This window comes from Phyllobates terribilis, unplaced genomic scaffold (assembly GCF_046119375.1).
Source record: "Phyllobates terribilis strain yellow unplaced genomic scaffold, ASM4611937v1 Scaffold_5__5_contigs__length_657084704, whole genome shotgun sequence".
Classification (NCBI taxonomy): domain Eukaryota; kingdom Metazoa; phylum Chordata; class Amphibia; order Anura; family Dendrobatidae; genus Phyllobates; species Phyllobates terribilis.
The window spans coordinates 16,254,396-16,326,182 of record NW_027362765.1 but is presented as its reverse complement, the minus strand read 5'-3'; the positions used below and the strand labels follow the sequence as shown (position 1 = coordinate 16,326,182).

The 71,787-nt window shown below is 44.9% G+C and overlaps 1 protein-coding gene across 2 annotated transcripts; it reads right to left on the bottom strand.

The window, feature by feature from the left end:
* Window positions 1–34,915: 34,915 nt before the first annotated feature.
* Window positions 34,916–53,155, bottom strand: LOC141270575 (gastrula zinc finger protein XlCGF66.1-like). Of its 2 annotated transcripts, none has more exons than XM_073680651.1 (8): window positions 53,071–53,155; window positions 48,219–48,368; window positions 47,930–48,091; window positions 47,723–47,846; window positions 47,541–47,638; window positions 47,277–47,364; window positions 38,857–39,014; window positions 34,916–37,894 (listed from the first exon to the last, which is right to left on the bottom strand). In XM_073680651.1, the coding sequence occupies exons 2-8, from the start codon at window positions 48,294–48,296 to the stop codon at window positions 37,436–37,438; spliced, it is 1,167 nt and encodes a 388-aa protein (XP_073536752.1). In that variant the 5' UTR covers window positions 48,297–48,368; window positions 53,071–53,155; the 3' UTR covers window positions 34,916–37,435. The 2 variants fall into 2 exon arrangements, with proteins under 2 accessions (XP_073536752.1, XP_073536753.1); XM_073680652.1 differs by having other exon boundaries at window positions 38,857–39,011.
* Between the last annotated feature and the right edge of the window lie 18,632 nt (window positions 53,156–71,787).

Here is a 71,787-nt window from a genome sequence, read left to right as displayed (position 1 = left end):
CAGCATAGAAGAGACAAATGAGTTTCCCCCGATATTGGAGCAGGCTGTACCACATGATTTTTGGGCCTCAGACAAAACAGATGTTGGTAGGTTAAGAGTTCAACCAGTAATGGTGAAATTAAAACCAGGAGCCATATTGCCTCAACAGAGGCAGTATCCCCTTAGCTCGGCTCAGGAGAATGCCATAGCCCAGCAAGTCCAAAAATTACTACAGAGAGGAGTCCTAGTCAAAACCCAGTCCCCTTGCAACACTCCCCTGTTCCCAGTAAAGAAAAAGAGCGTGCCAGGACAACCAGCCACATATAGAATGGTCCATGACCTCCGGTTGGTTAACAAAGCCACAGAACTTCTAACACCAGTTGTGCCCAAGCCACATACTCTTCTGTCACAGATACCTTCTAACTCTCTTTGTTTTTCAGTGATCGATTTGGCAAATGCATTTTTCAGTGTACCATTACATCCTGACTGCCAGTACCTGTTTGCTTTCACATTCCAGGGTAGTCAATATACATGGACAGTGTTGCCACAGGGTGCCCAGAATTCACCCACAATGTACACTGCAAGTCTGCAGGAAATACTGGAGGGATGGTCTGAACCACATATCGTTGTTCTGCAATATGTTGATGACCTGCTCATTTGTGCCCCCTCCAGGAAACAATGTCATAGTGCAACTATATCGCTTATGTTGTTTCTCTATCACATGGGCTGCAAGGCATCGAAAGATAAGCTTCAGTTTTGTAAATCTTCAGTCACCTTTTTGGGACATTGCATTACACCAGGAGCTCGTCATTTAACAAATGCACGTAAACAAGCAGTACAGGCATTCACCGTCCCCATTAATGGTACAGCCCTCAGAACTTTTCTTGGACTTGTTTCCTATTGCAGACAGTGGATTCATGCCTTCTCTGTTTTAATGCAGCCCCTCTATGACTGTCTTACTCCAACACCTTTTGTACTAACACCAGAGGCAATAGACTGTTTTTATTCTCTCAAGAACCGTATTTTGGCCGCTCCAGCTTTGGGTACCCCTAATTATGAGCTCCCATTTACTCTGTACCTTCATGAGCAAGCTGGACATGCAGCAGGAGTTTTAACTCAAACACACGGTGATAATCAGAGACCTGTTGCCTACTTTAGTGGCAGATTGGATGCGGTAGCCAGAGGTGCACCATCCTGTGTACGTGCTCTGCATGCTGTTGGACTATTACTCCATAAATCCGCAGACATTGTTCTTGACCACCCGCTCACCATTCTAACACCTCATGATGTCTACACTATATTGAATCAAGTGCAACCCGCTCACCTCTCAGCAGCACGTCATCTCAGGTTACAATGTGCACTGTTAATGCCTCCCAATGTTTCTTTACAGAGGTGTACTACCCTGAATCCAGCAACTTTGTTACCTCTCTCGGATCTAAAGGAGGAGTCAGGTACTGTGCTTTTTAAGGAAGATCCAAGAGAGGAAGTTCCTCATGACTGTGTACAAATGATGGCACAAGAAACGGCAGGTTTACCTACTGTATTTGAACATGAATTACAAAATGCAAATTTTGAATTTTTTGTAGATGGATCCCGTCATCAGGACGATTCAGGTACCTTCCATACTGGATATGCAGTTGTCTCCCTCAATGCAGTAATCAAGGCAGAACCAATGCTCCCATACCAGTCGGCTCAAGAAGCTGAACTTAGGGCCCTAACCGAGGACTGTAAACTAGCGGAAGGTAGTATTGTTAACATTTACACAGATTCTAGGTACGCATTCGGTATATCGCATGATTTTGGTCCAATATGGAAGTCAAGAGGTTTCCTGACGGCAGCAGGACACCCCATTAAGAATGCTGATGCGGTCCAGCAGTTAATTGATGCACTACAACTACCTAAACAAGTAGCTGTCATAAAGGTAAGAGCACATACCAGACGCACCGACCAGGTAAGCAGAGGAAACGCGATGGCAGATGCAGCGGCAAAAACAGCAGCCTGTAAGCCGCAACAAGGGTCAACAGTACGTCAGTTAGGTGCCCCTAAAAACCCCTTTGTGTCGGAGGACATCTTATCCCAAATGCAGGCTCAGGCTCAAAAGGAGGAGGTTGATAAGTGGTTAAAGGAAGGTGCATGCCTGAATGAAGCAAATGGGGTATGGGGGAAAGGGACACGACGATGCCTTCCAAGGGCACTGTACCCAGCAGCTGCCCAGATACTACATGGGCCGACACACCAATCTAAAACGGGTGTGATGAGTGTGATGCAGAAACATTGGGTGGCACCAGGATTCTCCACCTGTATTGAAAACCTGGTACAAGGGTGCATGATATGTGCTACACATAATCAGGGTAGAAACACCAAAAAACAGAAAAAACGATAGAGGGGCCACAAATTAAGCAAAATAGCAAAGTTTATTAAATATAATCATGTGCACAATGGGGGAAATGGAAAAAGTACAACAAAGAGGGTTAAAACCACATCCCGCCCCGCATGACAAACTCCGCACAAAGTGCCCCACTAGTCAAAAAGTACATCATGAGATTACAAACATATCCAAACAGAGGAGACATCACCATAGAGAAAAACAAAAGAGAGAGAGAAGGGAGGGGGGGAGAAAAAAGAGAAAAGGAGAAGGAAAGGGGGAAGGAAAAGAAAAGGAAGGAGGGTAGGGGAAAGGAGGGGGAAGGGGGGGGAGGAGAAAAGAAAAAAAAAAAAGGGGGAAAAAAAAGGAAAAAAAAGGGGGAGATCAACTCTACATAATATTACCACAATAAATGTATATATAATAATATTTATAAAAGGATCCCTATGACATTGGGATAAAATACGATCCAATACATTAAATGACTCCCATGTGTATGTATATTCCCCAGAATATATCCAGTACGTACCAAGGAGTTAGAGCCCACGTCACAGGGAAATCAAGAAGGCATTCAGTAGTGGAGGACTGTGTGAGGAGAGCGCACACGTGGGACGGATACCCCGACGCGCGTTTCGGTCACCCTTCGTCAGGGGGTATATGGGTGAGGGGGAACTGCCATGCTTTATATACGACGAGTAGCCGCAAGGCGGAAATAGCCCGAATGTCTCAATGAACGCGGGGATGCCGGCAGGAGACCGGAAGTGACGCATGCGTCGCCATGGAGCCCAAGACGCCAGCCAGCGTCCGCATCACATGACACCCAGACACAGACCTCTGCATCGGGTATCACTAAAGACACAGAGAGCGGGCGGGCCTCCAGAGCCACATAGCACGCATGCGTGCACGGTCCCCATATTCCTATTTAAACAAACAGAAGAAAAAAAGTCAGAAGAGAAAACCACATAATAGTGGAACCAATACAAGAATAGTTAGGTAGTAGCATCTATTTATCAATACAAGGAGGGGAAAAGCTAAATGTACATAGACTTCACTCTGGGTCACACAGCACCAAATACATCATTAGCACAGGCTAGATAGTTAAAGCCAGGTATAATCACATGTATTGTCCACATACAATAGCTTAGATAAAACAATTCATATATAAATATATTTAGAGGCCCACTATCAATGGAGACAGTACATATACGTAATAAGGACTCAATGTGTATCTCTATTATAATTACATCATGACAGAACTTATTTGTTATTATATATCTCCATTTAACATTATAAGAGACTACACAGAATGCATAAATCCACAGTATATACATGATCAGTGCTTATAGATATCCTATTTTCCTCCAGATTCTTCAAGCTTGTACGGTCTCCCCGTGGACTCCGATGCAGACCAAGCGCCAACACCAGCCAAACCAACAGTGCGGCCCCCAAGGAAAAGCAGACAGACTACATCCAAGACCAAAGATAAGGAAAACAAGAAAAGAGATTCCTAAAAAATATTCAGAAAAAATAGCGATGGTAAGTAAAAGCATGATAAAACCATATTGTAAAATCAAACCACCACATTGTTGAACCAATACGGATATAGTTAGTTATACTGGGTGGCAGGTCACAGGAAGGAGGAGTAACTTATGCTCTCATTTAATCCTTTAGGGTGCAGAGTATTAAGGGTCCAGATCCAGCGGGACTCCATTTGGGCAAGTTTAAGTCCCAACTTGCCACCCTGTACATTAGGGACGATGCAATCAATGCCTCTTATTTTAAATAGTGAGACATTGCAGTCATGATATGTCTTAAAATGACGTGGTATAGTCTTTAGGGTGGAGGTGTCCGTGTGGTCGGCCGCAGCTATAATGCCCAAAACGTGTTCACGGATCCGTATCTTAAATTGACGGGTAGTCATACCCACATATATAAGTCCACATGGACAAGTGGCAAAGTAGATCACATATTTTGTAGTACATGTAATTGCCTTTTTAATTTTATATGTCTTAGATCTCTCAGAGTCAAAAAATGTATCGGTCCGTTCAACGTTTGGGCATGCTACACACCGACCACAGGGGACACATCCACCCCTTCTTATCTGACCATCCAAAAATGTGGTGACTGTCGAACCTTCATGGTGTGAATTTACCAGATAGTCCCGAAGGTTCTTAGAACGTCTGATAGAGATGGACGGCCTATCAGGAATGAACCTAGATATAACATTGTCAGCTTTGAGAATATGCCACGACCGAGCGAGGATATTTCTCATACGATGAAATTGACAATGAAAATTGGTGACAAACCGCACTTGTTCATCACTTCTTTTGGTTCGGCCACCATATATTAGACTATGCCGAGACGAAAATTTTGCCCTGTTGTATGCCCTCTTGATCGTACGACGGCTATATCCTCTAGCATAGAATTTCTCCTTAAGTTCCAAGGCTTGGCTCTCAAATTCGGCATCGGTGGAGCAGATCCTTCTATAAATATTATTATATATACATTTATTGTGGTAATATTATGCAGAGTTGATCTCCCCCTTTTTTTTTCCTTTTTTTTCCCCTTTTTTTTTTTTCTTTTCTCCCCCCCCCCCTTCCCCCTCCTTTCCCCTACCCTCCTTCCTTTTCTTTTCCTTCCCCCTTTCCTTCTCCTTTTCTCTTTTTTCTCCCCCCCCCTCCCTTCTCCCCCCTCTCTCTCTTTTGTTTTTCTCTATGGTGATGTCTCCTCTGTTTGGATATGTTTGTAATCTCATGATGTACTTTTTGACTAGTGGGGCACTTTGTGCGGAGTTTGTCATGCGGGGCGGGATGTGGTTTTAACCCTCTTTGTTGTACTTTTTCCATTTCCCCCATTGTGCACATGATTATATTTAATAAACTTTGCTATTTTGCTTAATTTGTGGCCCCTCTATCGTTTTTTCTGTTTTTTGGTGTCTTATACGTTTTTTGACGATGGGGCATATATAGTCCAGTATAGGTAGTGTCAATTGGTATAAATAATATTTGTATAATTACTTTGAGAATATACCTGATTTTGGGTTATTTCACTACCTTTCCTCCATGAATTGTATTTTTTATAATCAGGGTAGAGTAGTTAAAACACCACCCAAACACCCCCCCGGCCCCTCTATCCATTCCAGAGACTGCAAATTGATTATATTCAGCTGCCAAAGTCAGGATCATGGGAATATGTGTTGGTCTGTATTGATTTGTTCTCAGGATGGCCAGAGGCTTTCCCGATTGCCAAAGCCACGGCTGCGGCAACCGCAAAGAAACTGCTTGCGGAGGTGGTCTGCAGGTATGGGGTACCAGAGGTAATTGAGAGTGACAGAGGTACACACTTCACAGGTGAAATAATGAATGAAGTCATGTCAGCTCTAGGAATTCAACAAGCATTCCATACCCCATATCACCCACAAAGTAGTGGTAAAGTGGAAAGACTGAATGGGACATTGAAATTAAAAATTCAGAAAGCCATGGCTGAGACAGGAAAACCATGGCCGGACTGTTTACCACTTGCTCTGTTTTCAGTAAGATACACGCCTAATAGAAAGACTGGACTCTCTCCATATGAGATATTGTTTGGCAACGTACCCAGCCTAGGGTGTTTCTATCCGCAAGCATTGGAAATGAACAACCATGTGCTAAGTTCCTATGTGAGGGCTTTACACAAAAAGATTAAGCAAGTACATGATAATGTCTTCAGTTCTCTTCCAGATCCAGATTAAGACTCTAGCAGCCATACGCTGCAACCTGGAGACTGGGTGGTTATAAAAAGACACGTGAGGAAAAGCCTAGATCCACGGTTTGACGGACCCTTTCAAGTTCTGCTGACCACAAGTACAGCCGTTAAGCTAGAGGGAAAAGAGACCTGGATCCACGCGTCCCATTGCAAAAAGATACTAGGAGAACCAGCGGACAAAGTATGATGACATTGTTTATACTTACCTGCATACTTGCGACCACAGGTGCATGGACTACGTTAGGCACCATGGATGGAGATGACAATAGGTTCATTAGACACCATCTTGCTCTAATCGATGGACTAAAGGAGCAAAACCAGACCATTGCTAATTGTTGGATATGTACACATGCCCCTGTGACATCCACTAGCATACCCTTTCTCACTGTCCCAGTCTTATGGGAAGAGATAAACTTTTGAGTGAACTGTTCAGATACTTTGGCCAATAATTTCACACAGAGATTTTCCTTTCTAAATCCCGCAAATTGGTTTAAAGGTATTGGTGGGTGGTTGGCTGGTATAGTACAAGCTATTTTACAGGTTTTGCTAATGTGTCTTGCGGTTTATTTGGTTTTTAAGCTTTTTCTAATGTGTATTCAGCGTTGTACTAAAAGAAAACATAGAAATTCGTATTGATAAATGAAGGAACAAAAGGATGGAATGTTATAGCAGAAGATGGAGTCCCTCAAGTTTAAAGGCCCCATCTATGCTATATAAGTCTGACAGTTATTTTAGGTGAAAACAACAGCTATGAATGTTCCTTCTTGTATAAATAGCGTGTCCTTGGGAGAAGATAAAGTGTACTCCCTGGCCAGATGTTTCTTCTAGTGTAGCGATAATGTGTTCTTGCAGAAAGATGAAATGACCTTGCTAACTAGATAAGTCTAATTAAATATTTTAAAGCATACAGAAACTAGCTTTTTTCGCTTGTTCAGCTAAACTGTATAATCGAACCATATATGGCAAATCCGTTTCCTGCCTTTAGGGTGTATATTAGCCCTGTGTTTTGTAATAAAGTTTTTAGAGTATGTTTAGACACAAACATCCTGTCCTGTGTCTTCATTCTCTCCGAGCTCGTAATCCAAAGGATAGAAGACCCAAAATTCAGTGACGACAGTAGTAATTCACATTTTTTTGCATTTATTTTAAACCCAGAGTAAGCACCGAAAATTTTCTAGTGCTATGTTAAAAAGTAGGGGGGATAAAGGACAGCCTTGTCTTGTTCCCTTCTCAAGGGGGAAGGGAGTGGACAGAAAACCCGGGGTATACACCTGAGCTTTTGGAGACATATATAAATTGCGTATATAGTTAAAGAAGGGGCCTGTCAAAGACATCTTAGCTAAGACCTTGTATAACCAATCCCAATTGATGTTGTCAAAGGCCTTTTCGGCATCTAGGGAGACAATCGCTGGGGAACCTTTTAAATTAGGTGTAGAGTGGATTTTATCCGGCGACAACAGTACCTTTCTAATATTTAGCGTGGGCTGAGCGACCCTTAACAAAACATGCTTGTACAGGAGATATAAGATGAGGTAAAATAGAGGCCAATGTTGGTATTTATGAGGGAAATTGGTCTGTATGAACTGGGGGATAATGGATCTTTGTCTGGTTTTAGTAACAATATAACGTAAGCCATATTTGCAGAAGGGAAAATGGAATCACCTTGAGTTATTTTGTTAAAATAATAACGGGGAAACCTGTTCCCTTAAAGATTTAAGGAAATCCGATATGTAGCCATCTGGTCCAGGGACTTTATTTGGTTTCAAATTTTTAATTGTAGTAGTAATCTCCTCCAATGAGATAGATTTATTTAATATAGATTTTTGTTCCTCTGAAAATAAAGGCAACTTAACCCTATCTAAGAGTGTACCAGAGAGGGGCATGGCTTGTTTTGGATTTTTATATAAGTCCTTATAAAATGAGCCTAGGATCTCATTAATTGATTTAGGATTTGTGTGGATTTCCCCGCTGGTATTTGTTAATTGGAAAATTCCCTGAGGCTTTTTCAGACCTCTTGCGAAATTGGCCATCATCCTCCCTGTTTTGTTGCCAAATCTATAAAAATACGCTTCTGTTTGGGAAAGGTGGAATTTTTCTCTCATATCTGCATATTGGTTGAATTCAGATTGTTTTTGAGACCATTGTATTTTATTTAAAGGGGAAGGATCAAGTAGAAATATAGTGTAGGTTTGTTTCAATTCAGAGGATAGTTCACTATATCTTCTCATAACTTTTCTTTTTGTGAGAGAACGTATACGCCAAAATTTTCCTCCTAAGTACCGCCTTGACCAATTCCCATAGTAGTGTGGGATCATTTTGGTGTGCCGAGTTGTCCAACAAGAATTCCTGCCACCATAATTTGAGAGAGGAAATAAATGAATCATCTTTGCAGAAATAATCTGGGAATCTCCATAAGAAATCAGAGTCCCGAGGGAATTTCTTTGATAGTTCCAAATTTACTTGAGCATGGTCTGAAATAACAATATTATCAATGTGTACAGTAATCAATTTAGCTAACAGAGAGGGGGAGATAAAAATATAGTTAATTCGAGACCAAGAGTCGTTGGCGTGTGAGAAATGTGTGAATTCTCTATTACTAGGGTTCAGGAACCTCCACGAGTCAATTAATTGGCAGGTGGACATAAGAGGTGCTAGCGGTTTGTCATGCGAGGTTGTTTGCAGAGTACCAGCAGTATTTTTCCTATCCTCATGGACTGAAACCATCGAATTAAAATATCCACCTACTATTTTATTAGGATTGGAGTCAAGCAAAAGTCTAGTCTCCAATTGTTTGAAAAAATATTTTTTTCCTATATTAGGGGCATATACATTATAGATAGAGAAGGTTCCACAAGATGAGGTTAATGTTAATTGTACCAACCTTCCCTCCCCATCTTGTTGTTAACTTATGATCTGGAGTGTAAATTGTTTATTGATAAGGATTAAGGCTAAGTGCCCACGTAGCGTTTTTCAAGCGTATATGCTGCGGAATCTCTTGGTAATCCGCCCCCCATGGTCCCCAAGGGTATTCCGCAAGTTCTATGCCCATGCTGCTGATTTTTCCGCAGTGTTTATGCTGCGCTCAAAAATCCGCAGCATGTCCATTAATTTTGCGGAAGCGCGGCGTAATCGCCGCCACTGACTTGCATTGAGACGCACATAATCCGTGTCAGTACATTTGTACTCACGGATTATATGCGTTTCAATGTGCGGATGGTACCCAGTTCTGGAGGAGAGGAGACTCTCATCCAGACCTGGGTACCATTGTACCTGTAAAAAAAAGAATAAAATAAAAAATAAAGTTTATATTCACCTTCCGACGGCCCCCGTTCTCCTTCCCTTTGCTTGCGGGCAGGACTGAAGGACCTGAGGTGACGACACAGTCATGTGACCGCAGGCCCTTCAGTGCAGTGTCCCGTGATCAGCTGGCAGACAGGAGCGAGCGCAGCAACACACGCCGGGCCATCGGAAGGTAAGTATAGGTTTATTTTTTTATTTTTAAACATTCTTACGGTCACACTATATAAATCCATGCTGTTTGCATGGATTTATACAGTGTGACCAAGTTGTCAAGCACTTTCCAAGTGATGCTAAAATCGCCTGGAAAGCGCTTGTCAACCCGCATGCAGAAATGCCAGTGAAGAACGCTTCAAATCCGCATGTATTTGGCAGGAAAAACGCATGCACAATCTGCATGCATTTTTTCTGCCAAGGAGATGCAGAAATGATGCAGAAATTTTCTGCTTCATTTCTGCATCGTGGGCACATAGCCTAAGACCCCAGCCTTTCTATCCACAGATAATGAGCCATAAACGCCACCCACCCATAATTTTTTCATCCAGGGGAAATCTGCATCCGGTAGATGTGTCACATGTAGGAGGGCTATGTCAGGTTTTAAACGTTTTAAATGTCTAAGGACTTTAATTCATTTTTGGGGCGATCTCAAACCTTTAACATTCCATGATACGATAAACATATTCAGGGACTGTAAGAATAAACATGACTGGTAAAATACTTACAAGACAATGATGACATGTAACTAGATTATATAATAAAGAGCAATGCTCGAACATGTAACAATTAACCAAATTTTTAGAAAACTGTCCTAGCAAGAGCGTAGACACTTTGTATCTGCTCGCTAGGGAAACCTTTCCCCTTGGCTTCACTTCTGCCCGACCATGTGTGTAAAACTACAAATTACAATTTAACCCCCTTTTTCTATGTTGTTTTTCATCAAAATTCTTCTTCCATTTTGATCCCTTATTGATTCCATTCTCCCCTCCCACCTCACCCATGGAATATAATAACTTTAGTCAAAATTGTAAAAGTACGAGAGGGGAGACAGACGGAAGCAACTGCCTCCATACTACCCTTCCTCTGGCGTCTCCAGGTGTATAAAAGGAGAAGCTCACTGAATCAACGATTGTTGCTACTCTTGCCTCCTTTGTCTCCTCATCTCGTAGATCCCTTAGGGGACCGCAAGCTAGAAGGAGTTTCATCCTGGTGGATCCGCTCTGGGCTGGCCCTCGGGCACAAGAGACTGTTGACAAATGTTTCCGCTTTAACAGGTGAAATAAATTCCTGGAAAGAGCCATCTGTGTCCTTCAAGCGTAGAATAGCCGGGTAGCGGAGTTGAAAGCAAATTTTTTCCTTGTGAAATTTGCTGCATATAGAGCTCAAGGTCTTCCTTTTCCTGGTTACTTTGATGGAGTAGCCTTCAAAAAGCAAGATTTTATGGCCTTGAATGATCAATGGGTGGTTTAATTGTTTGTATGGGGCCCTCTTCTTTTTAACATATTTATTAATGACCTTGTAGGGGGCATACAGAGTAATATTTCAATATTTGCAGATGACACTAAACTCTGCAGGGTAATCAATACAGAGGAGGACAATTTTATATTACAGGAGGATCTATGTAAACTAGAAGCTTGGGCTGATAAATGGCAAATGAGCTTTAATGGGGATAAATGTAAGGTAATGCACTTGGGCAGAGGAAATAAAATGTATAATTATATGCTTAATTGTAAAACACTGGGCAAAACTGTAACTGAAAAAAGACCTGGGTGTATTGGTGGACGACAAGCTCACGTTTAGTGACCAGTGTCAGGCAGCTGCTGCAAAGGCAAATAAAATAATGGGATGCATTAAAAGAGGCATAGATGCTCATGATGAGAACATAATTTTACCTCTATACAAGTCATTAGTGCGACCACACTTAGAATACTGTGTACAGTTCTGGTCTCCGGTGTATAAGAAAGACATAGCTGAACTAGAGCGGTTGCAGAGAAGAGCGACCAAGGTTATTAGAGGACTGGGGGGTCTGCAATACCAAGACAGGTTATTACACTTGGGGTTATTTACTGTGGAAAAAAGAAGGCTTAGGGGTGATCTTACTACTATGTACAAGTATATGAGGGGACAGTACAAAGACCTTTCTACTGATCTTTTTACTCTGAGGCCTGAGACGGGGACAAGGGGGCATCTTCTACGTCTGGAGGAAAGAAGGTTTAATCATGATCACAGACGCGGATTCTTTACTGTAAGAGCAGTGAGACTATGGAGCTCTCTGCCGCATGATGTTGTAATGAGTGATTCACTACTAAAATTTAAGAAGGGCATGGATGCCCTTCTTAAAAAGTATAATATTACAGGTTATATATACTAGATTCCTTGATAGGACGTTGATCCAGGGAACTAGTCTGATTGTCGTATGGAGTCGAGAAGGAATTTTTTTCCCCAATGTGGAGCTTAGTGTTTGCCACATGTTTTTTTTTGCCTTCCTCTGGATCAACATGTTAGGCTATGGGTTGAACTAGATGGACTTAGTCTTCCATCAACCTTAAAAACTATGTTACTATGTTACTTGGAGTGATAATGTTATCTGTAAAATCCCTTAGGCTGCATTCTCACATTTGTGTGAAATGTCAGATTTTTTTATCGGATGGTCCACGGATGCGCAGAGTTTTATAGATACATAACACACCCATTAAAATCCCGGATCTGAGTATGAGATCTGGGAGGGTCAGAGACTGTCCTGTTCTGATCCGATTTTGAGGATCAGAATAGGACATGCTCAATGCGTCTGTAACAGTGGGCAGCACATCGACACTACACACGGATACCGGAATGTAGCCGTATTATGTATAGCATACTCAGTAATAATAATAATAATAATAATGTTTATTTTTATAGCGCCAACATATTCCGCAGCACTTTACAAATCCTAGGGGGGACTTATACAGACAATACAGAATAAGCATATCTCATATCGAAAGGAGTGAGGGCCCTGCTCGCAAGCTTACAGTCTATGAGGAAATGGGGGAGACACAAAAGGTAGAATGTACATATATTGTATAATGCAGCCTTAATATACTAAATAGGATAAATAATACATGGACTGGTCGCCTGCCAGTAGGTGTGCAGTCCTGACCGAGGCTATTATGTGCATGATTGGTATGAACCTGAAATTGAAGAAGATTTTAATATGGGGGAAAACTGGGATGGACAACTGGGATGGACAGGTAGTGTGTGGAGGCGATATAGTGTACTCACTTATTATGTATAGCGCCATCCTTAGTTATATAGTTTTACCTTTTTTTATGTATAACACCCTCCCTTATTACGTATCATCCTCTCTAGCTCTAAGGGGTCACAGTTGGGGGATCATACTGTGTTGGGGTCACCATACTTTGCCCTGGGAGTTGAGGTGGGGTACAGTAGAGTCATTATACTGGGCATGTGGAGGAATTCACCATGGGGGTATCATACTGTGTTTGGGGGACACTTTTGTTGGCATGACACTTTATGGGGAAATAAAAGAGGGATCTAGGACTACAGCAGGGGGAAAATTACTATGTAAAGGATGGAAAGTTGTGAGATCTGCTCTTGTGTGACCACGACAATTATTTACTTTTTTTTGGGGGGGCCCAATTAGAACTTCGGCTATGGGGCCCCATGATTCCTATGTACGCCCCTGATATCTGCCCCCCCTGCCCCTCGCTGGCTACTGCCATGATTCACACACAGCGTTTTTGCGGATCCGTTTTTTGCAGTAAAATGCAGTGACTCTGGGTATCCCAGCAAACTCAATGGGTTTCAAGATATGACATTCAAAAACACATCGTTTTGTGAGGATCCTCACAAAGAATGAGCATGTCAGTTTGTGCGGCGTTTTTCTAATCTGTTTTTGCTATTGAAAACATTATCTACGAGCTCAAAAACCTTTCAGGTGATGCGGTTTTTTAAAAAGCTGATCTGTTTTTGCAGCTGAAAAACGTATCCTCAAAAACCGCAGAAAAAACACTGTGTGTGAATGTAGCCTTAGATCAGGAATAGAACTGCCATTTATAGGACATTTCATAACTTTCCAAAATTCCTATGAAAAAATATTCAGCACATTCTGCATTGAACTACTGTACCCAATTTATTATATATTTTAGGAGTCGGAATCGGTCCATTTTATACCGACTCCACCAAAATGAGCACCGACTCCACGACTCCGACTCCACAGCCCTGATGTACATATGTGGTGTGCGGCTCCACAGGTGGAGGTATGTGGAGATTCCCATTACTGGGCGCAGGGGACATTAACCCCTTCAGCACTGAGACTCTTTTGGGAACTTGTGTTGCTACTTTAATGTATGATGCCCCCTACACAGTGTAATGCCCCCATTTTGTCCCTTATGCAGGATGTATGATACCCCCATTATGCCCCTTATGCAGTATGTATGATGCCCCCACACAGTGTAATGCCCACATTATACCCCTGTGATCAGATACAATGCACAGACAAACACAAGGCGGAAGTAACCAATATAATTATTTCTTTCCCTGTTTTGGGGGAATTGTGATAACTATAGCAACAGTGAATAATGCAGAATAGGGAGATTACAAGGTGAAATCTACAATATCAGATATACACTGCTCAAAAAATAAAGGAAACACTCAAATAACACATCCTAGATCTGAATGAATGAAATATTCTCATTGAATACTTTGTTCTGTACAAAGTTGAATGTGCTGACAACAAAATCACACAAAAATCATCAACGGAAATCAAATTTATTAACCAATGGAGGCCTGGATTTGGAGTCACCCCCAAAATTAAAGTGGAAAAACAAACTACAGGCTGATCCAACTTTGATGTCATGTCCTTAAAACAAGTCAAAATGAGGCTCAGTATTGTGTGTGTCCCAGATGTGCTCAATTGGATTCAGGTCTGGGGAACGGGTGGGCCAGTCCATAGCTTCAATGCCTTCATCTTGCAGGAGCTGCTGACACACTCCAGCCACATGAGGTCTGGCATTGCCCTGCATTTTGAGGCACCCAGGGCCAACCGCATCAGCATATGGTCTCACAAGGGGTCTGAGGATCTTATCTCGGTAACTAATGGCAGTCAGGCTAACTCTGGCAAGCACATGGAGGGCTGTGCAGCCCTCCAAAGAAATGCCACCCCACACCATTACTGACCCACTGCCAAAACGGTCATGCTGAAGGATGTTGCAGGCAGCAAATTGCTCTCCACGGCGTCTCCAGACTCTGTCACGTCTGTCACATGAGCTCAGTGTGGACCTGCTTTCATCTGTGAAGAGCACAGGGCGCCAGTGGCGACTTTGCCAATCCTGGTGTTCTGTGGCAAATGCCAAGCATCCTGCACGGTGTTGGGCTGTGAGCACAAACCCCATCTGTGGACGTTGTGCCCTCATACCACCCTCATGGAGTCGGTTTGTAACCGTTTGTGCAGATGCATGCACATTTGTGGCCTGCTGGAGGTCATTTTGCAGGGCTCTGGCCTACTGTTCCTCCTTGCACAAAGGCAAAGGTAGCGGTCCTGCTTCTGGGTTGTTGCCCTACTACGGCCCCCTCCACGTCTCCTGGTGTACTGGCCTGTCTCCTGGTAGAGCCTTCAGCCTCTGGACACTACGCTGACAGACATAGTAAACCTTCTTGCCACAGCTCGCACTGATGTGCCATCCTGGATGAGCTGCACTACCTGAGCAACTTCTGTGGGTTGTAGAGTCCGTCTCATGCTACCACGAGTATGAAAGCACAACCAACATTCAAAAGTGACCAAAACATCAGCCAGAAAGCATTGGTACTGAGATGTGGTCTGTGGTCCCCACCTGTAGAACCACTCCTTTATTGAGGGTGTCTTGATAATTGCCAATAATTTCCATCTATTGTCTATTCCATTTGCACAACAGCATGTGAAATTGATTGTCAATCAGTGTTGCTTCCTAAGTGGATAGTTTGATTTCACAGAAGTTTGATTTACTTGAAGTTATATTCTGTTGTTTAAGTGTTCCCTTTATTTTTATGAGCAGTGTACAATGAATTCTCTGGCTCACTCTTACTGTAATAGTAGCCTCTAACCCTCTATATGGTATACAAGGCTAAATTCACAGAGTGATCAAGAATTCACATTGGCTTTTAAATACAGGTATAATAACAATCCATATGAAGAAAAAGAAAAACAAAAGCAAGTGAACAACAACTGAATAGCTCATATATCTATATAAATAGAGCAACAATATATATGGCATCATTGCCTTTACGCTGAGATATGACAGAGTTCTAATAGCAACAATCTATAACATATTTGCCCTTATGGTGAGATATGTCCTCAAAAATGAATTAAATATCCACAATATCACCTCAAACCAAATGCTGGTATAATATGTATACACATATAAAATATTTATTATAGGGAACAAAACAAAAAAGGAGAAAAAAAAATAAAGAAAAAGAAAATAACACACATAAAGAAATATTAATGATTATATCTAGATGGACTGTATATTGAAAAAATCATCACAAAAAAAAGGTAAAAAAGTAATAATTAGCCAAATCTAATGGCATAGTATTATAGTTCCAGTATGAGTATCCAAAGTGATATGCATTGCGTGTTATACTAAGAAAATAAATAGATAAAAATGAAAGGAATTGTTAATAAATGTATCCACATCTAGTTGGAATATATGATATGTATAGCGTGAATGTGCAAAGGAAAGAAAAAGGAGGAGAAAAAAGGGGGGGAAGAAGGGAAAGTACAGGGAAAGAAAATAAAAAGAGAAGAAAAGAAATGGAAGAGAAAAGGGAAGGGGGGGAGAGGGGGTAGGGGGAACAAGGGGGAGGGGAAAAAAGAAGGTGGGAGGGAAGGGAAAAAGGAGAAAAGCAAGAGGGGAGAAGGGGGGTGGAGGAAAAAGTAAACCGATACTTTCACTTATGGTTATATAATTGTAATAAATTTAGAAAATCCCTACATATACTGTAGATATAACCAGATGATATAAAGTTATCCAGTTTACTTCCTTTTACATTATTAAATTCTACCACAATAAGTTATGAATAAAGGAACATAATTCATGAATATTGCAATTGATAAATAGCTTGTTGACATCATGATATTGCAGCAGCATAGCTGAGTAGACCCGCTCACAGGGGACAGTAGCCAACATGATGTTGAATATGAAAGCTGTATAATAAGGACACTGTTACGAGTCTGGATGGAACCTCTGTGCTTCGGTGCAAGGAGGGACCAGAGGGGCGTGACTAAGTGCCTACTCCGCCCGACCAAGGTCACACGGCAGCTTAGTCGACTCCGTGAACCAGGGAGGGACCGGGCAGGTGGACCAGGTGCCACTCTGGGACCGACCTTGTGTGAGAGCAGGTGACTCCCATGGGTCAGATGGCAGGAACTGACTGGTACAGCGGATAAGCACGGCAGGAAGGCTGATGGGTGGTCCGGGTACATAAGCAGGCTTGTTTGGCAGATAGCTAGATGGGTGCTCCGGGTAGGCAAGCAGGCGGGCACGGCAGGTAACTGGCAGGTGCTCCGGGTAGGCTGGCTGGCGGGCACGACAGGTAACAGGCAGGTGCTCCTGGTAGGCCGGCTGGCATGCACAACAGGTAAAGGACAGGTGCTCCAGGTAAGCAGGCTTGCGGGCACAACTGTAGACAGACTGGAGGACAGAACTGTTAGACAGGCTGGCGGGTTGGACTGACAGACAGGCTGGCATGCAGGACTGACAGGCAGCAGGACCTGAGGGCTGGAGCTTGTGTTTAGCACACAGCACAACAACCTTGCACAGGCACCTCCATTTTGGAGGAGGTGCCTTATATAGGGGAAGTCCTCCAGCCATTGGCCGGGGACTCTATAGGACGGTGCTCGCGCGCCCTAAGCACAGTGCCCGGGAAGCTGCGCGCGGTGCTCACCACAGCGGCAAGGGAGCGGGAAGACGCCGGACCTGAACCGCAGCGGTGAGGGGCAGAGACGCCGATGCTACAGACACTAATAGGGATAAAAAGAAAGAGGTTAAAAACAATGATGTTAAAATTGAAACCCTGCTGGAACCATATATTAATGAAAATCATAATAAAAAATGCTTAATATTAAAAAACAAGACCCAAATGACATTCGGCTATCAGAGAAAAGGAGCATAGCTCATATGTTCGTTGAGACCTAGGGGGTGGACAGTTTGTAATGTCCATAGCCATCGAGTTTCCTGTTGCGCCAATAATTGGCTAATCTCACCACCCTGATGTTAGTAGTAATTTTGTCTATACCCCGTGTGAAGATCTGAAGTTGTGGGTTGTAAGTAATCACCTAGGCAGGTTAACGATGCAACAATATTTTATTGATCACAGCCATGGTAATAAAGCAATTCCAGGTAAATGGCCAATATACAGTTCTCTCAGTCCTTAAGTTCTCAACCTGTGATCAGTAGTTCCACTGGCTTTGTATCAGGTGATACCCACTGTCTCCCAACTTTTGGTTGGCCCACAGATTTCGTATCTCCAGCCAGTATAGTCTGTAGCCACAGTCCATGATCCTCCAGACGAAAGATAAAACGATGAAAGCACATGTATCCAGTAGCAGCAGTCCTTCAATAAAGTTTAAATTCAAATGACATATCCACAACTGATGCACGTTTATCCACTTTAGTTGATAACAGATCTTCAACACTTCGTAAGCCATCCATCCATCAGCTCCAGGTCCACAGCCACAGATCCTAACCCTCTGGCATCCTTCCACCAACTCCACACTAAAACATGTGTCTGTTTTCCTCCCTGGGGTCAGCCCCCTCCAAAGCTCAGAAGTAATGATACATGTAAGACCTCCTGTGGTGACGGCTCCACTGTGTCCAATCTTTCCATCTACATAAGGGGTCCTTTGGCTGAAAGAAAAATGGCCCAAAGCCCCTGAGATGAGGTCACTGAATGGAATAGATACCTGAGGTTGAACTGATGAGCAAACAAATCACTAACAAAACACAGCATGCAAATTTCTAACAAAACACAAAAATAAGATAGATGAAAATGGGTGCTCAGTGCTAGAAAAGTATTTAGTAAATGGCAAGGTCCTCACACTCCGTACTCTTACGTGAGATGTATCACAGTCATGATGCATTCAAAAATGTTTCGGGATAGTCTTCAGAACAGTAATGTCTGATTTCTCACGTGCCACCTCAATACCAAAAACGTGCTCTCGTACACGTACCTTAAGTTGCCTTGTTGTTAGCCCCGTATATATTTTAGGGCAAGGGCAGGTAGTGTAATATATTACAGCTTTAGTTGTGCACGTTATGGGTTTTAGTATTTCAAATGTCTGTCTTAAGACCCAGTGAATCCGAAAATGTCTTGGCATGTATTACATTAGGGCATGCCACTCATTTGCCACAGGGTGAACATCCGTTAGGGAGTGGCAGTCCATCAAGAAAAGTACTAGGTCTCTCTGCATGGTAATGACTACTGACTAATTAATCACGCAGTTTTCTCGATCTACGAAACTTAATCTGTGGCTTCTCATGAAGGTATTTAGCTAAAATGGGATCTACCATTAAAATTGGCCATGATTTCATTAGACTCTCTCTCATTTTAGTAGCTTGAGAATGGAATTTAGTAATAAAGCATATTATATTGTTGTCGCTCTTGGTTTTGGTAGTATATAAAGAGTCATCGCACGATGTATATTTGGCTCTATGGTACGCTCTTTTTATGGAGCTATGGCTATAACCCCGTTCTTGAAATCTGATTTTAAATCTTGTGCCTGCCTCTCAAAGTCTGCCTCAGTAGAGCAGACTCGTCTCAGTCTGAGAAATTGTCCAACTGGTATGGATGAAGTAGTGAATTAACCAAAGAAGGTTTTCAGTAGATATCACTTTGTAATGTGTTAGATTCATCACGTTTTACACAGACATCCAAAAAGTCAACCGACAATGGATCTGCATGGTATGTTAGTCGGATGTTATAATCATTAATATTTAAAACATCCATAAAAGAGGCCAATAAATCAGAAGACCCCTGCCAGATCAAAAAATATCATCTATGTACCGCGAACAAAAGAGGATGCGGTCCATCGACGACATCCAATCCAACAGGAAGAGGTCACTCTCCCACAGCCCCAGGAACAGGTTGGCATAGTAGGGGGCAAAGGATGCCCCCATAGTTGTCCCCTGGAGCTGCAGGTAGAACTGCTTAAACACAAAAATAATATGTGATAAAACATTTTCCAATAATTGAATTATAAATTGAACCATGTTGACCGAGTAATTGGATGTCTGCAAATATATATATAGGAGTCATATCTCCAGACTTTGCGGACCGCATGCTGCTGGTGTACTTGGCAGGCCTGGACCAAATGGTATGGAGATGAATGAGGAAGATCAAAGTCCAAAATTTATCATACACACAAGTGCTTCTCACTAAATTAGAATGTCATCAAAAAGTTAATTTATTTCAGTTCTTCAATACAAAAAGTGAAACTCATATATTATATAGAGTCATTACAAACAGAGTGATCTATTTAAAGTGTCTATTTTTGATAATGTTGATCATTATGGCTTACAGCCAATGAAAACACAAAAGTCATTATCTCAGTAAATTAGAATATTTAACAAAAAAAACACCTGCAAATGCTTCCTATGCATTTAAAAAGATCCCTTAGTCTGTTTCAGTAGGCTCCATAATCATGGGGAAGACTGCTGACTTGACATACAGTACAGACCAAAAGTTTGGACACACCTTCTCATTTAAAGATTTTTCTGTATTTTCATGACTTTGAAAATTGTACATTCACACTGAAGGCATCAAAACTATGAATTAACACATGTGGAATTATATACTTAACAAAAAAGTGTGAAACAACTGAAAATATGTGTTATATTCTAGGTTCTTCAAAGTAGCTTTGATGACCGCTTTGCACACTCTTGGCATTCTCTTGATGAGCTTCAGGAGGTAGTCACCGGAAATGGTTTTCACTTCACAAGTGTGCTGTTAGAACCCTCCTGTTAGTTTTTTTTCTGTTTTGTTGGTCACATGACTTTCTGCCTATATAATCCAGCTCCGCCCTTCTGGCCTTTCTTGGCTTCAGTGTTACATTTACTCTTAAGCTAGCCAGGTGCCTTGTACCTTACTCTGTAGTTTGCTTGGTCTTTTGACCATTAGTACTTTTTGTTTGTTTGTCTTTGCTCTGCTACAATTTCTGCTAGGAGGTGTCCAACTATATCCCAGTCCTTAGTTCTTGTAGGGACCCCTCCCTTATATCTATAGGTCTGCGTTCAGACTAGCCGAGGACTTAGGCGGGTCTGTTCACAAGGAACAGGTCCCCCGCTGCATCGTAGGGAATCAGCTTAGTCCTATTGTAGGGACAGTTTTCCTATCTTTCCTTAGTGCTTGTAGCAGTTCATAACATGTGCCCTGTCAGGTTTAATAAGTGGGATTGGGACCATCAGTTGTGTTGTGCAGAAGTCAGGTGGATACACAGCTGATAGTCCTACTGAATAGACTGGTAGAATTTGTATTATGGCAAGAAAAAAGCAGCTAAGTAAAGAAAAACGAGTGGCCATCATTACTTTAAGAAATGAAGGTCAGTCAGTCCGAAAAATTGGGAAAACTTTGAAAGTGTCCCCAAGTGCAGTTGCAAAAACCATCAAGCGCTACAAAGAAACTGGCTCACATAAGGACCGCCCCAGGAAAGGAAGACCAAGAGTCACCTCTGCTTCTGAGGATAAGTTTATCTGAGTCACCAGCCTCAGAAATTGCAAGTTAACAGCAGCTCAGATTAGAGACCAGGTCAATGCCACACAGAGTTCTAGCAGCAGACACATCTCTGCAACAACTGTTAAGAGGAGACTTTGTGCAGCAGGCATTCATGGTAAAATAGCAGCTTAGAAACAATTGTAAGCACAGGCAACAAGCAGAAGAGACTTGTTTGGGCTAAAGAACACAAGTAATGGATATTAGACCAGTGGAAATCTGTGCTTTGGTCTGATGAGTCCAAATTTGAGATCTTTTGTTCCAACCCACCGCTTTGTGCGACGCAGAAAAGGTGAACGGATGGACTCTACATGCCTGGTTCCCATCGTGAAGCATGGAGGAGGAGGTGTGATGGTGTGGGGGTGCTTTGCTAGTGACACTGTTGGGGATTTATTCAAAATTGAAGGCATACTGAACCAGCATGGCTACTACAGCATCTTGCAGCGGCATGCTATTCCATCCTATTTGCGTTTAGTTGGACCATCATTTATTTATCAACAGGACAATGACCCCAAACACACCTCCAGGCTGTGTAAGGGCTATTTGACCAAGAGGGAAAGTGATGGGGTGCTACGCCAGATGACCTGGCCTCCACAGTCACCAGACCTGAACCCAATCGAGATGGTTTGGGGTGAGCCTGACCGCAGAGTGAAGGCAAAAGGGCCAACAAATGCTAAGCATCTCTGGAAACTCCTTCAAGATTGTTGGAAGACCATTTCCGGTGACTACCTCTTGAAGCTCATCAAGAGAATGCCAAGAGTGTGCAAAGCAGTCATCAAAGCAAAAAGTGGCTACTTTGAAGAACCTGGAATATAAGACATATTTTCAGTTGTTTCACACTTTTTTGTTAAGTATATAATTCCACATGTGTTAATTCATAGTTTTGATGCCTTCAGTGTGAATGTACAATTTTCATAGTCATGAAAATACAGAAAAATCTTAAAATAAGAAGGTGTGTCCAAATTTTTGGTCTGTACTGTATATATATTACATTTATATATTTTTTTATTTTATTTTTTTCTCCTTTTGAGGTTGGGGGCCCAATTAGAGCTATTGTTGTTATGGTCATGACTTAACTAACATTATGCAGTGAGTCTGTTTTCCCTGCAGTGACGGATATTTCTTATTGCTATAACTGATATTTTTTTCATTTTAAACTTTTTTAGACAACTCTCATCAGTACGATCATGCAACATACAAGCCTCTGATTGCTCAGGTGATGCACTGTAGAACTATAGTGCAGTGAATTATCACTGCCTGTCAATGTAATACTAAGACTCTGGCCAAATATGTTTCTAGAGCCGTAGTAGAAGATGAAGATGTCCTCATCATGAAGTAGTTATTTCTCATGTGACATGTAATGAATATCTCCTGCAGTATTGCTAATGCCGATTCCAGTGTCGGTAAATGAGACGAGAATAAGTGTTATGGAAGATGAGTCTGTGAGAAACGTATTCAGCTGCAAACTCCGAGGAAGAAACTGCTTGTTGTCTGTGGCCTAAAATATCTAGGTTTTATTAGTAGATGTAAAGAAGAAAATGAAATACTGTAAAATAATAAATCTCCTCATATGTTTCCCCTTATCATCTTATTCAGGTCTCCACAATATCGGATCCTCTCAGTGAAGATCTTCTTTATAAGAGAATTTTTCAGATTTATCCATCAAAGATGGATATGGACAGAGACAAGATGGCAGAGAGGATATTGCACCTCACCCTAGAAATCCTTTTCCGGCTTACTGGAGAGGTGAGAGATTCTGATGACGTCACATTACATCATTCTTATCTATGGGAATAACAGATGGACAGAACTGGAGAGACGAGTACTCTGGAAATGTCTGTAGTGAGATTTATTAATGTGTCTCTCCATAACCAGGATTACACAGTAGTGAAGAAGACCTCTAGTGAGCGCTGTCAGGACCCTGTGTCTGAGGGATGGGGAAGACACCTGAGCCCAATCACAGGGCCTCCACCACACCCCCTGATACATGAGGACATCAATGACCAGAAGATCCTAGAACTCGCCTACAAGATGATTGAGCTACTGACTGGAGAGGTGACACTGCTGGGAATGCTGGGACATTATACAGTAACGCTATGAAGGGATTGGGGGGATGACGATATCATTGTATGTGTCAGGTTCCTATAAGGTGTCAGGATGTCTCCGTCTATTTCTCCATGGATGAGTGGGAGTATTTAGAATGACACAAAGAACAGTACAAGGACGTCATGATGGAGGTTCCCCAGCCCCTCACATCACCAGGTAATAGACAGGACTAAATACACACGGTATATAATTATCTGTATGTAAAGAATGATTTCAGTCCCTGTATGTGTTTCCTCCAGATCTATCCAGTAAGAGGACAACACCAGAGAGATGTCCCCATCCTCTTCTTTCACAAGACTGTAAACAAGAAGATCCCAATCTCCCTCAGGATCATCAGGTAAATGGAGAGAAGGTGTCATTAGTTCTTCTGATGTGTAGACGGGTGTGAAGGTCTTGTGTTCAGTCTTGTTTTATCCGCCAGTATTGTATATTTGATACTTGTATAATGAGAACGGTGGAGATGGCAGGATTAGAGCTGATCATATATGTGACTTCTCCATCTGTCTGTGACTTTTACAATATTTGTTTCAGGGTGAAGATCTGACCCATATTAATACTACACAGACATATGTGAGGGGTGATGAATGGTGTAAAGAGGAGATTCCTACATATGACTACCCAAGTGAGTAGTAACCACTAAATGAAGAGAAGTCACAGATTCTTCTCGGTCATCGGCTGTGGCTTCTTTATCGGTGGTGTAGTCCGGCCATATCACAATCGTGTGATCACCATTTTGCCTGTAGACCACAACATTCTCCTCTACCCAAAACTGTTCAAATGACTTTGGGCAATAAAAGCCTTTTTCTATAGAACTTACAACCTGGAGGATCCACCTACCCCCTGGGATTAGGAGACGCTGACCGTTACCTGCCCAGATCTGTAAACTACAAAGCCAAATGACAGCGTACGTAGAATGTGCTGACAAGTTAGAAAATCACTTGAAGAAAAATATTATGATGGCCTGTAAGAGAAAGCGGAGGGTAGTGATGCTGTTGGCTTCCTAGAATCTTGATATATTATTGGATGAATCTACCTTCTCTCCCTTCTGTGTTGCTGAATGTGCTCATATGGTTCCTACAAGACCAGGTCCAGTCTTTCTGGCAAAACTTCACTATTATGATCTACAACAATAAATGTGCAGTGAGGGCCAAGTGTGAATTTCTGTACAATAACAACAGAGTTTCCCTTTATTCTAACTTCAAACAGGATTGTGATAAACTACACAAAAAACATTACACCTGTGCCATGATATATCTCTAAGCTGTGTGTGGCTGATGGCTGTAATATACATTTATTCACGTCTACAAGAGGTTAGAACCAGGAGGGCAGAGAAAATACAATATCAGAAGACAGAAGAGTAGTTAGTAAACGGGCCGGGGTCACACCAGGAAACAAATACACAAGCCGGGAACTGAGCACAGAGGACTGAACCAGGGAGAACAGAGTCTGCACCACCCAGAACTTCTGGTTCTGACATCTCCATCACCAGCGCCGCTTGCAGAATGAATAAGGCGGCTCCTGGTGAGAGAAACAGACGTCGCAGGAGCAGATCCCAGAGGAGATGGGACACACCATTTACAGAAGCCCTAATATAACAAAATGGCAGAAAACCAGAGCAATGGAAATCCCCATAAAGTGACTCCATTTTGGAATAATAACCCACAGTGAATTAATCTATAAGAGTAGTGACTATTTTGACTCCGCAGTCACTTTCCAAAAATTAGCACCCAGTGGATGCTGGAGAGTGAAAATTGCACATTTGCCATTTTATTGCCAACACATAGTGCCCAGATTGTGCTCCTGGAGACACACATACTGTGAATTAAGTGGGTTCTTCTCACTATAGTAATGCCAAATATATGGATGCAAAATGTGGTTTGGACACACTGCAAGGCTCAGAAGCGAGGGGGAGATGTGACTTTGGGAGAGCGGATATTGCTGGATTGGTTTATGGAAGCCATGTTGCTTTTTAAGAGCCTTTGAGCTACTAATAATGGTGACCCCTATGTTTTCCCACTGACAGATGATGGATGTGAGTGGGGACTTGATATTTGTGAGATGAGTAGAAGTTTTTATTAGTGTCATTTTGCCTACATAACATTGTTTGTTGGCTTTTTAGTCCATATTTTGGAGGCAGAATGAACAAAGAGTTGAACACCACACTCCACTTGTTCATCCTATGAGTTTATCTATTAGACTGTGAACTGTCATTGTCTTGGTGAATAATTACAATTTTGGCATAACTTGCCATTTTTATGGACAGTTTAAGTAGAAATGTTCAAAAATATAAATTTCAAGGATAGCTTATTCAAAAATAATAATTGGTTATATTCTTGGCATATGACTGTATCAGGAGATCACAGAGACAGCTGACATCTTCAATTTTTAAATCAGATGATCTTGAGATCCCAAATGATACAATTGAAGTGAATATCATTACTCCAGATATACCATTATCCCTTCACAGCAAAGATCTGTCATCTGATCCTTTGAAACAGGTCCTGTCTTCTGATTCATTGCCGAAGTAATTTTCAAGTTCAGAATATGGAAAAAGTTTTTCCCTTGAACACTGTTTTCTTAAACATAAAAAAATTCACATATCAGAGAAGTCATACAGGGAAGAAGCCATTTACCTGTTCGGAATATGGGAAATGTTCTAACCAGAGATCAGATTTTGTTATGCACCAGAGATCTCACACAGGGGGGAAGTCTTATTCATGTTCAGAATGTGGGAAATGTATTAACCAGAGATCAGATTTGGTTATGCACCAGTGAACCCACACAGGGGAGAAGCCTTTTTCCTGTTCAGAATGTGGGAAATGTTTTAACCATAAAGCGTATCTTGATAGCCACCAGAAAATCCACACAAGTGAGAAGCCTTTTTCATGTTTAGAATGTGGGAAACAATATAATCAGAAATCAGAGCTAGTTAGTCATCAGAGAATTCACACAGGGGAGAAGCCTTTTTTTCATGTTCTAAATGTGGGAGATGTTTTACACGGATGTCAACACTTAATAAACATCACAGAAGTCACACAGAGGAGAAGCCTTTTTCCTGTTCAGAATGTGGAAAATGTTTTAACCAGAAAGCGTATCTTGAAAGCCACTGGAGAACTCGCGCAAATGAGAAGCCTTTTTCATGTGCAGAATGTGGGAAATGTTTTACATGGAAATCAACTCTTAATATACATCAGAGAAGTCACACAGGGGAGAATGCTTTTTTCGGTTCAGAATGTTGAAAATGTTTTAACCGTAAATCAAATTTAGTTGTGCACCAGAGAACTCACACAGGGGAGAAGCCTTTTTCATGTACAGAATGTGGGAAATGTTTTAAATGGTAATCAACTCAATTAACATCAGAGAAGTCACATGGGGTAGAAGTCTTTTTCATGTTCAGAATGTTGGAAATCTTTTAAATTAAATAAAATAAAGACACTCATACTCACCTTCCTTGCCAGTGCTGTTGTAGCGGTGTCGGTATTTGCGTTCCTGGGGCTCATGAGGTTGTTACATCACACGATCCCTGCACCCAATCAGCACCAGCTTCACTGTCCCAGCCTTCGGAGGTGTTGAACAGTAACAGGAAGCCAGAGGTTTGGCTGCTCTCTAATTTCCTCTTAATGTTCAATGTGTCAGAAGATGGGAACAGTGACGTCATCTTTTACATTTTAAAAATTACAAAAAGGAAAATGAGACAATGCAAAAGTTTAGGCGCCCTGCATGGTTAGTACCTAGTTACCAGTCAAGAATCTTTCAATTCTTGTTTGAGGGATTTTCATCCATTCTTCCTTGGAAAATTCTTCCAGTTCTGTGAGATTCCTGGGTCGTCTTGCATGCACTGCTCTTGTGAGGTCTAGCCATATATTTTCAACGATGTTCAGATCAGGGGACTGTGAGGACTGTTGGAAAACCTTCAGCTTGCGTTTTTTGATGTAGTTTAGTGTGTTTAGGATCATTATCCATTTATAGAAGCCATCCTCTTTTCAACGTCAGCTGGTGTTATGTTTTTATCAAGAATTTGTTGAAGTTTCATTGAATACATTTTTTTCCTCTACCCATGAAATGTTCCCCGTGCCATTGGTAGTAACACAACCACAAAGCATGATTGATCCACCCCCATGCTTAATGGTTGGCGAGATGCAATTTTCCTGAAAGCAGCTCTCACATAAATTTTGCTTGGTCTTCCAGATCTTATCTTGACCTCCACTCTTCCTGTTAACAACCATTTCTTAATTACATTTCAAACTGAGGAGAGGGCAAATTGAAAACGCTTTGCTATCTTGTTATAGCTTTCTCCTGCTTTATTGGCCTCCACCATTTTCATTTTCGGAGTGCTACGCTGCTGCTTAGAAGAGCCCAATTCTGCAGTTTTTTGGCAGAAGGTTAGAGGAGGCTGGATTTTTATAAAGCTGGGAAAATTGCATTACCTGGCCTTTACTAATGATGATAGTGAACAAGCCATAACCCTAACAGGTGTGAAGGCGTGAAAGGTGTGAAACCGTGGTCAAAGTTATCTCAGCGCACAAATCTTCAAGGGTGCCCAAACGTTTGCAGTCGTACATTCCTTTTTGTAATTTTTAAATTGAAAAAAAACAAATGACAATATATATATTTTTGAATTCAATTTTTTTTTTGTCTAACATACAAAGGAAATGTGTCATCTTTAACTTTAGCCCTTTTAGAGCTAATTGCAGCTTCAACTTAACTGGTCACAATAACAGTAATTTTGACCAGGAGTGGCCAAACTTTTACATGCCACTGTATAGAAGTTTTTATAGGGTATATTATATTTAATTGTAAATGGAGAGAAGGAGCTTAATTTCTCTTTTCATACAAATCTTCAATTAATGTAGTATCTAAAAGTTTCCAATTTTATAAGTTTAAGGTTTGGAATGCATTGCTCTTAAGTTTCTATAGGTGTTTTAGAAGCGCAGTTTGTATAGAAAATATTTTGTTAGTCAGTACACGCCATACCTCTAGTGCTGCATCTACAGTTGGTGATATACAGATTTTTTTTTGTTGGGGTTCAAGATGTATGAATAAAAGAAAGATGGGATATTGAATGTTCCTACTAAGTGTCTTTCAATTGTTATTCAGTGCCTGTCGTCGTCGGCTTCATCATTGTTCCACATGTATTGTAATTGCTCAGACACTGCAGCTCTATATCGCTCCACTGAGCGGCATGCTTGTCCTCCTTTATTCATAGGGATATAAAGTGTCAGCTTGTACTCACACTGAGGGACATCCTCATCCTCCTTTATTCATAGGGTTATAAAGTGTGTAAACTTGTAGTTTCACGCTGAGGGACATCTTGATCCTCCTTTATTCATAGGGTTATAAAATGTGTCTGTCACGCACAGTGTAGGAAAGACAAAGTGCAACATGAAGGGATGAGGGTAAGGGAGCCCAGACACTAAGGAAAGAGGGGGAGGAGACCTCCTAGGCTGACCTGATATCACCCTGTCTTTCCCTATCGTCCCTATGTTGGTTGCTCACCAATCACCGAGCAGGAACCTAAAACCCTGTCTCTCCCTAGAGCTAGGGTCTGGCTAGGGAACGGGGGGGAGAGGGGTGGGTGAGCGCTAGTCAGTCCCCACTAACACTAAAGACAGCAAGGGGAGACAGACACGGGGGAAGTAGCTTAGCTTGAGTCGAGAGATTGCACACACGTCCTCTTAGCACCAGAGTGGAAGAACTGCACTTGCTCCAAGCCTTCACAAGGGGTCATGTAAATATCACCGTCGCCTCACTATTGCAAAGTGAAGGTATTTATACACCCTGGCCAGGGTGTTAATTAGCAGGAGAAAGGTAGCTGCTGGGTCCTAGAGTGAGACAGATCTAAGACGGTGTCTGTAATGCCAAACAAAGGGTGACTGTCTGTCACATCTGACACAACCGTGACAGTGTCAGCTTGTACTTTCACACTGAGGGGCATCCTCATCCTCTTTTATTCATAGGCATATAAACTGTGTCAGCTTGTACTCTCACACTGAGAGACATCCTCGTCCTTCTTTATTCAGAGGGATATAAAGTGTGTCAGCTTGTACTCTCACTGAGGGACATCTTCGTCCCCCTTTATTCATAGTGATATAAAGTGTGTCAGCCTGTACTATCATACTGAAGGACATCCTCGTCCTCCTTTATTTATAGGGATATAAAGTTTGTCAGCTTGTACTCTCACACTGAGGGGCATCCTCATCCTCCTTTATTCATAGGGATATAAATTGTGTCAGCTTGTACTCTTTTTATCCTAAGTCATGTGATAAGGCTCGTTAAAGGGTCACTATTGACTTGTTCTAGTCCTCTTCCTCTCTGAAGAGACAATTTGCATATTTCTCAGATGAGCATTGCGGCTTTAAAAGTCTCTTCACCTAACGTGCTTAACATGTCACTCTCCGCAAGGAGAAATATTACCCCTAGATACCGGTCTGACGCCTCTCATCCAGCCAAACCAGAACTCACACTTTGTACTGACGAGGTGCAAAGTCTCCTGAATACCTTGAGTGCTGTCTCTTGGCCTTCCGGCATCGGCACTTCAGTGGTTTAAGCCGGTCGCTGCTTTTGGGAGATAGCGAGGAGTTATCAGGAGGGAGTTTCTGGAAGCTGTCGATGATAGGAGTCAAGCTTCAATTCTCTGGGACTGGTGATAGTCAAGTCAAAAATGGATTCAGGATTGACATCGCTGAAGATAAGTTTCATTTTTCTCTGGGATATTTGGTCAACATGGTGTTTTATGACATCCTGAAGATTCAAAAGTCTGAGAAAATGAGCCTGCAGGAGCTCAGGAGAGATGGCAGGTATGTGCTAGTGCTATCTTCTATGGCTGCTTGCCAGAATTTTTTACTGCTCTGACAAATGGAGTTGAAAATCCTTTGCTGAATGGTCTTACCTTTTCTGTGCTTAAACTCTAAAGGGGGTGTCCCACTTGTAGTTTTTATGCACAACCCTTTTGTTTCCCTGGATTACATTACTTTATTTTTAAAGAGACATTGCATTTATGTTCAGTACTCCTACAGGGTCCTGAATGGAGAAGGGCTCTGGACCGGGAAGTACAATTTTTTTGTGAGATTTGGAATGGATCCCCAAAGCCCCGGAGGCATCCATTACCCCCCTCTTAATTTTTGAATTGGTAAGAATAGTGTTTTTTTGCTTTTCCCCGATGCCCCGATGAACTGCAGGAGGTGTAAAATTTTCGGGCATACCCAGGATAGTTGTGGGGAGATGCCAACTTGCAGGAATTGCAATGGTTCTGGCCATGTGGCAAAAGACTGCATAAATCCTGTTATATGCAATGCTTGTGGTGAGGAGGGCCACAAGTATAGGGACTGTAAGGCCCGGACCAGTCCTAGGTCTTATGTTGAAGTCTCAGGGGAGGAGACTGCGCCCCCTGCTGCTGTTGTTGATATTCCACAGGTTACAGGCTCGGATCTTAATGAGGAACCTGAAATCATGGATGCACATGAGGAGGCCCTGCCCCAAACTGAGTCTCCCAGCCCAGAGGCGGCGAGTTCAGAACTTGCTGAAGTTGAGAGGAGTGTGAACTCCCTCATCAGTCTGATGTCTGCGGGGAGGGGGAGTTGGGCGTTTCTCTTGGTAAGTCCCCCAGTGAATCTTGGATAGCTACTGTAGCTACTGAGGAAGAGTTGGCCAGTTGTGGAGGTCAAGGTGACTTTATTCTTGTGAGGTCCTCTGAGGATGAGGAGCCTGAAACTTCCTGTAACAAGCCCAGTACGGATTGGGCAGACACCAGTGAACATGTTTAAAGTCCGGTGAGTGAACGTAGCTACCCTCCGAATGTCTTCTCTCCTGACACCAGTGCTTTTTTGTTTGTCGTCATGTATATAATACCATCATGTTATGGCTCCCCAGGCTGGTTGGGGCAGTGCGTCCCTGAATGTCACGCAAATTAGATCCAAATCCCGTAGGGCCACCGTCCTTGATAATATCAAACAGATGAATGCAGATATCTTCTGTCTTCAGGAATGCGGGATTGTGGACTCTCCAAATGATAAGGACTGGCCTTACGGACAGCATGTATGGTCTGGCTCATATGTTAATAGGAATGATGGTGTAGGGATATTAATGAGTAACAGGGAGATTAGTTTAGATAGCTACACGGTGGTACCGGTGTGTAGATATATAATTGCACATGTTAGTTATAGAGGGGGGCGGGCTAGCATTATTAATGTGTACTGTCCATCAGGAAAGGACAAAAAAAAAAAAGGAGCGGCTAGCTCTTTTGAAAAAATTAAGTTTGTTTCTTCCAGGCAAAATGCCTACAGTTTTAGTTGGGGACTTTAATTGCATCACAGAAGGGAATTGTGACATAACTGGTAAAAAGTTAATCAATCTTATTTCTGTTTTCACCCTTCTAGATGCTGCTGTTCTTGAATTTGGCATCCCACCACCACCAACATACCATGCTGATAGGGGTGGTATTTTATCCAGAATAGATACAATTTTCTTTTCTAAAAATATGTTGTGTATGAATTTTGAACAAAATGTTGTACCTTTTTCTGATCATGAGTGTTTGAGAGGTGTGTTTAGTGTGATTGATGACCGTGTGCATGGGAGTGGGGTATGGAAGTTGAATGTAAGATTATTAGAAGATGAGGATGTGATGAATGAATTAAAAATGAAGTATAAAGAGTGGAGAGTACGTAAGAGGAATTTTGTGTGTGTGCTTGAATGGTGGGTGGGTTAAGGTGTGTTGCAAAAAATTCTTAAAAAAATAGGGCTATAAAAAAGCTTCTATTGATCGGAGCAGATTTAATAATTTAAACAGGCGGATAGACTGGTTAAGAAAGTGTGGAGCAAGTGGGATGGATGTGTCTGATCTGCTGGTTGAGACAAAGAGTGAATTAAAGCGTGTTATGAATGAAAAAGGGAAAGAAATCATTTATCGCACCAAAATAGAACATCTTGAGAAAGATGAAAAGTGCACGAGGTTCTTTTTTAAGAAAATGAATGGGAGAAAGGTTGATATGGATAAAGTCCTGGATAGGTACGGTTTGTGTGTGTCAGGTGAGAATGTGATAAAGGAGGTGAATAGGTTCTATAATAAGTTATATGATAAAAAATGGATTGATTCTAGTTTTGTTTCAGAAGTGCTGAATGGGTTAGAGAATTAGTTGGATAGTGATGAATGTGATATTTTGAATGAGTATATGATTATGGATGAATTGGAAAACGTGATGAAGAGTGCTAAAAAGAATAAGACACCGGGTAAAGATGGATTGCCGGTAGAATTCTATGTGAAAGCATGGTATTTTCTGGGTGCTGACTTGACTGAGATATGTAAGTATATATGGGAGAATGGTAAGCTGTGTGAATCTATGAAAGAGGGTGTGGTTGTGCTTGTGTGTAAGAAAGATGGGAGAAAGTGTTCAGAGAATTGGAGACCTATAACGTTATTGAATTCAGATTACAAAATCTACAGCAAATTGTTGGCAAATCGTATGCATGAAGTGATTGGTAGTGTTGTGGGTGAGGATCAAGTGTGTGCTGTGCATGGAAGGAGTATGAGTGATAACTGGTTATTAAGGGATTTGATTGGAGACTGCATGGGGAGAAAACAGAAGTGTATGGTTCTTGGAATTGATTTTGAGAAGGCATTTGATAGGGTCTCGCATGTGTTCTTGTTTAAAGTTCTGGAGAGAATGGGATTTCCTAAAAAAATTGTGAATGGGATAATGTCTTTGTATGATCATGTGTCAAGTGAGTTTATTGTTAATGGGTGGTTGAGTGAGAAAGTGAATATTATGTCTGGGGTAAGGCAGGGGTGTCCCATGTCCTCTGTCTTGTTTGTATGTGTGATTGAACCTTTGTTGTGCTTGGTGAGATGTGATAGAATGGTTGAAGGATTGTTAGTACCTGGAAGTGGTGGGAAGCATATGAAAGTTCTTGGATATATGGATGACGTTGTGGCTGTGAATGAAAGTGTTGCGTCTATAAGTAAGTTGCTTTTAGATTTTTTTCTGTGGTGCGTCTGGCTTCAGAGTGAATTGGAATAAATGTAATTTTAAATGTTTTGGGGATGACAGGGTTAAAATGGAGGGGGTTAAGTGTGAGGAGGGTGCTTTAATAAGGATTTGGAAGGTAAGGAGAGCTGGGAGGAGTGTGGATTGCGCATAGAACGCAAGTTAATTTTTTGGCACCTGTGACGCTTGACATTTGATCATAAAAGCGGTGATTCTTCCGATTTTGCTTTTTATTGCAAAAGTTTTTCCACCATCTTATGGGAAAATCAAAAGTGGAGAAGTTAGCTTTTTTCTGGAGCAGTAAAATTGAGAAACTTAAGAGAGAAACGCTTTTCAAGGTTTGTAACCATGGTGGCATAGCCTTTCCAAACACTGAGATTTTTCTGGGGGTTCAGTATATCAAAACGGTAGTTATGTTGCTGAATAAAGAGAATAAGGGAGCGTATATATGACAAGTTATTCAGCTGGTTGGATATTGTATGGCTTATGTTGGAGAAAGAGGGATGCTAGAGTGCTTGTTGCTTTCAAGTGTCCGGTCTGGTATGAGGTGATTGAAAAGTTTGTGAGGAAGCATGATTTACTGAGTGTGCCAATGAATGATTTTAGAATGACTAAGAATGTGATGAAAATAATATGTAAGAATGAGGTGGAGAGTAATATTGTGGGGCTGAGAGGGAATGAAGTTTCGGTTGTATGGAAGAGTTTGGGAACGCCTGGGTTATGATTATGAGTACAGTGTGTGGAAGAGTGTAGGTGGTTTGTGTAAAGAGTTAGCGGGTGTGACTTTTATTGATTGGCGTGTTGCGATGTTTGGAATTGGTGCATGTAGTCGTGTGAAGCCTAGAGTATTATGGTTAATTATGACTTGTGTGATGCAGAGTTTGTGGGATGTGAGGAATTTAGGACTTTTTAAAGACAAGCATCTATCTGTGAATAAGTGTGTCAGGCTGATCCTTTCTAGGTTATTCTTGATTTATAAATTAGACAGCAAAGGCGGTGATGGTTCTGATGCAGAGGGCGTTTGGAAGTTTAAAAAATGGTGGCACCTGATCAAATATCATTGAGTTTTATTGATGTTTAGCTAAAGGGTCTTTTTTTTTCCTAGAGAATTTAGGATATCTTTTCTGTGTATACCTTTTGGTTTGTTATACTAGAATAAATAAGAACCATGATGAGAGTTTGAAACAACTACATTTAAGTTGATGAGCTTATATTGAGCTGTTTATAACGAACCTGAATGATTTTAGAAAAAAAAAAGAAAAAAGAAACATGGTGTCTGCAAATTGAGATTCTGGTCTTGGCTTTTTATCCTACGTCATGTGATAAGGCTCGTTAAAGTGTCACTATTGACTTTTAGGATTGCTACTTGCTGTATGTAGCACAAGAGTGTACCAGCTTGTGCTCTAACACTGAGGGACATCTTTGTCCTCCTTTATTCACAGGGATATTAAGTGTGTCAGCTTGTACTCTCAGAGGGACATCCTCGTCCTTTTATTCATAGCGGTATAAAGTGTGTCAGCCTGTACTCTCACACTGAGGGACATCCTCGCCCGTCTTTATTCATAGGGATATAAAGACGACAGGCACTAGATAACAAGTTAAAGACACTTAGTAGGAACTTCCAATATCCATCTTTCTTTTATTCATACAATATCTTGAACCCCAACAAAAAAAAATCTGTATATCACTGAAAGTAGATGCAACATTAGAGGTATAATAATAATTTTTATTTCTATAGCGCCAACATATTCGGCAGCACTTTACATTTTAGAGGGGACTTGTACAGACAATAACAGACATTACAGAATAACAATAATCACATAAATCAACAGATACCTGGAGGAAAGAGGGCCCTGCTCGCAAGCTTACAATCTATGAGGAAATAGGGGAGACACGAAAGGTGGATGGTAACAATTGCTTGTATTGTACGGTAAAGCATCAATGTAATAAATAGGGTATGGGGTGTACTGACTAACAAAATAGGTTCTATACCATCTGCGCTTCTAAAGCGCCTATAGAAACTTTAGAGCAATGCATTCCAGACCTTGAACTTAAAAAATGGAAACATTTGGGCACTACATCAATTGGAGATTTGTATGAAAATTAATTATTCCCCTTCTCTCCATTTAGAATTAAATATAATCTACCTCGTAAAGACTTCTATACAGCGGCATGTAAAAGTTTGGGCAAAATTACTTGTGACCAGTTAAGCAAGTTGCAGATATATATAATAATTATTTTTTTCAATTTAAAAATTACAAAAAGGAAAATGGGCCAATGCAAAAGTTTTGGCACCCTTGAAGATTTGTGTGCTCAGATAACTTTCACCAAGGTTTCAGACCTTAATTAGACTGTTCGGGTTATAGCTTGTTCACTTTTGTCATTGGGAAAGCCCAGGTGATGCAAATTTCCCAGCTTTCTAAAAACCCAGCCTCCTCTAACCTTGTGCCAAAAAACTGCAGAATTGGGCTCTTCTAAGCAGCTGCCTAGCACTCTGAAAATGAAAATGGCGAAGGCCCACACAGCAGGGGAAGGGTATAAGAAGATAGTGTTGTCAAGTTGCCCTTTCCTCAGTTCAAAATGTAATTAAGAAATGTCAGTTAACAGGAACAGTGGAGGTCAAGATAAGGTCTGGAAGACTAAGCAAAATCTCAGTGACAACTGCTAGTAGGATTGCTAGAGAGGCAAATCAGAACTTCCATTTGAATGAAAAAGACCTTCAGAAAGATTTAACAGACTCAGGAGTTGTGGTACATTGTTCTACTGCTCAGTGACAGATGCACAAATATGGCCTTCATGAAGAGTCATCAGAAGAAAACCTGTCCTACATCCTCACCATAAAATTCAGCATCAGAAGTATGCAAAAGAACATCTAAACAAGCCTGATACATTCTGGAAACTAGTCCTATGCACCAATGAGGTTAAAATAGAGTTCGTTGGCCACAATGATCAAAAGGTATATGAGGAGAAAAAAAAAGGCACAGAATTTCAGGAAAAGAACATCTCGCCAACCATTAAACATGGGGGTGGATCAATCATGCCTTGTGGTTGTGTTGTTGCCAATGGCATGGTGAACATTTCACTGGTAGAGGGAAGAATGGATTCAATGAAATTTCAACAAATTCTTAATACAAACCTAACACCATGTGTAAAAAAGTTGACGGTGAAAACAGGATGGCTTCTACAAATGTATAATGATCCTAAACACACGTTACAATACACAATAGATGACCTCAAAAGGCACAAGCTGAAGGTTTTACAACGGCCCTCACAGTCACCTGATCTAAACATCATTGAAAACGTGGCTAGACCTCACAATAGCAGTGCATGAAGACGACCCAGGAATCTCACAGAACTGGAAGAATTTTCCAAGGAAGAATGGATGAAAATCCCTCAAACAAGAATTGAAAGATTCTTGGCTGGCCACTAGGTACTAACTATATTAATCTGATAAACAGGCCAATTCATTTAAGCATCCCAAAATAAACAATATATAAGACTACACAGAAATGGAAACCTTAGCTTAAAATAATCACATTTTATTTAAACATGATTACAAAGACATCATAAAACAAATAAAAGAACATGAGGTGATACAAAAACGGGCATCAAGTGACGTGACCATGCATTAGAAATATGGTATATTGAGATTTTTTTAATAGAACATGATGGAATTTACAAAAAGGGTGCCCTTTAGATATTTAAAATAAAGTGCTTAGTGCAAATTGATGACATTCTTACAGAGTTTTTCATAAGGAAATATAAATATTATATTTATCCCTTACATCACTAGGTGGCACCACACTATAGGAATAAAAATGGTTTCTCATTATATTTACTTATGAAAAACTCTAAGAATTTCATCTGTTTGCACTAAGAACTTTATTTAAAATATGTAATTTAATTCAAGGTCACCCTTTATGTAAAGTTGGCATTGGCTCATTTTCCTTTTTGTAATTTTTGAAAAGTAAAAAAGGACGTCACTGTTCCCACCTTCGGAAAAATCAAACATTAGAGGAAATGAGAGAGCAGCCAAACCCCTGGCTTCCTATTGGGCGCTAGGCTCGTGTGATGTAACAACGTCACGAGCCTGGGGAAAGCGAGTCCCGACACCGCTGCAGCAGAGCTAGCAAGGAAGGTAAGTATGAGTGTTTTGATTTTAACGAGGCCAAACATGAGGAGTGATGGAATGACAAGAGGTTGTCCAACATTTCCAACATTCTGATCATGAAAAAGGCTTCTCCCCTATGTGACTTAACTGATGTTTTTTAAGAGTTGATTTCCGTGTAAAACATTTTCCACATTGAGAACATGAAAAAGGCTTCTCCCCTGTGTGACTGCTCTTGTGATTAAGCAGAGATGATTTAGTCACAAAACATTTTCTACATTCTGAACAGGAATAAGGCCTCTCCCCTGTGTGAGTTCTCTGGTGACTAAGAAGAGATGATTTATGCAAAAAACATTTCCCACATTCTGAACATGAAAAAGGCTTCTCCCCTGTGTGAATTCTCTGGTGCTGAAAAAAATTTGATATATGGTTAAAACATTTTCCACATTCTGAACAGGAATAAGGCCTCTCCCCTGTGTGAGTTCTATGGTGATTAAGAAGAGTTGATTTATTCAAAAAACATTTTCCACATTCTGAACAGGAAAAAGGCTTCGCCCCTGTGTGAGTTCTTTGGTGCTGGAAAAAAAAAAAAAAAAAAAAAAAAAAATCGGAGTTATGGTTAAAACATTTCCCACATTCTGAACATGAAAAAGGCTTCTCCCCTTTGTGAGTTCTTTGGTGTGTAAGGTGGCTTATGGTCGCATAGTCAATGGGAGGTATGTGTCACAGAGATGGCTGTCCTCTGTGATATAACCCAGAGTGTTTCTCTAGTGCACGTAAGCACTAAGAGGATCATTTGGTGCACCTGGGACTGGGTTATGGGTAGCTTAGAGAGTTGGGTGGGTCCAGCTATCCACATACCTCACCTCTGGGTGTGGTTAATAGCCTTTAAAATGGATGCCGTTGTTTGGCACATGGTCTGTGTGTTGTTTCACCGGACTGAGCCAGTGAGCTGAACGCTATGCTGCCTGTGTGCCCATAGGACTGGCTTAAGCAGAGATTTACTGAATGGTAATTTTACTTTGTTTTGCCTGAACTAAAGTCTGTTTGTATTCCTTTACTTTTGCCAGGTTTATAAGGTAATAAACCAACATGAAGATTTAAAGGAACATGCTTCCTGTTTGTTTCCCACCGCACCCAAGTGAGTAAAATCCTTACAGGTGCTTAACAAAATCGGAGTTACGATTAAAACATTTCCCACATTCTGAACATGAAAAAAGCTTCTCCACTTTGTGGGTTCTCTAGTGCTTAACCAAATCTGATTTCTGGTTAAAACATTTCTCACATTCTGAACATGAAAAAGGTTTCTCTCCTGTGTGGGTTTTCTGGTGTCCTACAAGGTCTGATTTCTGGTTAAAACATTTGTGTTGAAATTTGTGTGAAATTTTTCTTGTTTGAGAAAACTCTTTGAGCGGAAAACTAATTCCATATTCTGAACTTGAAAATGACTTATTTACTTTAAGATCACTTCGTTTATTAATTCTTATTTTGTGACATTGATTTTTCTTAGTAGTCGGTAAAGAATCAGAAGATAGTACCTGATTCAAAGGATCAGACGACAGATCTTTGCTATGAAGGGATGATGGTATATCTGGAGTAATGGCATTCACTTCAATTGTATCTTGTGGGATCTTAAGATCATCCGATTTAAAAATTGAAGATGTCAGCTGTCCCTGTGATCTCATGGTGTAGTCTTCTGCCAAGAAGAAATCCAATTATTATTTTATAATAAAATATCCTTGAATTTTATATATTGAAACGTTTCTACTTAATCTGTCCATAAAAATAGCAAGTTATGTAAAAATATTGAATTATTCACTGTGAAGAGCTGCCCACTTACTAAAGTCTGAGACTTTTCCAGCACGGAGCTCCGTTTCTGTCGATATTATTGTGTTTTATTAGTGATTTGCTTGCTCGTCAGTTTATGTACACTAATTTAACTTGTAAAGTGTCCAGCATTCCAGTAATCTCATCAGTACCTCAGAAGCCTTAAGCCATTGTTTAAATAGTGAATAGGCCCATTGTGTGAGTGTTGAAAGTCAAGCCCAGGTAATGGGTTCCACCTGAGAAAAATACCTCCACTAATGCACACTTAGCTTTGGTGGTGGTGGGGGGGGGGGGGGTGAGAGCAGTTCTGCCCATTCAAGGGGTTAATCCAAGTGTAGGAAAAAAGAAGCCACATATTTAGTGAGAAGTTGGTGGAATATCATCAAAGGGAAAGGATCTAGTCTGAGGACATGGACCATGGATGAATCGATGACTTATGGAGTAGAGATGAGCTGCCGACTAGGCTGGATAAACGAGATACAGTTGTGGGATCTGCTGTCTGGATTTGATAAACTTTCTTAATGGACTGTTGCTACTGGATACCTTTGCTTCTATTGGTTTATCTGTCATATGGAGGATCGTGGACTGTGACTACAGACTATATTGGCTGGAGATACTAAATCTGTGGTCCAACCAAAGTTGGGGGACAGCGAGTATCGCCTGGCACAAAGGCTCCTGCGACGTCTGCTTCTGCCACCAGGTGCCGCCTTATTCACTCTGCAGGTGGCGCTGATGATGGGGAGATGTCAGAGCCAGAAGCTCTGGGTGGCGCAGGCACTGTCCAGCCACTAAGATTAGGGTTGTTGGACCTGTAGTACCATCCAGTCAGGCAGTATGGGTGTGTGTGCTGTCCATCTGAAGTAATCACCTCCCTGCTTCAGCCAACTGGAAATCACCACACCCTACTAAAGCTCAAAGCATATTGCCGGAAGCTGCCAGATCCAGCCTTGTTCTCCTCTGATTCAGTCCTCTTTGCTCAGCGCCCGGCTTGTGTATTTGTTTCCTGTTGTGACCCCAGCCCGCTTACGGACTACTCTTGTGTCTTCTGATTTTGTATTTTCTCTGCCCTCCTGGTTCTGACCCTGCTATCTGACTATTCTACTTGCCATCTCATACCACAGAAGAGCAGGAAACACCAAATTGGGGGCAGACATCAGGAAAGTTCCATCAATTGACCCTGAGTGCAAGTAGTATAATTATTATTATTATAGCAACATTTATCCTGTGGCGCTTTACATGGGAAAAGCGGTCACCGAGGAGAGAGGACCCTGCCCGCGAGGGCGCACAAACAATCTACAAGGGATGGGTGAGGATACAGTAGGTCAGGGTACAACTGGTCATGCAGCGGTATGGTGGAGCGAGGGTTACCGCAGATTGTACGCTTGTCAGAAGAAGTGGGTCTTCAGCTTCCGCTTCAAGGTTTTCACGGTAGGCGAGAGTCTGATGTGTTGGAGTACAGAGTTACGCAGTAGGGGAGATGCATGGGACAAATCTTGTATGTGATTGTGGCAAGAAGAGATAAGAGGGAAGTAGAGGAGATCTTGGAAGCATGGGAGGTTGCGTGCAGGTAAGTACAGGGAGATTAGGTCACAAATGTATGGAGGAGACAGGTTTTGGATGGCTTGGTATGCCAGAGTTAGGCTTTTCAACTGGAGTCTCTGGCCCATGGGGAGCCAGTGCAGGGATTGATAGAGGGGAGAAGCTGGGGAATGACAGGTGAATTAGTCGGCCAGCACAGTTTAGGATAGATTGGAGGGATGCGAGAGTGGTAAAAGGGAGGCAACAGAGCAGGAATTTGCAGTAGTCGAGTCGGGAGATGATGAGGGCGTGCTCTGGTGTTTTGGTAGATTCATGGTTGAAGAATGTGTGGATACCAGAGATATTTTTGCATTGGAGTCGGAAGCAAGTGGAAAGGGCTTGGATCTGACTTTTGAAGGACAGATCAGAGTGAGCAGCCGTTGACTTTGATGGATGGGTTAGTTGGGGAAGATTAATGATAAGGTGAAAAGATGATGAATTCAGTTTTATCTATGTTAAGTTTTACAAATCTAGCAGAGAAGAAATATGAAATAGCGGACACATGTGTTCCAGTAGATGACAAGCGCTGAATCAAGTGGCCTCTGCTCCTCTTCCGCCACCTTATCATCACACACAGTACAGTCCTCAGAGGTGGCACTCCAATTACCCTCCCCCCCTTCCTCACAATTATTCAACCGCCCAACTGACTGAGGGGCAGCGCTGTTCACACATTCTATTCTGGGGCATCAGAGGTCTGATACAAAGCTTCACAGACTCAAGAGGGGGAAAGCATGTGTAGCAATGCCCCAAATTTTTTTCATTTGATCCGGGGGCAGACGAAGTATGGTCAGAGCAGAATCCAAACCCTCGTCACCAGACATTAACCCCTGGGGGTAGGCACTGATGGGTTGGAGAACAAAATAAATAAACACCAGAACATGGAGAAATAAACTAATATACAACGGGGGTTGGAAAACTAAACTACTAAAAGGCTAGGGTTGGAGAACTAAAGTACTACACACCAGAGGATGGAGAACTAAACCACTAGACACCAAGGTGTCACAGCAAGTGTTAGAATCCCCAAGGCTTGAGGGACAAACCTCTATCTAACACTTCCTCCAGTGTTTCTGCCTCCTCCACCTTCTCTAGGGCCTCCACCTGCGCCCTCAACCCCTGCGTTAATGAGACACATGTTCCAACAGCGCAGATAGAATCCCCCCACTTCCGTACTGAACAGCCAGGGCTCACTGCAATCAGGCAGTGTTAAAATTATTATGCTTTGGAGATCGCAGTAATACAGCTGAAGAGTTGTGGCCAGCTCTCCAGGCCTAGTTTGAGCAATGGCTGTCTCCACTGAACCTGGAGCAACGGAAGGCCATGTGCGATAACAGTGCAAACTTGTTGGCGGCCCTATGCTGGGGCAACCTCACACACGTGCCTTGCATGACTCGCATCCACATCCTGATGGTACAGCAATTTCTGCACCACTACCCCAGCCTGTATGTGCTGCTGCAGAAACCACAGTCTTTGTGTGCTCACTTAAGACTATAAAAATGAGCAGGATCTTTAGTATAAAAACCAGACTACTAGACAACAAGCTAACTCCTTCATGATAGAGGCCACCATCTCCTTAGCTTGCTCATGGTACTTTTCTGTGGGGATGAGCTTGTCTCCAACCAGCCTGCAATATTTCCAGTGAATTATGGCAAGCCTTTGTATTATTAGTGCACCCAGTACCAGAAGCAAAGCCATCCACAATTTCCTTCTCTGTAATTTTATTTGGAAGACTGAGTGGCTGACGAAACATTAGTTTCTCACAAAAGGAGCTGAAGATACTGAGTGGCAGTAGATGAAAGTTTCTCCAGCATGTTAGATATCAGAGTGAGGACAGAGAGGGCATCTCGGTGGCTCAGTGGTTAGCACTGCAGCCTCGCAGCGCTGGGGTTCTGGGTTAAAATCCCACCAAGGATAACATCTGCAAGGAATTTGTATGTTCTCCCCGTGTTTGCGGGGGATTTTCCCCGGGTTTTCTGGTTTTCTCCTCAGTAGAAAAGCAGCCATAGAGTGTCCGGGAACCTTCACACAGACTTTTCTTAGCCAAGGCTGCTTCTCAGCATCGTTGGATGAGACTCCTCCGGTGGGCCCTGGCTTCTTCTTCAGGAGAGTTCATAGCTCAAACCTTGTATTTCACCACAGTCATATTCTTTAGCTCAGTGAAAGGACTGGCATAGCGGGAAACCGTATCTACTCCGGCTGTCATTTCTCCCAGTAAGTCCTCTAATGCAGCTAGTTCCATAAGCAATGGCAGCCCTTCTAACATCAGCTCACACTTCTCGGTGGTGCTTAGTCACACACAAAGATCTTTCTTTACACCATGAGTTTCATGACTACAGAGTTGGGCAATTACCTGATCTGCAATGCATTTTGAGTAATAATGTGCATAAGCAAAGCCACGGATTAAGCCACTGAAGGTCACCATTAAGTGAAACTCATACAGTTTAACTACAGACTGAAAGAGGGGTATCAAGACTTCCAAGACAGACAAGACTTCCCTGTTCTCACCAAGAGGACGACTGTCCATGTTCTCCTCCTCCTCATTATCACCTTATCCGCCTTGAGATGAGATGAGGCTGGGCTGTGCAATATCACCCTGTATAGTTCCTTGCTCCGCCTGCAATGCCTCCTCTTTAATTGTGAGCAGTGAGCATTTTAGTAGACAGAGAAGGATGGTGATGCTAATTATGGAGTCATCGCCGCTCACCGTCTTGGTGGAGGAGTCCTCAAAGTTTTGGAGGACACCACAGATGTCAGAGATCCATTCCCACTCAACAGCTCTTATGTGCGGAGGCTGACCTGAATTCCAACGGGCGTGTTGAAGCTGGTACTCAACAACAGCCCTCTGCTGCTCACAAATCCTTCCCAACATCTGCAACGTTGATTCCCAAGGTGTGGTCACATCGAACACCAGTCAGTGAGCTGAAAGCTGCAAACACTGTTGAAGAACTGCCAGGGCGGCGGAAGCTGTAGCTGACTTTCTGAAATGGGCACACATGCGGCGTACTTTCACAAGCGGCACTGGCAGATCTGGGTATGTTTTGAATAACTGCTGAACCACTAAGTTGAGCACATTTAGTGCTCACTCATCACTAATGTGTACCCCTGTATGGAGAACAATATCAGCACCAAAAAATTAAAAGATGACATGTAGCTTTATTTATATACGACAGTAGTAAGAAAATCAGTTTTGATTTTATCATGTGTACCCCTGTGTGGAGAACAATATCTGCACCAAAGAATTAATTTCAAGAGAGTTTTAACTATTTAACTAATTAACCATTATAATGGGGACCAACACCTTTTCCACTACAGCCAACCCAGTAGATGAAGACCCAATCAGGAGTGTTCACATTTAAAAAAATTAGGGCCTAAAACCACCAGAGTGGCATCAATTTCACTAGAGTAGAAATAGTATAATGAAGACCAAAACCTCTTCCACTACAGCCAAACCAGCGTATATATCAGGAGTGTTCACATTTACAAAAATTTGTGTTAACTCCTGCATCAGCAGCAAGAGCAGGCACAGAAGCCACGATAAAGATATTACAGAATGCAATTACACAACATCAATGCAGCACACTAAAAACTACAACGTCGACTAGTCTGTACAGTCTGCGATTGGGGTGCAAAAGTCATTGGAGATCCATGACTTGTTCATCTTGATGAAAGTTAGGCGGTCTACACTTTCAGGGGACAGACGGGTGCGCTTATCTGTCAGGATACCACCAGCAACGCTGAAGACACGCTATGAGAGAACGCTGGCTGCCAGGTATGATAAAACCTCAAAGACGTGACAGGCAAGCTCAGGCCACTCATCCATTTTTGAAGACCAAAATGTCAAAGGGTCCAAACCCTCCCTGATGGTATTGATATTGAGTTCGAAATACTCCTGCATCAGCCTCTCCAATCGTTCATCACATGTCAGACTTGTACTCTGTTGTGCTGGTGCATGAGCAGGTCTAAAAAATGTGTGAAAGGACTCACAGAAATTGCTTCTGCCACTTACACTACTGATAATATTTTGGCATTGACGAATTGACGTGCCGGACGTTGGAAGTGTAGAGCTACGATGCAAATTGTGTGCCTCACTGCTGTCTTGGGGAAAACATCTCTTAAGGTTGTGTAAAAGCGTGTTTTGATACTCCAGCATTCGCGGGTCCCTTTCCAGGGCATGAAGCATCTGGCAAAATTTACTCTTATAATGTGGATCTAACAGAGTGGCAACCCAGTAGTCAGCACTATTTCAAATCATAACTATACGGGGATCATGTTGCTGAAGGCACTCATATGTTGGGCTCTTCCATGAGGTCCAAGCCCATGCTGTGTTGGTGGCTGGGTAACTCTGATGCTGGTTTCCTCCGTCCCCTCCCGCCAAACAAGAACAATAGAGAGGGGATGATTATCCTCTTCATCTTCTGACTGTTTCTCGCCCATCATCTCTTGCTCCTCCATTTGTTCATTGCCTCTTGCACCTTCACTAACCATTTGTTTGGTATCACCAACCACCCTCGATCACAGTAATCCACCCTCCCTTGGAACCCTGAGATGTCCCCCACTGTATCACGTTAGTAACAGAAGAAAGTACTTTTTTAGTGTGAATGACGCTTGTATAGCATAGCAGATATGCTCCAAACTATTTCAAACTGAGATGTCCCCTACTGTATGACGTTAGTAACAGAAGAAAGTATTTTTTTTTTACTGTGGATGAGGCCTGTATAACATAGAATATATGCTCCAAGATATTTCAAACTCAGATCTAGCCTGCTATATCTCATTAGTCACAGAAAAAAAATAAGATTTTTTTACTCTGCATACAGCTGAATTTCAAAGCCACAAAATAATATGGTAGCTTATGGCATGCAGCGTCACGTTACTCACAGAAAAAAAAAAGATTTTTCCATCTGCATTAGTGTTGAGCGAGTATGTTCTGTTACAGCTGCTCGGGTGTTATGTTTAAATCACTCCCGCGTGCATGATTTGCGACTGTTTGACAGCTTTATTACATGTGAGGAATGTAAAAGAAATAATCATTCCTCACATGTATTAAAGCTGTCAAACAGTCACAAATCATGCACACGGGAGCGATTCAAACATTCGAGCATACTCGGCGAAAGGGTTAACAGAACATACTCGCTCAACACTAATCTGCATACAGCTTCATTTCGCCGCCAGAAAAGGACAAGGTGGCTTATGGCGGACTGTATCACGTTTGTCATAGAAAATTTTTTCTTTTTTTTTTTACTAGTTAGCAACAGAAATTTTTTTTTTTTTTTACTGTGCATGCAGCTGAATTTCAACCCCACAAAATGACAAACTGGGCTACTATAGCTTGATGTATCACATTAGCCGAATTTAACTTTTGCGATGGTTTTTCGAATATATTTGCTCATCACTAATTAAGAACCAAAAACTGTCTGCGGGCAGTGGTTAAATCAGAGGATTTTGGCACTAACTACTGTAGTCCAAAAATGTGAGTATAGACAATAACTCATCTAGTGAAATGACCAAACTTTTCATAGTAGTGCAGAGCTGAGGTGTCTTAAATTTAGATCTCAGGCATTTGGAAGAGGAAATCGAGATTTTTTTTTTTTTTTTTTTTAAAGACTACAAGGGAGTTACAGACTCAAATAAGTGAGGCAGACAGATCCCATCACAATCAAGTTCTATCAAACAGAATGACACTGTAAAAAAAGGTAGAGAATAAAAAAAAACATGTTACATCCCCAACACCAACTTATGTATGAGGGGAGAGCTCCAACACTAAACCGGAGTTACACTCATTTATGGTGGACTATTGGAGCTACAATGAGTCCTGACCAGAAGAGTAGAGAAAGTATTAGTGCCCCCATTTCAGGAGAGATTGTGAAGTAATCTGAATTCCTTAGGATTGAAATCATAACGGAATTTATGACGTGGAGTGAATCCATGAAACCAGGGATCGAGCCATGCCAACACATCTCCTGCAGGTGTGAATAAATGTGTATTACAGCCATCAGCCATGCACAGATTAGAGATATATCATGGCACAGGTGTTATGTTTTTTGTATAGTTTGTCGCAATCCTATTTGAAGTTAGTCGGTTTAAAAAGAAACTGAAAAGTCAGGATAAAGGGAAACTCTGCTGTTATTGTACAGAAATTCACACTTGGCCCTCACTGCACATTTAATGTTGTCAATCATAAAAGTGAAGTTTGGCCACAAAGACTGGACCTGGTCTTGTAGGGGCCATATGAGCACATTCAGCAGCACAGAAGGGAGAGAAGGTGGATTCATCCAATAAGATATCAGGGATCTAGGAAACCAACAGCATCATTACCCTCCGCTTTCTCTTACAGGCCCATCATAATATTTTTTTTCAAGTGATTTTCTAACTTGTCGGCTCAGTCTACATAAGCTGCCATTTGGCTTTGTAGTTGAGAGAGCTGGCAGGTAAAAATCAACATCTTCTAATCCCAGGGGGTAGGTGGATCTTCCTAGTCTACACTACCGAAAAAGCAGCCACAGCCACTGACTGAGAAGAATCTGTGACTTATCTGCATTTAGTGGTTACGACTTACCTGGGTAGTCATATGTAGGAATCTCCTCTTTACACCGCTCATCACCCCTCACATATGTCTCTGTATTAATATGGGTGAGATCTTCATCCTGAAACAAATACTGTAAAAGTCACATCTATGGTCAGCTCTAATCCTGCCATCTCCACCATTCTCATTACACAGGTATAAAACATATAATACTGGTGGATAAAACAGGAATGAGCACAAGACCATCACAGCCGTCTACACATCATAGCCGTCTCATGACACCTTCTCTCCATCTACCTGATGATCCTGAGGAACATTGGGATCTTCCTGTTTGCAGTCCTGTGGAAGAAGAGGACGGGGACATCTCTCTGGTGTTGTCCTCTTACTGGATAGATCTGGAGAAAACAGATACAGGGACTGAATTCATTCTTTACATACAGATAATTATAAGCCGTGTGTATTTAGTTTGCGTCTATTACCTGATGATGAGAGGGGCTGGGGAACCTCCATCATGACGTCCTTGTACAGATCTTTGTGTCTTTCTAAATACTTCCACTCCTCCATGGAGAAATACACGGCAACATCCAGACACCGTTTAGGAACCTGACACATACAATGATACAGTCAACCCTTCGATCCCTTCATAGCGTTACTGAATAATGTCCCAGCATTCCCAGCAGTTTCACCTCTCCAGTCAGCAGCTCAATCATCTTGTAGGCGAGTTCTAGGATCTTCTGCTCATTGATGCCCTCATGTATCAGGGCTTGAGGTGGAGCTGGTCTTCCCCATCCCTCAGACACAGTGTCCTGACAGCGCTCACGAGAAGTCTTCTTCACTACTGCGTAATCCTGATAATGGAGAGACATTAATAAATCTCACTACAGACATTTCCAGAGTCCTCACCTCTCCAGTTCTGTCCATCTGTTATTCCCCTAGATAAGAATGACGTAATGTGATGTCATCAGAATCTCTTACCTCTCCAGTAAGCTGGAAGAGGATCTCTAGGGTGAGGTGTAATATCCTCTCTGCCATCTTGTCTCTGTCCATATCCATCTTTGATCGGTAAATCAGAAAAATTCTTTGATATAAAATATCTTCACTGAGAGGATCTGATATTGTAGAGACCTGAATGAGAAGATGATGCGCCAATGTAACATCATAAAGAATTCTGTGTAATAATACAATTACTGGATATAATAAGGGAAACATATGAGGAGATAGAACGTGTAGATGTTGTATTCTCTAGTCTTGTATGGACTGGAGCATAAGTTGAATTGCTGACTAAAACATCTCCTCCATGCTCCCAATCACTGGCTATGTTACTCACTGCTTCAGCAACTGATTGGCTGTAGCAATCACAAGTCCGTTGGGACTGACCAGGAAATAAAGAGACTGGCAGGAGACCCAAGCAGCAATGGTCTTTTTATTATTTTACAACATTTTTTTGTTTTTTTTTCCCTGACATCTACTAATAAAACCTATATATTTTAGGCTAGACACACAACAATCAGTTTCTTCCTCAGAGTCTGCAGCTGAATACATTTCTCATAGACTCATCTTCCATAACTCTAATACTCGTCTCATTTACAGACACTGGAATCAGCATTAGCAATACTACAGGAGATATTCATTACACTCCTCCACCAAATTTGGGAGGAAAATAGGGGTGCATCTTTTAATCCGGATGAAGCTTAACTGCGGCTGCCATGGAGCGGGGTTACAGGCGATAGGGTAGCTACTTGAGGAGGCCGGCAGCAGAAGTGGGGCGGTGCTGCAGGCCCTGGGCTCTCATAAGATGTCGTCGGTTAACAAAGTCCCCTTTCCCATTAATTTCCCTGCGGTGGGTTTCGGGGAAATGGCCGCCAGAGGAGGCGCATGCTCAGATTGAGATCTCGAGAAACGAGATCTTGTTTCCCGAGATCTCAGTCTGCACTTGCGCAGCGTCCAGTGGCCATTTTCTTGGATCCCACCACAGGGAAATGAATGGGAAAGGGGACTCTGCTCACTGGCACCGACAGCTTATGAGAGCCCAGGGCTCGCAGACTAATTAGAAGGGACAACTGTGGATATTGGTGTTTTTTTTACTTGCTACAGTTCTGCTGTGATTTACTCGTTAAAGTGCCTGTGTGGTAAAGTGGACGATGGACAAACGTCCCGATAAATTAAAATCAAGACTGAACGAACATCGTCCTCTATTCGGCTCTAAGAATCTAGGAGGAGATCCACTGCGGCCACTGCAAGAAAAAGAATGAAAAAGAGCAGAGGTTTGGTGAGACCACCGTGGCCATACATTTCTCTGAGATGGGTGATAACATTTCTGATCTATGATGGTCGGTGTTAGAAGAGGCGACCTCAGCGGATTCACAATCACAACGCAGTAAACTTCCACAGAAACGTGTCCTAGATTTACTCCCTGGAATAACTTTCTCCCAAGGGGTTAAATGACGTCTGTAACTTCAGTGTCTTTCTATGAAGCTTCTTCTCTGAACTTTATTCCTTTGTTTTCTGCTGTATTTATATTACTCTCCGGAATCAGGAATGTATTAAGTCCTATAGAAACTGCTGAGAAATTATCATCTCTAATTCTGTGTTTCCAGGATTATTCTTGTGGGTATCTGCTGTGATATCCCCTGTGCAATATATTTCTAGTATTAATAGGTTATAATACTGTCAACTCAATGGCCGTGCGGTGGTTGGTTGTGTCTTTCCCTTTTTTCTTGTTGTTTCTTGTAATTTCTTATCTTTATGCAAAGTGTGTATTGGTTATGACATTTGGGATCTTGTTGTCATGTGACAATCACTATATAAGGAACACCCAATGGATATAATGCAGGCTTGTAAAAAGGCGTACGACTGAAAAACATCGCAACAGATGCGTTTTCACACGCCAACTCCCTTTCCATGATGTGTCCATGAAACGCTGCTTGTGCCGTTAGCTGATGGATCTCAAGTCACGGATCTGACATGATCTTCTCCTGGATCGTTTAATAGGACATGCAGGTGGAACCAGTAAAGAAAATAATGTATCCATCAAGTATTTGCCACATATTCACGCAAATTCCATGAAGTGTCATCAATTGTATTCACTAGTGATGAGCGACCAATACAACGCTCGAGTGTTTGTTATTCGAATCGAGCAGGTCGGACCCTCAGAAGGGCGCGACTCAAGTACAGAGTATAATGGAAGTCAATGGGTAAATCGAACATTTTTCTGGGAGACCCTAACAGGAGGGCTGGAAGGAGCAGGAAAAATCGCTGAAATGGATACAAGCAGCGCTCAAATTGAATGGAAGCAGCATGGGGAATAAGCCTGGAAGCATTTCTGACTCCCAAGTCACTGCTGGGAACCAAATAAATAAAGAAATAATTTAAAAAAAAAAAAAGACACAGGGCATAATACTACTCAGATAACACAGGGTGCGGGTAAAAAAGTATGGCAATACTTTATTGAACCACAAAGCGGACAATAAACACATAGAACAGTCCCAGCAAGTACCCAAGATGGTGCAAATTACAGATTCATCACCTTTGCGCTGGCACGCAAGAAATAGAGTAGCTGCGATTTCGGGGCTTCCAGAGCCGACTACCCCCACCAGTGGCACCCCGCTTTTGGTGGGTCCCCAAAGAGAGGAGGTAACGGCAAGCAAAGGAAACTAGCTGAGGGTAGTGAGGTCTGGGGCCAGGTGACCTGTTTGTCCCAACCTGTATTCTTCAAAACGTCTGAGGGTTCAGCAATGGTCAATGGAGTCGATCTGTATTCCTCCAGCTGTGGCCCTAAGCTGGCATGCTGTAGAATGACACCAAATAGAGGCAGAGACACCTTTTTATAGATAACAATTGTCCTTGCAGCCATCATTCACAGGTCAAGGGTCAGGGATGAAGGTTGAAGGAGCTCATGAATCATTGCTTGAGTATTTAATCAACATGCATAGTTTGTCCTCCATTGCCCGGCAAATAAACAACTCCCTGGCTGGTATAATACATAATCAGCATATTATCAAACAGTATTGCTCCATGACACTGTCTTGCAAGATTTGCAAACAATAAGTTGCAGTACATCTTAACACAAGTATCAACCTTCAGGATTATTCAAACAAAAGTCTGTGTTAATCAACCAAACACAGGTTAAAAAAAGTCAACATAAAAATAAAGGTATATTGCTCTTGGCCATCAGAAAGTATGTCTGGCATAATTAAGAAGAAAAGCGGTATTGTCACAAGTGTGGCAATACTTTATTGAACCACAAAACAGGCAATAAACAGATAAAACAGTCCCAGCAAATACCCAAGATGGCACAACATTACACACCCTTTCGCTGGCCAGCCTGGGATAGAACCGCTGCGACTTTGGGACTTCCAGGGCCAACTACCTCATCCAGTGGTCCCTTGCTTCTGGCGGGCCCCCAGAGAGAGAAGGTAGTGGCAAGCTTAGGAAGCTAGCAGTCCATTGAGGTACAAGACCAGGAGACCCGAGGGGTCCCACCCTGGCCTCTCCGAGAGTTTCCATGTGGCCAGATGACCGACTGGTCCTAATCTGGCTTCTCTGAATGTCTCCATGGGTTCCAGGCGACCGGTGGGTCCCACCTGGCAACCTTAAACAACATATCCATGGAGCCAGGTGACTTCATCGTCCCAACCTGTTCTCCCCAAATGTATCCATGGGCTCTCTGATGGTCAGTGAAGCAGCTAGCATCAATGCTGGGAGCAAACTCCTATGCGTGCAATTATTGAAACAGCACAACAGACATTGTGTGTAACAAATAAGATAAACCTCCTGATGTGCCCACACAAATGTTGAGTGAAACGAGTCGAGGTAAACACTAGAGGGCGGTGGTGTGAATAAAAAATGAGCTAAGAACACCTTACACCCTTGTCAGCTGCTGAATAATTAACTTAGGATAGTGAGTCTAGAATCACAAAGACCACTCTATATGTATGGAGGAAATTGAAAGATTTAGTTTGCATTTAGAAAAGTCGGGATGGAGAGTTAGAGAGTGTGCAATAGAGCAACTTGTCTAGACTACTGTTCAGTACTGATAGCGGTTGAATAGGAATAATTTTCCAGTTTGAGAATATCACCCTATGAATGAAACAGCTCAGATAGGAGGTTGTAAAGAGCTAAGTGCAATAAAGTGGTACTGTCTAAATTAGACAGCAATGCAGATAAACCTAATGATGTAATCAACTGGATTTTGTGGTGAATAACAGGGATAGTAGGCTAGTAAAGGCCGAGTGCAATAAATAATAGCCTTTACAGCGGGTGAGGACCTGCTAATCTAACGGGAGTAACTAATAAGGACATACCTGCTTACAGTTTTGTATAGTCAGATGAGCATGAAAACCTATTGTACAATTAGTATCGTGGTCTGACTGGTGTTCAGACCTGATAAGACTGCATATAAGTACGGTAGATTTCTATGCGTTTTTAAAGGAAATCAAATAAAGGCTGTAATTTAATAAAGTAAGTCCACCTCAGTCAGTACGTTCGTGAAATAGTGAACTTTATTTTGGTGTTTTTGAGGTCCTCAAATCAGTGAATTCTAACAAAATTAACCGAGAAACAACTCGATAGACTCACTCATCACTTGTATCTACATTATTGTGCGGGAACTAGGAGATGAATAATAGCGTTGTGTGAGGACTTATCTGGGCTTCTGTCCTTCATCCTGCAGTCGTCTGACTGGATCTAATGTGGACGGGAACCAGCTAAGCCGCATTCTGCCCACAGCTGTTACCTCACTGTTCACACCACACAGAGACCCCAAAAGAGTCTCCGTGCTGAAGGGGTTAATGCCCCCTGCGCCCAGTAATGGGGGATCTCCACATACCTCCACCTGCAGAGCCGCCACCACATATATGGCTGTTCTGTGCGCACAGGACCTGTGATGAGGTCACAGGAGGGGAGGAGTCAGGGGTCACATGATCAGGGGCCTCAGTGGATGCAGGACTCTGCTGTGCTGGTTGTCATGGTGCTGGATGAGCTGAAGTTTATGTGTGGGGTCAGGAGGGGTTTACAGTGTGGATGTAGCAGAGCCGCGCGTGTACGAGGTGTACGGAGCAGAGCCGCGCGTGTATGAGGTGTACGGAGCAGAGCCGCGCGTGTACGAGGTGTACGGAGCAGAGCCGCGCGTGTACGAGGTGTACGGAGCAGAGCCGCGCGTGTACGAGGTGTACGGAGCAGAGCCGCGTGTGTACGAGGTGTACGGAGCAGAGCCGCGTGTGTACGAGGTGTACGGAGCAGAGCCGCGTGTGTACGAGGTGTACGGAGCAGAGCCGCGTGTGTACGAGGTGTACGGAGCAGAGCCGCGTGTGTACGAGGTGTACGGAGCGGAGCCGCGTGTGTACGAGGCGTACGGAGCGGAGCCGCGTGTGTACGAGGCGTACGGAGCGGAGCCGCGCGTGTACGAGGCGTACGGAGCAGAGCCGTGTGTGTACGAGGCGTACGGAACAGAGCCGCGCGTGTACGAGGCGTACGGAGCGGAACCGCGTGTGTGCGAGTTGTACGGAGCGGAGCCGCGTGTGTGGGAGGTGTGCTTAGGGGAGCCGCGTGTGTGCGGAGGGAAGCCGCGTGTGTACGAGGCATACGGAGCGGAGCCGCGTGTGTTCCAAGCGTACGGAGCGAAGCCGCGTGTGTAAGAGGCGTACGGAGCGGAGCCGCATGTGTACGAGGCGTACGGAGCGGAGCCGCATGTGTATGAGGCGTACGGAGCGGAGCCATGTGTGTACGGAGCGGAGCCGAGTGTGTACGAGGTGTATGGAGCTGAGCCCTGTGTACACAAGGTGTGTGTCTGCACAAACGGTTAGAAACCGACTCCATGAGGGTGGTATGAGGGCCCGACGTCCACAGATGGGGGTTGTGCTCACAGCCCAACACCGTGCAGGACTCTTGGCATTTGCCACAGAACACCAGGATTGGCAAAGTCGCCACTGGCGCCCTGGGCTCTACACAGATGAAAGCAGGTTCACACTGAACAGATGTGACAGTCTGGAGACACCATGGAGAGCGATCTGCTGCCTGCAACATCCTTCAGCATGACCGATTTGGCAGTGGGTCAGTAATGGTGTGGGGTGGCATTTCTTTGGAGGGCCGCACAGCCCTCCATGTGCTTGCCAGAGGTAGCCTGACTGCCATTAGGTACCGAGATGAGATCCTCAGACCCCTTGTGAGACCATATGCTGGTGCGGTTGGGAGGTCATACAGGCACGTGGAGGCCACACACAATACTGAGCCTCATTTTGACTTGTTTTAAGGACATGACATCAAAGTTGGATCAGCCTGTTGTGTGTTTTTCCACTTTAATTTTGGGCGTGACTCCAAATCCAGGCCTCCATTGGTTAATAAATTTGATTTCCATTGATGATTTTTGTGTGATTTTGTTGTCAGCACATTCAACTTTGTACAGAAAAAAGTATTCAATAAGAATATTTCATTTATTCAGATCTAGGATGTGTTATTTGAGTGTTCCCTTTATTTTTTTTGAGCAGTGTATATGTTATATTAAATTCACTTAACTGTCGACGTTCTTTCTGATGGAGTCGTTCACTTTTCCTGTCTTTTCCATCTGGTCTCGGCCAATATCATGACTTCAACAACGACACATCTGCAGAGATCACAACAAAGACACATCTGACTTCTCACATTTCCATCCCCATCTATTTCCAACCAGAACAAACTCCTCATCCTGCTGTTACCCCAATGCTGAGCTCCTGTGTCCCTATTACTGATCCTCTTAGTGCCCCATGTAAAAATGCCCACCACTAGGACAAAGACGTGGGAGGACCAATGCGGTGATATCATCGCGCTGGGGCCACCGTGTCTGCGTGTTCTTCTGTAGACCACAAGCTTTATCGTTAATTCGACCTGCAGTCTATAGAGTTTATCTGTATGGGTGTGCTGCACAGTGATAGTTTAGAGTAACCGTAGCTCCGGATGGGCCCCTCTGAGCCTGGGGCAAGGGGCGACGGCATCATCTTCCCTTCAGTAACTAGGCTACTGCATTTGCTACACTAATAATTAGTGTCAGGACCTCACTTAACCTGGTGTGACTGGGGGGTATCCACTACAAGACCACCTATTCTTTCTAAAATGATTACTACTTCCAAATGTACATCTCACACTCATGAATAACTACCCCAAACTGCCATCATTAAGGTTTGGTTCAGGAGGTAGCACTCTTCTCCCTCCTCCTCCATTTCATCTGAGGTTCTCTGAGAGACAGAGCTGCCTCCATTTGATCTGTACTCAATACTCTTCGAACATTTTACAGTGTGTGGGGGCATCATACATATTATACATATTGCATGGGAGGCACAGTGGGAGCAACACACTGAGGGACCAAGAATGGGGCATGGTACTATGAAGCAATACGTGTTTCCATGTCATAGTTTTTTTTAAGGTTGAAGGAAGACTAAGTCCATCTAGTTCAACCCATAGCCTAACATGTTGATCCAGAGGAAGGCAAAAAAAACATGTGGCAAACACTAAGCTCCACGTTGGGGAAAATATTCCTTCCCGACTCCATACGACAATCAGACTAGTTCCCTGGATCAACGCCCTATCAAGGAATCTAGTATTTATAACCTGTAATATTATACTTTTCAAGAAAGGCATCCATGCCCTTCTTAAATTTTAACAGTGAATCACTCATTACAACATCATGCGGCAGAGAGTTCCATAGTCTCACTGCTCTTACAGTAAAGAATCCCCGTCTGTGATTATGATTAAACCTTCTTTCCTCCAGACGTAGAAGATGCCCCCTTGTCCCAGTCTCAGGCCTCAGAGTAAAAAGATCAGTAGAAAGGTCTTTGTACTGTCCCCTCATATACTTGTACATAGCAATAAGATCACCCCTAAGCCTTCTTTTTTCCACAGTAAATAACCCCAAGTGTAATAACCTGTCTTGGTATTGCAGACCCCCCAGTCCTCTAATAACATTGGTCGCTCTTCTCTGCACCCGCTCTAGTTCAGCTATGTCTTTCTTATACACCGGAGACCAGAACTGTACACAGTATTCTAAGTGTGGTCGCACTAATAACTTGTATAGAGGTAAAATTATGTTCTCCTCATGAGCATCTATGCCTCTTTTAATGCATCCCATTATTTTATTTGCCTTTGCAGTAGCTGCCTGACACTGGCCACTAAACGTGAGCTTGTCGTCCATCAATACACCCAGGTCTTTTTCAGTTACAGTTTTGCCCAGTGTTCTACAATTAAGCATATTATTATACATTTTATTTCCTCTGCCCAAGTGCATTACCTTACATTTATCCCCATTAAAGCTCATTTGCCATTTATCAGCCCAAGCTTCTAGTTTACATAGATCCTCCTGTAATATAAAATTGTCCTCCTCTGTATTGATTACCCTGCAGAGTTTAGTGTCATCTGCAAATATTGAAATATTACTCTGTATGCCCCCTACAAGGTCATTAATAAATATGTTAAAAAGAAGGGGGCCCAATACTGACCCCTGTGGTACCCCACTGTTAACTGAGACCCAGTCTGAGTGTTTTCCATTAATAACCACCCTTTGTTTCCTATCACTGAAACAATTCTTAACCCACATACATATATTTTCCCCTATCCCCATTGTTCTCATTTTATGTATCAACCTTTTGTGTGGAACCGTATCAAAAGCTTTTGAAAAGTCCATATACACAACATCCACTGCATTTCCTTGGATTTTACCCACAGTAGAGGTTAAGCTTACCGGCCTATAATTTCCAAGTTCAGTTTTTGTCCTCTTTTTGAATATTGGCACCACATTTGCTATACGCCAGTCCTGTGGTACAGACCCTGTTATTATGGAATCTTTAAAGATTAAAAATAATGGTCTATGTATGACGTTACTTAATTCCTGCAGTACTCACGGGTGTATCCCATCCAGGCCCGGGGATTTGTCAACTTTAGTAATTTTTAGACGCCGCCGTACTTCCTGCTGGGTTAACCAAGTGACATTTAATGGAGAATTTTTGTTATCACTAATCATGTTTTCTGTCATGTGATTTTCTTGTGTAAATACGGTTGAAAAAAAATCATTTAGCATATTGGCTTTTTCCTCATCCTCATCCACCATTTCACCCAGACTATTTTTAAGGGGGCCAACACTATCATTTTTTAGTTTTTTACTATTTATGTAGTTAAAGAATATTTTGGGGTTATTTTTACTTTCTCTGGCAATGATTCTCTCTGCCTCAATCTTTGCTGCCTTGATTTGTTTTTTACATAATTTAGTTAATTTTCTATATTTATTTAATGCCTCATCACTACCTACTTGCTTTAGTTCTCTAAATGCTTTCTTTTTGTCACTTATTGCGCCCCTAACAGCTCTATTTAGCCATAGTGGTTTCCTCCTATTTCTAGCATGTTTATTCCCAAAGGGTATATATTGTGCACAGGTACTATTCAGGATGTTAATTAATGTCTCCCATTTGCTTTGTGTAGCTTTATGTCTCAGGATATCGTCCCAGTTTATTGCACTAAGATCATCTCTCAACCGTTGGAAATTAGCCTTCCTGAAGTTTAGTGTCCTTGTAACCCCTCTATTACACATCTTATTAAAGGTTACATGAAAACTTATTATTTTGTGATCACTATTACTCAAGTGACCTCCAACTCATATATTTGATATGCGGTCTGGCCTATTGGTTAATATTAGGTCCAGCAGTGCCCCCCTTCTTGTTGGGTCCGGAACCAGTTGTGAAAGGCAATTGTCTCTCATAGTTGTCAAAAACCTATTACCTTTGCTTGAACTACATGTTTCTGTCCCCCAATGTATTTCAGGGTAGTTGAAGTCTCCCATAATAATGACTTCTCCTTGAGTCGCTTCTTCATGTATTTGCTTTACGAGGATATTCTCCGCTACTTCCATTATTTTTGGAGACTTATAACAAACCCCTATCAGTAATTTATTATTTTTTCCCCCTCCCCTTATCTCCACCCACAGGGACTCTACATTTTCATTAGATTCACATATATCCTCCCGCAAGACAGGTTTTAAGGATGATTTTACATATAAACACCCCCCCCCTCGCTTGTTTGTACGGTCATTTCTGAAGAGATTATATCCCTGTAAATTAACTGCCCAGTCATGGCTCTCTTCCAGCCATGTCTCAGATATCCCTACCATGTCATAATTATTTTCCAACAAAATTAATTCTAATTCCTCCATTTTGTTGGTGAGGCTTCTGGCATTAGTGTACATGCATTTTATGTATCTCTCTGTACCTCTATTCCTTCTTACTTTATTGACTGTTCTAACCCCACCCCCTATTTCTTTATTTGTGCCCAGGTCACTATCTGCACTATCTTCCCCACCTATAAAATGAATACCCTCCCCCCCAATCCCTAGTTTAAACACTCCTCCAACCAATGTCGTCTTTCATAGTTGGGTAGTATGTATTTATCAGAGGAAAAGTAACAAAGTTATGATTCTTAGAAGGTGGAAATTTCCCCATACCTCCTCCTGTAGAGCGGGTGGAGAACCTTCTCCTTAGAGCTCTTTCACATGTCCTGATATTTCCGGTACTGGAAAAACCAGAACCGGAGATATCCGTGTCCGTGTTGTAAGGCAGCACTAGTCATCATAATGGGGAATACTCTCTGCACCGGGTAAATCAAAGCACACCAGCAATGTCCTTCCGGTATTTCTTAATGCTGCAGTTTATTACACTTCATAAACCACAGTTCACACAGTCCATCTTAGTCCGCCACCGGCATGTTTACACACTTAACATCCGGGAGTCTCTCAAGTAGCAGACAGGCCCAAGTGGCCCAAGTAACAGCCTTCAGCAAGGTAATAAAATAGCAATGTCCATATTAATGTCCATATAACACAGGGTATTACCTTTGCCGGGTTTAGCTGTCTCAGTCCATTACTCCGCCACCACTGTGGCTTTGCGGCTTCCCAGGTAGGGGTCTCCAGCCGTCGTTCCCTCAAAGGCCACGGACATCCACACAGGATCCAGGCTCTGCCTTTCAGGCACCAGGCTTCACTCAGCCTCACTAGGCCTCACACGGTCGGTGTCCCACACACACACGAGAACAGGCCTTACGCCTCTCTCACAGAACACACCTGTCTCCCATCAAGCAGGGTTTATATATGCATCCCGTGCACACACACACACACACACACATACTGACAGGACCTTGCTGATGCCACAGTCATGTGATCAGACAGACATTCTGTGCGCGCAGGACCTGTTCTATGTCACAGTCATGTGACCAGTCACCTGAGGGGGAAGGTACATGGTCAGGTAAAACACATCCTGGACCATTACCGTAATGCCAGCAAGTCGCTGCATTACATACCCCCCCCCCTCTGTTCAAACTTGTGGGGTTGAACACATAATATACACAATCACTATAACCCCCAGCTCACATAGAGACCATGTACTTTACAATTGTGCTACTCAGCCCCTGGAACATTAGTCAATGACATTAGCCCATTCCTTAGGGACCTACCATTTGTTACTGTCACTGACTTCGTCAGGTCACCTTTCCGGGTCGTAACCTTGTCAGAGCTCCCCCGCTCCCAGCGGTCAGTCATACAGCGGTGTGACTCACATGCCCTGGTATCTAAGGTCCGGTTCGACTCCGTACTGTCCCGTCCTCTATTAGGTCGTTTGTATGGGCTCCTCAAACCTGAGTTACTGGAGGTCTCACTACCTCTAAACCCACGCCTAGTACTCTCAGGACATCTTGAAAGGTCCCTAACTCCAGCTATAGCTGTTCTGTTATTTAAGGGGCCCTTTCTCTGTCTGGTCTCATAATTTCTAGACGGATGCCACCTTCTGCTACTCAGATGATGCTGTCTATCCACTCGCAGTCTAGCGAGATTCAACTGTTCTACCTCTTTCAGGTAGGTCACTCGGTACTCCAACAGCATGCGCATATATCCCAGGCTTTCTTCTGTTCCTACAACGGAGAATGATACCATGCCGTCTTCGTCTGGTATCCAGTCCTGACGATCACGTGGACTGCTTACTTTCACCACACCAGACTTCTTGACCATCACCTGCATGGCTCGACCATTTCTCCCAACGAGCTTCCTCACCAGAACATGAGGCACCCGGATGACCTCTTCACGCATACTGTGAGCTTTCCTCATCAACTCCAGTTGTCTAACAGCTTGTTCCGTCTTCAACCGGAGAAACCGCTTTGTGCGAATACATCGCCAGTGCATGTCACTTAGGATAGCCACCCTCTTCACTGTGACTTCGGTCATGGACAGGACCACCAGCTGTTTAGCTTCTGAGGTCAAGTACACCTTACAGGCTCCCACGGCCTTCATAAACTCCTCATGCACGGACTCACTGGTGCATTCTTCCCTCAAATCCTCGGGCACATCTACGAGGCACTTGTACCAAGACGTTTCGATCTCACCAGTGGTTTCCAGACGATCAACCAGCTCAGGTTTCAGGGACAACTGACCTCCAGCTTCTTCACCCTGTATGCTTCCCCTGAGCTGACGCACAGCTACAAATTCACGAATTTTCGTCTTGACCACTTCCATCTCATATTTATCTGTGGTTAACACTCTCTTAGCTCTCCTCAGGTCCACCTTCTCATGGTATAAGGGAGTGAGTGCAATGTGTTCGCCCTTTTCCTTCTCCAAGAAGGCCTCGCTCACTGAGTGATACTTTGTCAGGCGACTTTTGAGCCCCGAAACTTCTTCCTCTAGCTCCGCCACTCGCCTCTCAGCAGCCCGTCTCTGAAGCTCTTCCTGTTTCAACTGCTCTTCCAGCAGCAGAGCTCTCTCAGACCTCTCCGTCTCCAATGCGCCCACTCGGCTCTCAATAGCCAGTCTCTCACGCTTCTCTTGAGTCCACTGGGTTTGTAGCAACTCCTTGAGCTGCTTGATCTCGGCTCCGACATCCACCGAACCCTCCGAGCCCACATCACTCGAGGAGGTATCTACTTCATACCTCCCATCACCAGCGGTCAACTCCTGGCCCTGGTCTGTGGCTTTTCCGATGGACTCCTCCATCCTATCTCGCTCAGCTTCCATCTTGCTGACTGTTTCCTTAAGGTACGTCTCCGCCTTTTGGAGAGTATCACAGGACATCTGTAGCTCCTTCACCTGAGCTTCCAGATCTAGGGTCTTTCCCCGGAGATAATCATTCTCCTCGCGGGTGTTTTGCAGAGTGGTCTCAACCACTTGGCGCACTTGCTCTGCACCCTCCTTATCCTCCTCTAGTTTTTCCTTCACCTTGAGGAGATCCTCATAATCTCTCTTACTCTGTTGCAGTTCCCTACTGCGTTCACCACACTCCTTCTTGGAGTCACACAGCTCCTGGTTGAGCTGTTTGCGCAGTCGTTCTAGGATTTTTTCACGTCCAGAAACACCATCCTGCCGCGCCGCCTTCTCAAGCTTCAACTGCAAAACCTCTTCCTTGATTTTGCGGCGGTCCTCCTTAATTGCGTAGAACATTTCCTTCCACTGGTTAATTTCCGCGTGGCTTTGCTCCACGTCTCGCTGCCAGTTCCTCATAAGCTGGTGTATTTTCTGCTGTTCAGACTCCAGGATCAACTGGTCTGAGGATACGTTCCCCAGGTTTTCACATAATTGCTGCACGTCACTCTGACCCTGCTGGCCGATAGGCTCCAGCTCTTGGTCACGACTGGCCGCCTCCTCTTTCAGGGCTGTCAGATCCTTCTGACTCGGTACCGTACCGGAGGTTGCTACTGGCAACCTCACCTCCTCTTCTACCTCTAATGGAGGATCCACACTTGAAGCAAAGGCACACAGTACTACATTCTCTTTATTTTCATTTTCAGCCAAGTCTACAGGAGCAACCTTTTTGTGGCCCTTGTGCCGTCTACGAGATGGGGACTTTCTCACCTCGTCTAGCCCCTCCTGACTGACCTCTCTTTCTACTTTCGTAGTGTCACCATCAGCTACGGGGTCTGTGCCACTCCCCATGGTGTTGTGGACTAACAGGTCACCTCACACTTTGACGTCTCCCCCTTCTACTGGAGCTACCCCGTTATCAACGGTCATATTGTCATTTTTAGGAGGTACCAACCCACCAACAGTAATTTTTTTTGATTTTCTATCCTCCACGCTGTTTTGAACAACCGCCCCTTTTTTAGACTCCGCCCCCTTTTTAACAACCACACCGGCAGGGGAATTTTTACAAGAAAAATCAACAATAGTCTTAGGACTCAGTTCACAACAGCTCTTACCACCTCCCCGGGCACTCTGGGACAACACTGGCGCCCCCGGAGAGTTCATAGAATGGTCCACTGCCGTCATTCCATATGGTGCCCACAGCTCCTGTGGTTCCTGCACCATGTCCAGTTTCATGTCCAGTAGACGTTTCTCAAATACCTGCTCCGGTTTTAACAGGCACTTTAATCGCTCTAATCGCTCAATAGCTTCAGACTCAGTTGCTGCTCCATTCACAGCCATTTTTATCTGCTCCTGCATTTCCTCAGGACACTATTCACACACCGCTATCCCCGGAAAAGTCTTTGTGGCCCCGCCGAGCCACAGCAAAACCGGATTTGAGTGCGACGACAACCTTCGCAACCCCGCCGAGTTGCAGCCAGATGCTTTAAACTTCGTGAGCCCCGCCGAGCCACAGCAAACCAGGTTTGAGTGCGACGCCAATCTTCGCAACCCCACCGAGTTGCAGCCAGATGCTTTAATCCACACTCGTCCTGTGCCGTTGCCCCTAGCAACCGGGCTGTCGTTTCCACTAGCAACCGGGTTGTCGTTGCCGCTAGCAACCGGGCTGCAGTTGCCCGCATTCTCGAACCATATGTAAGGCAGCACTAGTCATCATAATGGGGAATACTCGCTGCACCGGGTAAATCAAAGCACACCAGCAATGTCCTTCCGGTATTTCTTAATGCTGCAGTTTATTACACTTCATAAACCACAGTTCACATAGTCCATCTTAGTCCGCCATCGGCATGTTTACACACTTAACATCCGGGAGTCTCTCAAGTAGCAGACAGGCCCAAGTGGCCCAAGTAACGGCCTTCAGCAAGGTAATAAAATAGCAATGTCCATATTAATGTCCATATAACACAGGGTATTACCTTTGCCGGGTTTAGCTGTCTCAGTCCATTACTCCGCCACCACTGTGGCTTTGCGGCTTCCCAGGTAGGGGTCTCCAGCCGTCGTTCCCTCAAAGGCCACTGACATCCACACAGGATCCAGGCTCTGCCTTTCAGGCACCAGGCTTCACTCAGCCTCACTAGGCCTCACACGGTCGGTGTCCCACACACACGAGAACAGGCCTTACGCCTCTCTCACAGAACACACCTGTCTCCCATCAAGCAGGGTTTATATATGCATCCCGTGCACACACACACACACACATACTGACAGGACCTTGCTGATGCCACAGTCATGTGATCAGACAGACATTCTGTGCGCGCAGGACCTGTGCTATGTCACAGTCATGTGACCAGTCACCTGAGGGGGAAGGTACATGGTCAGGTAAAACACATCCTGGACCAGCAAGTCGCTGCATTACAGTGTCCACCTGGGTGGCACACGAGTGGCAACCGTGTGCCGCATCAGGAGCACACGCACCGGCGCCTGGGAATCAGGGAACAGTTAGCGCTGTTCCCAAGCGATGGGTGCTGAACTCTGCCCTCATCATTGTTCCCTGCTGACGCTGCAATCAACACCAGCAGGGAAAATGATGAGAGTAGTAGTGTATGCTCCTGCAGTGTCCAACTCTCCAAAATAAGAATCAAATTAAAAAAACCTTATACTCACTTAAGTGTCCCCTGCTGTAATTCATGCGACCGCTCAGGACCCGGGGAGAATGACTCGCTCCAGAAAACGTTGTCCTGTCACTCACTGAGTGTAGCTCCGGGGCTCGCTCGCTGTAGCGAGTCATTCTCCCCGACTCCTCAGCGTGAGCGGTCAGATGGAGGACACTTAGGGCAGGTGAGTATAAGTTTTTTTGATTTTATTCTTATTTTTACAGTTAGACTCAGCCGGAGCAGACCCTATTCTCATCGTTGTCCAGGCTGGTGCTGATCGCAGCGCCAGCGGGGAACAATGATGAGGGTAGAGTTCAGCACCTAGCGCTTGGGAACAGCACGAACTGTACCGCTGATTCCCAACCGCCAGTACGTGTCACAAGGATGTGTCATCAGTGTGGGACGTTTTGCGGCCCTTGCAGCGGGTAAAAAAGAGCATGCCAGCGTGTTTTGCACACGGACACACGGTCTGTGGAAACACACTGATATGTGCGCAGACCCATTCATTTGAATGGGTCTACGTTTGTCAGTGTCTCCAGTACGTGTGGAAACTGTCACCACACGTACTAGAGATACTGACGTGTGAAAGAGCCCTTAATCAGTGACATCTCCACCATTACACTGTGTTCTAAATTATTATGCAAATAATATTTTCTCAGATTTTCCCAAATTATCTATATGAATTCCAGTCATTGTAATTTTCCAGTCAAATAACTATTAGAGTACAATTGAAAGGTTTTTGTACAAACTGCCTATGATAACAGTATATTTTTAAAAAAAGAAAAAACTCAAACTGCACTCAAAATGCATGTTCCAAATTATTATGCACAGCAGTTTTCAACCTTTTCATTTTAATAAAGAACAAAAAAATGGTCATTTTTGAAATTATAAGCATTAGCAGGTTATTACAAACTGAAATCAAACAGTTTTCAACTCAAAACTTTATTCTAGGTGATGTTACATTTGCACATAGGACCCCTTGTTCGAAAGGAGCTTCTGAACTCTCTCATCCATTGAATTTGTCAGGTTTTGGATGGTTTCTGCTTCAATTGTTTTGCATGAGGACAGAATACCCTCCCAGAGCTGTTGCTTAGATGTGAACTGCCTCCCGCCATCATAGACACTCCTTTTGATGATGCTCCAGAGGTTTTCAATGGGGTTGAGGTCAGGGGAGCATGGGTGCCACACCATAAGTTTGTCCCCTTTTATGCCCATAGCAGCCAGAGATGCAGATGTGTTATGTGCAGCATAATAGCCAGGGAAGAGGCCATGGATCGTGGCCCCCTCCGAGGCTAATAACATCAGCTCTCAGCAGCCCCAGAAATGGCGCATCAATAAGATGCGCCAAATCTGGCGTTTTAGCCTCTGCTCTCTGTAAAAAAAAGGGTAATTTTTCAGGTATAGGTTGAAAGAGACATTTAACAGTCATAATTAGTTTCAACCCCCCCGCTGAGAAAACAAATAACTCTCTATATGAACAAAATATGCCTTCCTCAGGGGATGTATCCAACTCATCAGCACCTTCATTACAAAGCAAATGGTCATACATGGCATAAGTAGACTCACGGAGACCCTAGACTATGCAAGACATGTAAGACAACATTTTAAGAATAAAAGGAGGAATGAATGGTGATAGGCAGGTATGCTTTGTCTGTGGAAAAGTGGGACATTGGGCTAGGGGACAGACATCAAAGAGAAAAAAGAGGAAGAGGTACTAAACTTGACAACCTTAGATGTCTCCGATAAAACCTGGGGATTACAGAGCTATATACATTATACATATACTGCTCCGCGGCTTCGCGAGGTGTACGGAGCGAAACCGTGTGTACGAGGTGTACGGAGCGGAGCCGTGTGTGAGCGAGATGTACGGAGCGGAGTCGCGTGTGTACGAGGCGTACGGAGCGAAGCTGTGCAAGTACGAGGCGTACGGAGTGGAGCTGCGCGTGTACGAGGTGTGCGGAGCCGTGCGTGTACAGAGCGGAGCCGTGTGTGTACGAGGTGTACGGAGCGGAGCTGTGTGTACGAGGTGTACGGAGCGGAGCTGAGTGTACGAGGTGTACAGAGCGGAGCCGTGTGTGTATGGAGCGGAGCCATGTGTACGAGGTGTACGGAGCGAAGCTGTGTGTGTACGAGGTGTGTGGAACTGCGTGTGTACACCTCATACACACGTGGCTCCACTCCGTACACCTCGCTCACACGCGGCACTGCTCCGTACACCTCGATCACGCGTGGCTCCGCTCCGTACACCTTGCTCACGCGCAGCTCCGCTCCGTACACCTCGCTCACGTGCGGCTCCGCTCCGTACACCTCGCTCACGCAAGGCTCCGCTCCATACACCTCTTACACGCGCGGCTCTGCTCCGTACACCTCTTACACACGCTGCTCCGCTCCATACACCTCTTACACGCACTGCTCCGCTCCGTACACCTCGTACACGTGCGGCTCCGCTCCGTACACCTCGAACACGCGCGGCTCCGCTCCGTACACCTCGTACACGCGCGGCTCCGCTCCATACACATCGCACACGCGCGGCTCCGCCTCGTACACGCGCGGCTCTGCTCTGTACACCTCGTACACGCGCGGCTCTGCTCTGTACACCTCGTACACGCGCGGCTCCGCTCTGTACACCTCGTACACGCACGGCTCCGCTCCGCACACCTCGCTCACGCGCGGCTCCGCTCCGTACACCTCGCTCACGCAAGGCTCCGCTCCATATACCTCGCTCACGCGCGGTTCTGCTCCGTACACCTCGCACACGCGCGGCACGGCTCACTACACCTCGTACACGCGCGGCTCCGCTCCGTACACCTCTTACACGCGCTGCTCCGCTCCATACACCTCTTACACGCGCTGCTCCGCTCCGTACACCTCATACACATGCGGCTTAGCTCCGTACACCTCGAACACGCGTGGCTCCGCTCCGTACACCTCGTGCACACGGCTCCGCTCCGTACACCTCGTACACGCGCGGCTCCACTCCGTACACCTCGTACACGCGCGGCTCCGCTCCGTACACCTCGTACACGCGCGGCTCCGCTCCGTACACATCGTACACGCGCGGCTCCGCCTCGTACACGCGCGGCTCTGCACCGTACACCTCGTACACGCGCGGCTCCATTCTGTACACCTCGTACACGCGCGGCTCCGCTCTGTACACCTCGTACACGCGCGGCTTCGCTCTGTACACCTCGTACACGCGCGGCTCCGCTCCGTACACCTCGTACACACGCGGCTCCGCTCCGTACACCTCGCTCACGCGCGGCTCCGCTCCGTACACCTCGCTCACGCGCGGCTCCGCTCCGTACACCTCGCTCACGCAAGGCTCCGCTCCATATACCTCGCTCACGCGCGGTTCTGCTCCGTACACCTCGCACACGCGCGGCACGGCTCAGTACACCTCGTACACGCGCGGCTCCGCTCCGTACACCTCTTACACGCGCTGCTCCGCTCCGTACACCTTTTACACGCGCTGCTCCGCTCCGTACACCTCATACACATGCGGCTCTGCTCCGTACACCTCGTACACGCGCGGCTCCGCTCCGTACACCTCGTACACGCGCGGCTCCGCTCCGTACACCTCGTACACGCGCGGATCCGCTCCGTACACCTCTTACACGCGCGGCTCCGCTTCGTACACATCGTACACGCGCGGCTCCGCCTCGTACACGCGCGGCTCTGCTCCGTACACCTTGGACATGCGCGGCTCCGCTCTGTACACTTCGTACACGCGCGGCTCTGCTCCATACACCTCGTGCACACGGCTCCGCTCCGTACACCTTGTACACGCGCGGCTCCGCTCCGTACACCTCGTACACGCGCGGCTCCGCTCCGTACACCTCGTACACGCGCGGCTCCGCTCCGTACACTTCGTACACGCGCGGCTCCGCTCCGTACACCTCGTACACGCGCGGCTCCGCTCCGTACACCTCGTACACGCGCAGCTCCGCTCCGTACACATCGTACATGCGCGGCTCCGCTCCGTACACCTCGTACACGCGCGGCTCCGCTCCGTACACCTCGTACACGCGCGGCTCCGCTCCGTACACATCGTACACGCGCGGCTCTGCACCGTACACCTCATACACGTGCGGCTCCGTTCTGTACACCTCGTACACGCGCGGCTCCGCTCAGTACACCTCGTACACGCGCGGCTCCGCTCCGTACACCTCGCTCACGCGCGGCTCCGCTCCGTACACCTCGCTCACGCGCGGTTCTGCTCCGTACACCTCTTACACGCGCGGCACGGCTCAGTACACCTCGTACAAGCGCGGCTCCGCTCCGTACACCTCTTACACGCGCGGCTCCGCTCCGTACACCTCTTACACGCGCTGCTCCGCTCCGTACACCTCATACACATGCGGCTCTGCTCCGTACACCTCTTACACGCGCTGCTCCGCTCCGTACACCTCATACACATGCGGCTCTGCTCCGTACACCTCGTACACGCGCGGCTCCGCTCCGTACACCTCGTACACGCGCGGCTCCGCTCCGTACACCTCGTACACGCACGGCTCCGCTCCGTACACCTCGTACACGCGCGGCTCCGCTCCGTACACCTCATACACGCGCGGATCCGCTCCGTACACCTCTTACACGCGCGGATCCGCTCCGTACACCTCTTAAACGCGCGGCTCCGCTCCGTACACATCGTACACGCGCGGCTCTGCTCCGTACACCTTGTACACGCGCGGCTCCGCTCTGTACACCTCGTTCACGCGCGGCTCCGCTCCGTACACCTCGTGCACACGGCTCCGCTCCGTACACCTCGTACACGCGCGGCTCCGCTCCGTACACCTCGTACACGCGCGGCTCTGCTCCGTACACCTTGTACACGCGCGGCTCCGCTCTGTACACCTCATACACGTGCGGCTCCGCTCTGTACACCTCGCACACGCGCGGCTCCGCTCCGTACACCTCGCTCACGCAAGGCTCCGCTCCGTATACCTCGCTCACGCTCGGTTCTGCTCCGTACACCTCGCACACGCGCGGCACGGCTCAGTACACCTCGTACACGTGCGGCTCTGCTCCGTACACCTCGTACATGCGTGGCTCCGCTCCGTACACCTCGTGCACACGGCTCCGCTCCGTACAACTCGTACACACATGGCTCCGCTCCGTATACCTCGTACACACGGCTCCGCTCCGTACACGCGCGGCTCCGCTCCGTACACCTCGTACACGCGCGGCTCAGCTCCGCACACTTCGTACACGCGCAGCTCTGCTCCGTACACCTCGTACACGCGCGGTTCTGCTCCGTACACCTCGTACACGCGCGGCTCAGCTCCATACACCTCGTACAAGCGCGGCTCCGCTCCGTACACCTCGTACACGCGCGGCTCCGCTCCGTACACCTCATACACGCGCGGCTCCGCTCTGTACACCTCGTACACGCGCGGCTCCGCTCCGTACACCTCGTACACGCGCGGCTCCGCTCCGTACACCTCGTACACGCGCGGCTCCGCTCCGTACACCTCGTACACGCGCGACTCCGCTCCGTACACCCCGTACACGCGCGGCTCCGCTCCGTACACCTCGTACACGCGCGGCTCCGTACACCTCGCTCAGGCGCGGCTCTGCTCCGTACACCTCGCACAAGCGTGGCACCACTCAGTACACCTCGTACACGCGCGGCTCCGCTCCGTACACCTCGTACACACGCGGCTCCACTTCATACACATGCGGCTCCGCTTAGTACACCTCTTACACGCGCTGCTCCGCTCCATACACCTCTTACATGCGCTGCTCCGCTCCGTACACCTCTTACACGCGCTGCTCCGCTCCGTACACCTCATACACATGCGGCTCTGCTCCGTACACCTCGTACACACTCGGCTCCGCTCCGTACACCTCGCTCACGCGCGGCTCCGCTCCGTACACCTCGCTCACGCAAGGCTCCGCTCCATACACCTCGCTCACGCGCGGCTCTGCTCCGTACACCTCGCACACGCGCGGCACCGCTCAGTACACCTCTTACACGCGCTGCTCCGCTCCATACACCTCTTACACACGCTGCTCCGCTCCATACACCTCTTACACGCGCTGCTCCGCTCCGTACACCTCATACACATTCGGCTCTGCTCCGTACACCTCGTACACACGGCTCTGCCCCGTAAACCTCGTACACGCGCGGCTCCGCTCCGTACACCTCGTACTCGCGCGGGTCCGCTCCGTACACCTCGTACACGCGCGGTTCCGCTCCGTACACATCGTACACGCGCGGCTCCGCTCCGTACACCTCGAACGCGCGGCTCCGCTCCGTACACCTCGTACACGCGCGGCTCCGCTCTGTACACCTCGTACACGCGCGGCTCCGCTCCGTACACCTCGCTCACGCAACGCTCCGCTCCGTACACCTCGCTCACGCAACGCTCCGCTCCATACACCTCGCTCACGCAACGCTCCGCTCCATACACCTCGCTCACGCGCGGCTCTGCTCCGTACACCTCGCACACGCGCGGCACGGCTCAGTACACCTCGTACACGCGCGGCTCCACTCCGTACACTTCTTACACGCGCTGCTCCGCTCCATACACCTCATACACGAGTGGCTCCGCTCCGTACACCTCGTGCACACGGCTCCGCTCCGTACACCTCGTACACACACGGCTCTGCTCCGTACACCTCGTACACACGGCTCCGCTCCGTACACCTCGTACACGTGCGGCTCCGCTCCGTACACCTCGTACACGCGCGGCTCAGCTCCGCACACGCGGTTCAGCTCCGCACACTTCGTACACGCGCAGCTCTGCTCCGTACACCTCGTACACGCGCGGCTCCGCTCCGTACACCTCGTACACACGGCTCCGCTCCGTACACCTCGCACACGCGCGGCTCCGCTCCGTACACCTCGTACACGCGCGGCTCCGCTCCGTACACCTCGCTCACGCAAGGCTCCGCTCCATACACCTCGGTCACGCGCGGCTCTGCTCCGTACACCTCGCACACGCGCGGCACCGCTCAGTACACCTCGTACAAGCGCGGCTCCGCTCCGTACACCTCGTACACATGCGGCTCCACTTCGTACACACGCGGCTCCACTTCATACACACGCGGCTCCGCTTGGTACACCTCTTACACGCGCTGCTCCGCTCCGTACACATCTTACACGCGCTGCTCCGCTCCATACACCTCTTACACGCGCTGCTCCGCTCCTTACACCTCATACACATGCGGCTCTGCTCCGTACACCTCGTACACGCGGGGCTCCGCTCCGTACACTTCGTGCACACGGCTCCGCTCCGTACACCTCGTACACACACGGCTCCGATTAGTACACCTCGTACACACGGCTCCGCTCCGTACACCTCGTACACGCGCGGCTCAGCTCCGCACATGCGGTTCAGCTCCGCACACCTCGTACACGCGCGGCTCTGCTCCGTACACCTCGTACATGCGCGGCTCTGCTCCGTACACCTCGTACACGCTCGACTCTGCTCCGTACACCTCGTACACGCTAGACTCCGCTCCGTACACCTCATACACGCGCGGCTCCGCTCCGTACACCTCGTACACACGGCTCCGCTCCGTACACCTTATACACACGGCTCCGCTCCGTACACCTTATACACACGGCTCCGCTCCGTACACCTCGTACACGCGCAGCTCCGCTCCGTACACCTCGTACACGCGTGGCTCAGCTCCGCACATGCGGCTCCGCTCTGTACACCTCGTACACGCGCGGCTCCGCTCCATACACCTCGTACACACGGCTCCGCTCCGTACACCTCGCACACGCGCGGCTCCGCTCCGTACACCTCGTACACGCGCGGCACCGCTCAGTACACCTCGTACACGCGCGGCTCCGCTCTGTACACCTTGTACA

Coding starts and splice junctions, on each gene's coding strand:
- LOC141270575 (XM_073680651.1), bottom strand. CDS start 48,296: ATGGATATGGACAGAGACAAGATGGCAGAGAGGATATTACACCTCACC. Junction 47,847..47,929: donor TTGAGCTGCTGACTGGAGAG/GTGAAACTGCTG, acceptor TGTATGTGTCAG/GTTCCTAAACGGTGTCTGGA. Junction 37,895..38,856: donor CGTCTGATCCTTTGAATCAG/GTACTATCTTCT, acceptor TTTTTTTTCCAG/CACCAAAGAACTCACACAGG.